This window comes from Manis pentadactyla, chromosome 13 (genome assembly GCF_030020395.1).
Source record: "Manis pentadactyla isolate mManPen7 chromosome 13, mManPen7.hap1, whole genome shotgun sequence".
NCBI lineage: Eukaryota > Metazoa > Chordata > Mammalia > Pholidota > Manidae > Manis > Manis pentadactyla.
In genome coordinates, this window is record NC_080031.1 from 11,717,060 (window position 1) to 11,778,007 (window position 60,948).

The following is a 60,948-nucleotide window of genomic DNA, read 5'->3' on the forward strand; positions in this document are numbered from 1 at the left end:
TGCACTTTCATTTTGTCTGGTTATCATTTGCATTCACAAGAATGGTTCCACATAAGCAATAAAACCCAGTATGGCTTTTGGGTCCTAGCAAGTTCAAAGATGCAAATGAAAAGACCTAATGCTTGCTGTTTCATTGACTTCTGTGTAGAAAAGTTTCAGGCACTGCTGACATTCTTGTAGTTTGTGGCCAACATTCAGTATGGAAGAAAATTATTAATATTCGTTAGAGATTAATGAAAACAGAATTTTCTATCAAAGTTCATGGACTCCATGAAGCTAAGAGGGCACTAGACCCCATACTAAATAAACTGCTCAGGAATGAAGGCAAATTGCTAACAAAAATCTGACACTCACATGCATAAAATCAATCCATAAACAGTCCTGCCAGTGTTTTCTATAACTTTTAGTTATCCATTGTGACTAATCCATTGAGACGGAAGCATCTTATTAACAGCAATACTGTGAACAAAGCCTGAATTTTTGTGACACTGACCTTTGCTTGAAAGTCATCTGTGCTCCTTGCTAGACACTCCACCTGCAGGGTGCTGGGAGGGCTCCATGAGATGATCCAGGTGAAAGTGGCTGGCCTCTTACGTGGCACAGAGCAGGCACTCCATAATTGCTGGTTTTGTTCTTCTTTCCTCTATTTTGATTCCCATCAGCAATTGGAGGTATGAGGAGCTAGATGGATTCTCCAGGTGATTTGCTGGGGCCCTGCAAGCAGGTTTTTAAAAGGATCATGATTTCTCAGTCTCTGTACACACTAGGAGCTCAGAAACAAAGCAGCCTGATCCCGACTCTGGGCCAATGTCCATTCCCCCTACACAAAGGGCAGAATTCAGAAGCACAGGTTAGGAGGATTGCCCATCTGTGGTATCACCAGTCTCAGTCACCCACCCAGGAGTCAAGAAAGACCTGAACATGGGGACACAGCATCCTGCTTTCTCCTCCGCAGAGTGGAGTAAGTGGATCTATGCTGATGGATGGCCCTCTTGGCATGGGGTGCATTAAATTGGGTGCTGTACCCCAGTGACTCCGTATGGAATCATGGTTACTGGTATCATGTGAGACTTACACCTTCATTCAGTCTTTCCTTCATTCAACTATCCTAGGTTCAGCACAACTCCATATGCCAAGCCGGGTGCTAGGTCAGAAAAACAGAACTTGACGATCATCCTCATGATCTACATCATGAAACCAAAGAATGATCAAGTCATAAAGGGCCATAGGAAGGGTCGAAATCTAACATCACAGATAAATGGCTGGCTAAAGATGCCATAAGTTATACAGTAATCAGTCAAAAAAAGGTCTCCAGCTCCCGGGAAAATCCTTTTTGCATTATGCCACACTGCTTCTATTAGTAGGTTCTAATACCTATCCTTTCCTACTCCATGCTAAATGAAAAAATAAATTGTTTTTAATAGTAAATCGAATGGATGACATACTGTGGGAGGATGAGGAGTAGGTCAGTGAACCCCAATGCTTGGGTGGAGTTGCAGAACTCTGGAATTAATCCAGGAGAAAAGAGATTCAAAACTCAATGGGTCTTTCAGAAGTATCTGCCAAAGGGAACCTTGAAGGAAATAGATCCTATGCAAACCCACTTCAGTTTAACCTACAATGCCTACTTCCTTTGCCATGATTCTAGAATCATTCTCTTTAAACAGACAAAGCTAAAAAAACAGGTGAAAATGAAATGCTCTGAGAGCTTTGTAAACCCAAGTGCAAAAGGTGCAGGGCTTTCAGAGACGGGTAAGATTCCTCAAGGGAGGAACAACCTAAGACAGGCACAGTTGCAGGGGGGCCATCAGGTGAGAAATTGGGGATCAACAGAGGTGAGGCTTAGAACCTCACCACCCCTGTTTTGAGAGAAATCTTCTGCATCAGTGGATGTTTTGTTGCCCTTGTCTAGCTTGGATTAATACTTATTCTATAGGCACAGACCTGATCATCTACATTTGCCCTCTTAGATCACTAAATTATGTTTTCTACCTTTATCTTGCATATACCTACCACTTCAGCATTTTATTAAAAAATAATAATAATAATAAGGGAGAAATGTGGGATTCACATATAAATCAAGTATAAAAATCAAACGAATAATCATATCTGACTTGATTGTTTATAGTTCATGATGCGTGACCAAAACTGAAAGCTTCTGTGGTATGACTGCCCTTGCACTGTTCACCATGTAAGAACTTATTCACGATGTAAGAACTTGTTCACCATGTAAGAACTTGTTCGTTATGCTTCAGAAGATTGGAGACTGTTGAGAATGAGGCTTGAGGTTGATTAATGATTGTGCATTGAGTCCCCTATACAGAATTTTATTGTTGTAAACAACCATTTGATCAATAAATATGAGAGATGCCCTCTCAACAAAAAAAAAAAGGTGCAGGGCTTTTCCTTCTCGGTTAGCTTTTGGAAAGCCTTGAAAATGCCATTTATTTTCTAATATCCTCTCCTGAAATATGGCAGAATAGAACACTGTATCAAAAAACTCCACAATCTTTATTTTCAAAGGAACCAATTTCCTCCTATCTAGGGCTTCTGGCTCTCTAGTTAGGCAAAGATGGGTTCTGCACCGATTAGTCGTAGAAAAGGAACTTGGCAAATTTTGTGGCATTTGAGCCAAGACCTTATTTCACTCAATCTTCATCTGATGTCTAAAGATGTCAGACTTGATGTGTTTTAATGAACACACTGTTCCGACAGCTAAGAACATGTTGTTAAATCAGTTCTGTATGGAAGATTCCTAACATCTCTAGCCAAACTACCTCCAGCACACTGACGGGTTTAGAAGACTTAGAATGCCAAGTCTGGTCATAGTTTTCCAGCTCTTTATCCATAGTGAACCTTAATTGACCTAACTTTTGTAGTGATAGATACCTAAATCATGGACAAAACTGGCCAGATTCTCAATATAAATGTGCTAAAGATCAAGGTGTGTGATAATTCTAGGGGGCTTTTCTCAGCCCTACAGAGTAAACAGTCCCTGATCTTAAAGGACAGATTTCTGGTACGGTAAAAATGTTCGGGGCTAACTAACAGTCAGAAGTTGTAGGTTGAAGGCCAGCTGGGTCACAGGTATACATGTTCTCATTTCTTTCACTTTCCTGATTCTCACCCATGAGGTGAGGAGCTTAGTGAACTTCTCTGAGTTGTTCATTGCTTTGCTCTCACACATTGAACTGTGCTGGCACATCAAAGCTCTCAATGAATACATGTTAAATGTATAAATAAATCTCTAAGAGGCACTGAGTCACGGTGGTTAAAAGTGTGGCCTCTGGAATTAGAAAGTCTTGCTTTGGGTACTGACATATCAGTCACTAGATACATGATCTAGAGCATAAGATAAGATAGTGTATAGGATAAGATACTGGACCTCACCAAGCCTCAGTTTCCCCCTCTGTGAAACCACGATTAGAAAGATAATATAACACCACAACTATAATGATAATAATAATTACTGAATGATAATAATAATCATGATGATGATTACATGAAAAAAAAACAGCTTAATGTAAACCCCAACATTTAATAGTATCATTGTTCTCTGCTATGGAGTAGAGACAATGAACTTGAGCTCCCAGAGGAAACCTTGTATGATTGGTTCCCCGTAGGCATGAATAATCCCTGCCCTATGATGAAAAAGGTTTCCTCCCTGCAGCCGAGAGACCTGTGTTTGCAGCCCCTGGGTTCTCTGCTCCCTGTACAGAGGACTTCTGGGTCAGGATGGACAAACATTTCCTGCTGGTCTTCCCTCTCTTCTGCTTCACTGCAGGTGAGTCACAGACCTCAGGAGTGTCACTAGGCAGGTCCTAGGGAGCCCCTGGAAGCTGCACAGGTAGAGTAGGTGTCCATGCGGGGCTGAGCCCTGACTACATTTCCAGGAAAAGAGAAACCACTCGTCAGAATGCCCCCCTGTGCTTCCTGTGCCGACTTTTCTGACCTCAGCATTCTGCCATTCTCCCCCAGGGGCTCAGGCCTCAATGGCTGCCCCTTCATACTGCTTCCCCACTCTGTCTTTATCATTCCCCATAATCCAAAATCCCAGTAAGATTTTCCTTAGGACTCCCTTTCCATTCAAGCATGTGTATCCCATTTGCTAAGGGAGCTGGTCAGTCTATAATGAATAATTTTGTCATTTGTTTTAGCACTGGACAATGACTTTTGATACTCTTATTGGGGACTTTATGTTAAAATGAGTGATTGTAGGAGAGGACATTCTGGATGTGCTAGAATCAGAAAAAAACATGGTTCAGTCACTGTTTTAAATTCCTTGTACCAAAGGAATTTTGGTTGCCCAAAGGAAGATTGGTTGCCCATCTGAGACATGGGGAGATGCAGAGATTTTGTGATGATTAAATCAGACACAAAGTGAGAGGACACAGCCCCAGTGAGATCCTCGGTAAACACGACTTTCCTTTCTAACTTATGTGCACCAGGGAGAGTTTTTAGAAAAAAATTAAACCTCTATTTCATTTGTTCATCCCATGGTACCATATAAAGTGTCCCTAACTGTGCTATAATTCATGAGGCCTTCACATAGATTCAGTGTGAAGCTCAAAATAACTGAGTATATCACCTAACAATATCTAAGCAGCAAATGTCAGAAATGACATCACAGCAACACTAGCTTGGGTAAAATATTTTAAAGTACTCACCCTCATTGTCACATTCTATCCAATTTGCAGTGTTGCCAAGTAAGCCAGGCCAGCATTAATAGAACCATTTTTAAGCTGGAAAAACAGACACTGTGGGGGCTATTTGCTCAGTTACCTGGGTTGAAAGGGCTGAAATTGGAACCAGTCTTTCTATGCCCACAGTGGCATTTCTCTGGTGTGGAGTTGGTGAGAGCTCGACTTTCTACACCTGAAACCCTGCCTCCAGCTCTTCATCCACTGCCCCCTGGCCCCAGGTCTAGACAATTCCAGTTCCTTCTAAGTCCCTGACTCCCCCTGACCTCACACCAGCTCTGTGCTCTCTGCTCCTCAGCAGCGACACCACTGAGGTGTGTAACATGTCACCTTCGCACGCAGACAGATCGCTGCAGAAGAGGCTTTGGTGTCTGTGTTGCTCAATTGCATGAGACGTGCATGAGCTTAAAGATCTTCCAGGGTAAGTTAGAGGGTCAAGGGAGGTGCTGTGAGCTTCTGAGAAAATTCTCAGGGGAGTCCTTTAGCAATTTTATATCTGAGATTAAAGCCAGTCCAGGCAAGGCGCCAACTGCAGAATGTGCCCTGAGCACGGGTCCCTGTGCAGGCAGACAGGAGAGGCCTTGGGGAAATGAGGCAGAGGACGAAGGTGGGGATTCCAGATTCCCAAAAAGCTGACCAAACTGGCTTTAATGCTGAAGACACTAAAGTATGAGTTGCTAATCTAGCAAGAAAGAGAATGAAGCAGCTATACAGAGTTGAAGGTTGTCAGGGACCTCAGGCCAACAGCCCTTGCTGGGGGCCAGTGATTTCCACATCTCCCTGCCTGGATCCTCTTCGGAAGTAAGCTGAGAAGCCGTTCCTAAACCTACCCTGGTGCCTAATGAAATGTTCACGGACAGGCCCAGTGCCAGGTTTGACTTGTCTTCAGAGAACTTAGATCCCTGATTAGCTTAGATAGTTGAGTTAAACTAGAAATCCTTCAGCTGGAAGTTCACACATATTTTTATCTAAAAGTCTCTTTTATCATTATTTGTAGTTAAGCAGAAAATAGCAACAAAATAGCCAGTGGATAATCAAAAAATGGTTCCTTTTTATTACAGATAACATTCTCCAGTTATCGTATATGGTGTGTCAGAGATTCTGCAGAGATTTGACATTTGATCTCAACAATCGGACTTACGTTCACAAATGCTGCAACTACAATTATTGTAACTTCATACTCTAAGATATTTGACCTCCTGAGTCCTCGCTTGAGAATGTTATTGATATTCCCCTCCTCTTCACTCTCTGCCTGCCCTTGCTTTCCTGCCCTGTCTGTCCTGAAAGTACTCTAGCTCTCTCTTTAATTCAGTGTCATCCTTCCCGGTGCCTCCAACTTTGTTCCTATCACAGTCAGAGGACAACGATTCTGAAAAACAGATTTCTTCCATTACACGCATTTCCATACTCCAAGAAGCCTGTCCCAAGGGCCTCAGTACAGTAAAATTTAAAACAAGACCATTCTAAACCTTGTGATTAGCTTAGATAGTTGAGTTGGACTAGAAATCCATCAGCTGGAAGTTCACACATATTTTTACCGTAAAGTTTCTTTTATCATTATTTGTAGTTAAGCAGAAAATAGCAACAAAGTAGCCAGTGGATACTCAAGATTTTCTTCTAAAGATACAAAGTAATTTTCCCCAGCACACAGTGGGCACTTCCGACTCATTCATGATTTTCTTGGCATTTACAAATTACATCTATATACACTGTTGTAGGAAACAGTAAATAAGGGATTTCCTGCCTCGGTGGCATTCACAGCTTACCTGTGGCTGCATCTATGCCTATCAAGATGTAGACTCAAGGATACATCACAGTTCTCATTTCTTAGTTCCCCTCTCCTCATCCTTCTCTATTCCTCTCCCCTTTGCTGTCCAGCTGCTCTACCAACCCCAGCAACCCACACCTGCTGCACAAATGCTCCTTCTTCTGAATACCCAAGTCACCTTATGGATATTTATTTTGTACTCTCTCATAATGAATTATGTCTATTTGTCTAAATTTGTCCCAGTATGCTATAAATCACATTAAGAACAGGTACCATGTCTTATCTCTATTGCCTTTAACTGATCGATGAAACTTTATTGTATCTAACTGAACATCCAGTGAAGTCAATGGAATTTTTCTTGCCCATCTGTTTAGTCTGCAGGACTTAATGGTGCTTTCATGTTTTTCTGGCTGAATACCTATTTGGTTGCATGAACCAGGCATGGCAGCCTCTACTCCCTACCAGACAAAGCACATTCACTCTGGTACTGACATAACATATGGTTTCCTCAAAAGGACTCTGCAAAGGACATTTCTTCTTAGGGGATCTTCCAATATTTAAATGTCTTAACCAAAAATTATTTTTGATAGGATTCTTCCAAAACTCATTAGCTAATTTTCCTTCAAAATTCATAATCAATACTATGGATATATCAAGGTTTTACAAAATAGTTCTGGAAATTTAGAAAGGGTAATCTGGTCCAATCCTTTTTGAAATATCTGAAAGCAGATGTTTTCTTAGTTTTAGTGATGTCAAGATTGATCAAATAGGTTTGCTTGTTCTCAGAACTATCTATGCAATATAAAGTTTCCCTTCAATTTTTTTATCTAACAGTTTTAGCCTCCATTAATTATTAATCAGTGCCATTATTCATTATGAATTGAAATATAATTACTTTGTCTTCTAATTGAAGTCTAATACACATATAATCAAATGCACATATTTAACTATATAGTTTGATATGATTTACAAACGTATAACCCTATATAACCACCATCCCTATTAAAACATAGAACATTTACATCACCCCACTGAGTTTCTTCAGGAAACCACCTACTCCAAAGGTATTATTCTAACTTCTATCAGCATGGGATAACTTTACCTTCCTTGAATTTATTATAAATGAAATTATATAGAAAGTACTCTCTTGAGTCTGGCTTCTGTCACTCACCATAATATTTTTAAGACTCATGCATCTTTTTGCTTATACAAAAACTGTGTTCCTTTTTTCTCATTGTAAACATACACTACAATTTATTAGATCAATTCTCATATTGATGGACATTGAGCTGTCTCCAGATTGGGGCTATTTTGAATAAAGCTACTACGGACATCCTTGTATAAGACTTTTGGTGAATATCTCCTGGGAAGGTAATTATGAGTCATAGGCTAGGTATATGCATAACTTTAAAAGAAACTAGTAGTTAGTTTGCTAAAGTGGTGGTAACAATATATAGTCCTACCAGTATCATATGAGAATTCCAGTTATTCTACATATTTCTCATCACCAATTATGATCAATCATTTACATTTAAATTTTAGCTATTCTAGCAGCTGTGAAGGGCATCTTGCACTTTCCTGATAATGAATGGTGCTCAGTCATTTTTAGGCTCCAGTGAGAAAATAACTCACCCTTGCTTCCTTTTAATACTTATGTGAATTTAAATTAACATTTAGATTCTCCATTTGGAATTTATAATTGATCCAATTCAATCTCTTTCTATATGGCTATCCAATTAGCTCAACATTTATTTATAATTTTTTATTTTTCTCAACTAATTCGAGATGCCTCTTTCGTAATGCATTGCATTTCCACTAGCACTTCACACTAATTTTGGGTCCTCAGTTAAATTTTTCTACCTATTACTTCTGATAACATAAACAAAAATATAGATAACATACACAAAAAATAATTCAAACTGGATTACAGGCTTAATATGAAAAGTAAAACAATAAAACTTCTAGAAGAAAGCATAGCATGAATTTAGAAGTTTGGAATAGGCAAAGTTAATTTAAACCTGACCTAGAGGGAGAGAAGTCCAAGACGGCAGTGCAGAAAGAGCCTGAACCCACCCCCTCCCATGCACATACCAAATCCACGCCTACACACAGAGCAGGTCTTGCTGAGGAAGAGCTGAGGCCTGAGGGAACACCCTCTGCGCAATGAGGGATACAAAGACATGTATGAGAGATGGAGACATGGCAACAGTGGCGACCCCACCCACAAGGCCCTGCAGAAGGGAGGCATACCACTAAGAGACCACAGTGCAGACTGGCCTGCCCTGAGGCACAGGGAAACAAGCCATGGTTCAAAGGGTTTAAAGAGCAACTACACTGTAAGCGAAGGAAACTGATTCTCAGAACTAAAGCACCTGCCAAATGGGGATAACTGCTGGAATGCTCTCTGGACCCCGAGGTGCTGATGAGCACCCTTGTTTACATTCTCTCTGCACATTGCTAGTGCGGATGGGGAGCACCGCTGTTCCCCTTCCTCCCCCATTCACAATGTGGGTAGGGGCAGGGTCTGAGTGCACACACAACTCTAAATGCAACTCAGGCAGTCTCCCAGTCCCCATCTGTACCCAAACAGCAGTCCCACAAGGTCGCCCTAGCACAGTGGGGTGCTCATGCAGATTCACGCTGTCTGTACCCATTCTGATGCCAGCTACTGTGTCAGCGCAGCACTGACGAGCACTCACCCAGATTGCCCCTTACCATGCTCTTGTTAGAATGGACCCAAAGGGTGCACACCCAGGAGACTCCCAAACTACACCCCTCTGCCAGTGTGGCCCCAGCTGGCATGCACACAATAGCTCCCCTGGACCATATCCTGGGAGTCCCGGCACCAGGACACCCCAGCCGAGGCTCTTCTAGCCTCCAGCCAGCAAAACCAGCAGGCACACAAAGACTACCCAGGGGATGTTCCTACACAAGGCTACTCCTTCAGCATTGAAAAAGGTAGTCCTTGTTGTATATAAATCATAGAAAATCAAACAAAATGAGCAGAGGAACATGTTTCAAACTTAAGACTAAGACAAAACTTCAGAAAAAGGACTAGCAAAAAAGGGTTAAACAATGAATGTGATAAGAGTTTCAAGTAATGGCTATAAAGGCACTTACTGGACTTGAGAGAAGAATGGAAGAACTCAGGGAGGACTTCAACAAAGAGACAGAAAATATAAAAAAGAACAAGTCAGAGATGAAGAATACAACAAATGAAATGAAAAATACACTAGAGGACTCAACAGCAGATTAGAAGATGTAGAAGAACAAACAAATCAGCAATTTGGAAGACAGAGTAATGGAAAGCCCTTCAGTTGAACAGCAGAAAGAAAAAAATAAAATGAGGATGGGTTAAGGGAACCCTAGGATGACATCAATGTCCTAACATTCACATTTAGGAGTCCCAGAAGGAGAAGAGTGAGAGAAAGGAATGGAAAACTTACCTTAAGAAGTAATAGCTGAAAACTTCCCTAACCTGGTGAAAGAAACAGACATCCAGATCCTTAAAGCATAGAGAGCCCCAGAAAAGATGAACCTAAGGAGGTACACACCAAGACACATTATAATTAAAATGTCAAAGATTAAAGTTAAGGAGAGAGTCTGAAAGGCAGTAAGAGAAAAGCAATCAGTTATGTACAGGGAAACTCCATTAGGCTATCAGCCTATTTTTTTAATACATTTTTTATTGCAGTATAGTTGATATATAATATTAAATGGGTTTCAAGTATACAACATAGTGATTCAACAATTATATACATTATTGAATTCTCACCTATAGTTACTGTCAACATAGAAAGCTGTTGCAGACTATTGACTATATTCTCTATGTTGTATTTTGATCCCCATAATTAATTTATATTATGATTGAGATTTTGTGCTTTTTTATCCCCTTTCACTTATTTCACCCACCCACCCCATTGGTACATATACACAATGGAATATTATTCAGCTATAAGAAGAAAACAAATCCTACCATTTGCAATAACATAGATGGAGCTAGAGGGTATTATGCTCAGTGAAAGAAGCCAGGAGCAGAAAGACAGGTACCAAATGATTTCCCTCATTTGTGGAGTATAACAACAAAGCAAAACTGAAGGAAAAAAACAGCAGCAGACTCAGAGACTCCAAAAAGGGACTAGTGGTTACCAAAGGGAAGGGGTGGAGGAGGGTGGGTGAGGAGAGAAGGAGAAGGGGATTGAGGGGCATTATGATTGGCACACATTGTGTTGGGTGGGTCACGGGGAAGAGAGTAGTGACTCTGTGGCATCTTGCTATGCTGATGGACAGTGACTGTGGTGGAATGTGGGGAGAGACTGGATAATATGGGTGAACATAGTGACAATGTTGCTTATGTGAAATCTTTATAAGATTGTATATCAATGAAAACTTTAAAAAAAAAGAAAAGACATATGCACCGTTATGTTTACCAGTGCACTATTTACAATAGCCAAGATACAAAAGCAACCTAAGTGTCCCTCAATAGATGAATGGATAAAGAAGATGTGGTATATATACACAATGGAATATTATTCAGCCATAAAAAGAAAAGAAATCCTAACATTTGCAAGAACATGGATGGAGCTAGAGGGTATTATGCTCAGTGAAATAAGCCAGGTGGAGAAAGACAAATACCAAATGAGTTCAGTCATTTGTAGAGTATAAAAACAAAGAAAAACTGAAGGAACAAAATAGCAGCAGACTCACAGACTCTGCAAAGGGACTAGTGGTTACCAAAGAGGAGGGGTGTGGGAGGGTGGTTGGGGAGGGAGAATGGGATTGAGGGCACTACAATTCACAATCACAATACAGGTAGGTCACGAGGAAGGTAGTACAGCATGGAGAAGACCCGTAATGACTCTCTAGCATCTGATTGTGCTGATAAACAATGACTGCAACTGGGGAGTGAGGACTTCTTGTTTTTCCTAATAGTAATACCCTGCAGATTTGTAGTCCCATGCATTGGTTTGTGAATTTTGCCGGTCTAGCTCTACCACCGTGCAAGGGTTCTATGGCCTGGAAGAGGATTCTGTACCTGCATCTAGAACGAGAGCACTTGCTCAGGGTCTTGCCTTATTGTTGTTGTTCCCTCTATGTCTTCCTGCCTCCTGTTCTTGTAAAATGTAAGGAACAGGGTGATGTACCCCAGTCGGATCAAGAAAGTTAGGTGATGGGGTATTGTAACATGGGGCAATATGGGAGTCAGAATCTCATGGAAATCAAAGACAGGACACATAATGGCAGATTCAGGAAGACTGGATGTGGAGGGCCAGCCTGGATATGATGAAAGATATAATATTGCTGCAGTGGGTTGTGAATCTCTACTTCAAGCTTAGCTATAAATCTATGCCAGACTCCATCTGTCTGTATCACTCAGCATTTGTCTGCTACTCGTCCTGCTACCATACCTTCTTCACCATCCACATTGCATATCTTCCTCTAATCCGAAATCACCTCTTAATTTCTGATTTTGACTTGCTTGGGGCCATTCTAGGCACTAACCCACCACACATCACAGTCATTCCCCCATGAATCACTTCATTACTGGAACCCAGTGCCAGTATATCTGCTCTCTCCACACAAACTAATTATCCACAGAAACTAATAACTCTGAATGACTCTACCACATTCTCTACTTCTCATGATGCTTAAGTATAGTATTTGTGCTGAGAATACAGTTTTGGGGACATCCCAGCACACATATATTACAAATATTTTGAAATTTATTTGTATGTTAAAATAGTTTCTTCTATTTAGGCAAACACAACAAATAAGCTATCATAAGCCTGGACAGCAGGAGGCACACGGCTATACCTGGGGTAATGATATATATGTGTGCATAATTATATAGCTAAAAGAGATAAACAGTAGTGTGTAGATTGTAACACATAAGGCTAACATGGTAAAAAATAAAGCTTAAAATGAGTGAATAATAACTTAGGGGTTGCTATTTATAGCTTAATTTTTTTAAATAGGAAAGCTACAGTGAAGATCTGAAACTCTTATCTCTCTTTGACATTATCTGTTGCAGAGCTCTGTCAGTAGATGAAAAACACCCAGCTTATATCAATGAGTTCACTGCATGCAAGGTAATATTTAAATATTTTGTAGTACTGGGAGATAGAATATACCTCACATGCCAGGACAGAACATAAACAGCCAACACTCAGCCAAGTGCCCATCCTGATATACTTTGCTTTGTCCATGAGAGCAAGATAAGATGATTAGAAATATGGTGGCCCGGGGCTATGCAGTCAGGATTAGCTGTGGTTGCAACAGCTTCCCAAAATGCTAAGTAGGCACTAAGATCCTCATGTCCTTCACGACCCCTTTCACAGAAGTTAGAATTTTCTAACCTTATATGTCCTTTCTCAAGCCTCTGCTGAATTCAGTCCCTTCTAACCCCTACCAAATACCTCTTCTACTCTCCTCCCAAGTATTTTTCCTAAATCTCCTGTGATTTCTTGTCCCTACTTCTATCCAGTCTGCTTTCTCCTGATCTTCCCTCAGAAGCTCTCCCTGAAAAATACCTTATTCCCCTTGCTGGGAACTTCAGAACTCTGATGTCAGCCGGGTACAGCATGAGAACTGGGGGATAAGTAATGATGGCCAAGAGGCGTCAGGTAGCACGGATGAGGGAGTCCAATCAGGAGACAGCTGCGGGGTGTCGTGTCCTACAGTTGTACCCCTTCCTGGTAACAGAGGCGCTGACATGGGAAAGTAGAATTGCGCTGGTACATTTACAGGAATAAAGAGAAGGGTCTAGGTTTTCAGAAAATGTAACGTGAGGCCGCCACTGGGGAGGGGAAGGGCAAAGAGTGCTAGACGAGATGGTTTAAACTTCCTTTTATTTCCTTTGGTTCTAGTCATATGCAGGTGCTTCTTCCTTTTCTCCAAATAGCTAAACAACATCAACGTCACTCTTGGCTTTATTACAGAAGTTTTTGTCATTGCAGCAGTATGTTTCTCTCAGTAAGTCATAAAATAACTGGGATGGCCCCTCTTCACAAGGCCTGCAAGACAGTTGTGAATAACGACACATATGTCTCCCCAAAGAGAAGAATAAATATGATTGCCTTGCTTTATGTCACCATCTTCCTAACGATCGCTTCTCTCCAGAACTTCATCAGTTTTCTGTAAACTGGCATGAGTCCCAAGCTGTATTTGCATCTCATCTGCGACTCATTAGGTAGCGCCAGGCAAAGCCCTCTGCTCCCACACAGCCTCTGCTGTGGGCCTGTGCATGGAGAATCCCACTCCCCCACCGCCACCCACGGTCTCAGTCTCCCTCCACAGCTTGACCCCAGGGATGGTGGGCACCACTGGTAATATTCTGTGTCTCAACTCCCACTTACCTGTAACTAGGTCACTAAAGTAAAAGTCATCTGTGGTACAACTCCTCTCATATTTGTACATTGAACTTCCAGCAACTTTTCATCTTATGCTGCCATTTGTATCCATCAAAGTAATTACATTTATTGCAAAAGCGAATCACTAAAGAAAAAGAGGAAAGCTTTAAAGGAGTGCTCTAGGGAAATGGATTCTGCTTCAGGAGGCTGCCCCACCTGTAGACATTTATATCGGGGGGTGCCCTGCAAACCTCACAAGCAAGAAGTTGACACCCTCCTCAGCTTCTGCCAGGGGTCCTTACTCCCTTGAATGAGTGACAGCTATGATCCCAAGGATTCAAGGACCACCCCCAACCCTTTACTCCAGGCTGGGGGGCAGAAACAAAACACTACAGCAGGGACTGAGCAGAATGGAGTGTTGCCAGGGAGGGTTGAGAGATGATGTGCAAAGAACGCGTGGATGTCCCCTCTCATCGTGGCAATATGTATCCAAGAACTGCAAACGAACTACACCATACATTTCGGTGTCAGGACTCTGTCTCCTGTGAAGAGAAGAAAAATTTCCTTTGAACCATTTTATAGCAGCCTGAAGAGTCAAGTTTAGAACCCCCTGCCTTCCTTCCTCTCTATACACTTCTTCATTGCCCATCATTACCTCCCTAACCAGACCTTACCTCATCCATGAAGAGCATTGTGAGTGTGCCCAGCAGAAGCAATCGGAACATTCCTGGGGCTTCCAAAGAAGCTTCCAGTGGGAGGTTCCAGCTTTATTTACTCCCATCACCTGCCCTCAGGCTTCTCACCAGAATTACAGAATCATAAATTTCAGACCAAACCACCTGAATCCTCTCTACGATGTTCCCAGGAGAAGGCACATCCTGTCTGTGTTTGCATTCCTGTAGCCACTTAGAACTCAGCCCACCCAGACACTCCATTGCATTTTATTAGATCTATCAAACACAATAATCAAGGTTGGTGTAGAATCTCTCTCCCTATTACCTCTTTCGTTCTACTGTATTTCTGTTTGTTGGTCTACACAGAACATGTCTAACTCCACATCCTCATGACGCCATTTCAGATATAACCAAGCTGGGGTCCACCTAGCATGCTGAGTTGCTCTGTCCCTTTCAGGTACCATAACCATCCTGGACACCTGCCTCAGCAAGCCCTCCAGCAGGGCTGCATCCCTCACAAAGTGAGTCACCACGATTGAGCCCAATACTCCAGCTGTACTCTGCCTGACCAGTGTAGGATGGATGGGACAGCACAGGAAAAAAGTAAGGAGGGGATGATGGTCCCAGCTTCTGTGAGCTTTATTCACTTTTTTTTGTTTCGAGGGAGACAACAACCATAAATGATTAGAGTGGGAGAGGTTTACACTGGGTGTTCTGGGAGAAAGAGGAAGCAATATTTGGATTGAACTCCCTTACTGCACTTCCCATGTCCCTTCTCTCTTTCTGTCCAGAGTGCTGACCCCAATGTGTCCTTCTGCAGCTTTTCTGCATTTGTGTTTTTCTGTCTATCTGCCCTCATGAGAACGAAGCTTCATGAATGCAAGAGTTTCATGAGTTGTGTTCACTTCTTTCCCCCCAGCACCTTGTACATATCAGCTAATAACAAATATTTGATGAAAAAATGAATGGCATGATTGGTATGGTCAACCTGAGAAGCACAAGGAAATGTTGCCTCTACCCTAATAGCCCCTAAATTCGTCTGTAGGATCAAATTCCTGGCCCTACCTTGCAGTTAGTAGTCACTACAAAGAAGACCGGCAATGGTAATGGCAGATTCCTCTGTCCACGGAGACAGTGAGCGTGGAGCTCATTCATCTGAGTGGGCTCATCCTCAGAGCCAGACACACGCTAAACCCAAGTATGATCCCTCCCATAATCTTCACTAGGATTCACAATCCCTGTGCGCCTGGGATGAACGCACGAGTATGCTACTAAAGAGTGATGCCTCGCCTTAAACAAGTTACTGAACTTCCCTATGCCTCTGTGACTTCATAAGTGAACACAACTCCTAGCAGAGATATAGCCAGTGTAGATGTTAGGACTTCATAAACACATACTGAGACCCTGTTTGGTGTCATATATTTTTTGGACATGTTATACACTTGCTCTCCTTGATTTTTCTGAACTATCTCATAGGTTAGAAATAACTGACCTCAGGGAACAAGGCACAAAGGTCTCTGATTCAATGGGCCATGACTTTGTACTCCACCTGCTGGTGCCTTCTCTGTACAATGTGAAGAAGGGTTCCCAGGGCTAGAACTATCTCCTGAAACATGAGATGACAATGGAGCAACAGAGAGAAAGGAAGAACGGGTAAGAAAAAAGACTATGTCCATTTAAAAAAAGAAGAAGAAGAAAGAAATATCTCCCTCTGCCCGGCAGAACAACATTCACGAAAAAATTCCCACTGAAACTGGCAAGTCCCACAGGCCTGGCTGGGATCTAAGCCTTACATGCCACTGTCAGGGAAGTATTTCCATAGGGACCACCTTCGTGAGTCTTGCATCTGGAACTTATGAGACCCAGGCAACAATCCATCGATATAAGTCCCAGAGGATCTGAGCAAAGAGCACCAGGCTTATGCTTCCAAGCACAGTTCCCCTTGTTCTGCCTGGCAAGATGCTCCTGTGCTATGATCTGGACAGCCAGTGATTAAAAATCTGGGCATTGATCTCCAACTCCATGCAATCCAAGTCTTTCTCCTGTGTTTGTTCTTCGGTGGACACATTTCTTCCAACCATTGCATATGCACTTTAGGCATTTATCTCAGAGAAATGAAGATTTATGTTCACACAAAAATCTGTGCACAAATGTTTATAGCAGCTTTGTCCATAATAGCTAAAAATTGGAAACAACTCAGATGTCCGTCAATGGATAAATGTTTAGACAAAATGTGGTCCATCTATACCATGAAATATTATTCAGCAGTAAGAAAAGAACAGCAACCTGGTTTCTATTTATATAATTTTAAAGGATTATTTATATTGCTTATATAAAAGGATTCAATTTATATAATTACATATTGTATAATTATTCCATTTATATAATACTGTCAAAGTGACAAAATTACAGAAATGGAGAACGCGTTAGTGGTTGCCGAAGGCCGAGCAGGGGTGAGAGTGGAGCACATTGGGGCGGCTGCAGAAGGGCAACATGAGGGATCCTTGCGGTGACCAAAGTGATCTGTATCTTCACAGAGTCAGTGTTAATATGCTGATTATGGTACTGCACTACAGTTTTGCAGAGTGTTACCTTTGTGGAAAACTAGGTAAAATGTATATGGGATCTCTCTGTATTATTCCTTACAACTTCATGGGAATCTACAATTATATCAAAATAAAAAGACTCATTTTTTTAAATGGACAAAATATGTGAACAGACTACATGCTTCCCTGAACAGATATTTCATCTAAATATGGCAGTAAGCCCATGAAAAGATGTCCAACTCAGAGAAAAGCTAAGCTGAGGTATAGAAATGAAGATAAAATGAGAAAGACTTGATAAAACCCTAACCACGCCCGGCTCCGGCTGGATGACGGGCCAGCAAGAGCCCTCGGACTTGCCGGTCACACAGGTCCGTGAGGATTTCCCCATGTAGCTTAAGGCAGTTTGAATTGGGTTTTGTCATATATAAAAAATAAACATAATTCTAACAGAAATCCTCCCTTTCACTTCATTTACACCACTTTTCCCTTATCTCATCCCAAGGTCAGCTGCTGTACTACAAAGTATTTTATAAGTATTCTGAGGAATCTTGGGGGTTGAAACGGAATCAGAGATGAGGTCCCGAAAAAGAATTGGCCTAACCTAAGTAGAACATGTTATTTATACAAATTCATACAAATTTTGCAGTATTCTATTTGAGAAAATTTAGGTAAATCAACATATAAAACTGAGCATGAGGGTTTGAGGTGTGGAAAGATTTTCTCCTTGCCTGTCAACAGCCCAGTAAATGAAAGACTGTCACAACTCAGCCAATGAAAAGCTACCACACCCTTTAAACTCCACTTGACTCCAGGACAGCCCCTCACAACACCCTTTCCTCTGAGAGAGTTTTCTTCTTCGTCGTCTGGACTTGCCTATGGTTTTGCCATACCTTGCATGTCACAAATTCCAATTCTCTATCACCAAATAAGCCCATTTTGCTGGTAAAATAACTGACAGTTTTATTTTTAAGGTTAACAGTGCTCAATATTGCTGAATAAATCATCAAATACCAACAAAAAAAGGAGAAAGGATGAGGCTGGAACAACAAAACAACTGTAGTTGACTTTTAAGAACACCACTAGGGACCCTTGAGAGTACAGTTGATGTACTGAGGAGGGACTTAAGGAACTACTGAGCAATGAGAATAGGGAAGAGCTTGGACAAGAAGGCCGACTTGGGGGCGCTGTGGGGTGGGCAGCAGTGCCAAGGGAAAGCTGTTTGTTTTGCTTTTCTAAAAAACACTTGCCATTGTTGTTGTTCTCCAGTATCAGGAAGGCATAAAGAGGGAAAAATTGAACACGTAGCAATAGGAGTCAGGTAAGAGGACGACAGTTGAAGGGGTTTCAAAATGTCAGCAAAGGGGTGAGGTAAGCAGATACCATAAAGATGGGAGTAACGACTTAAGTAAGCAGTTGAAAGTAATGTTCACATGCACAGATACACATGCTGATGGGTCAATAAACCAGCCAGCCCTGATTAGGGAAAGTGTCTGGAGGAGAGCGATGTCACAACCAAAAGGTAAGGGAGCCATGATAAATTACATCACTGAGATGTAGTAGCAAAATCCAGATGATGGGAAACTCCACAGCACCAACAACTTGGTTCCTCCAACAGATAAACTGCAAGGGGAAAATTGGAGGAGGAATTTAGAGAATAAAAAAGCTTAAAAGATAGATCAATCTATCACAGTGTGTGGACTGGACTGGATCCTCATTGAAACAAGCAAAGGAAAAATGTTACAAGACAAGTAGAAAATTGAACACTGGATATTTGATGATATTAATGAAATACATTAAATATTTACATGTGACGCTAGTATTGTGGTTATGTTTTTTAAAAATCTGTTATTGTTTTAGAAATCATACTGAAATATTTATAGATTTCAGTTGCCTGATATTTGCCTCAAGGCAGTAGAAGAGGAGGTATGTGGTTAGTGATACTGAAGCCCCAGATTGGTCATGAGATCACTGGCGCTGAGCATTGAGTTCATGAGGCTTCATAGGCTTGATTACATACTTTGTATTTGTTTGAAATTCTCCTTAATTTTTTAAAAGATGCAATTTGGTGTGCAAGAATAGGATTTTCTTCCATATATGGTATTATAGGTGGCCTTTTACAGTTTCTTGACCTAGGTTCAATGGATTTCAGGGAACTATGAGGATCATTAAATCAGATCTAGGCAAAGTTGGAGGACGAAGTGATCCACCAAAAGACAAGGATTGAGTAGAACACTTGATACCGCTTGAAATACGACAGGAGACAGATCCTTCAAGTTGTTACCCATTAAAGATCAAATTTTAACATAAAGGATAATGAGAAACTAACGGGGGCAGGCGCGGGGGATTGGCAGGCATAAGAGGATCAAACCTGAACGTGGGATATTTATTTGTTGATGAAAAAGAAAAAGTGTGTACTCTGCAAGGAGTGTTAAGATACTGGAGATCTAGGAATAGGGTCATTCAAATCTTTACAACCGAATTCTGCCATCTTCTCTTGTTTATTCCTTTTTCGCGCTTCCCCCCACCCCTGTCTCCGCAAAATCCAAAGTGCCTTAGAGGCAGTGCAAAGACCCTGAGACAAAGAGAGAAGAGGTAATATGAACTATTTGGACAAAAAGGATTTAAGAAAGAGTGTACATTAAATTTGTCTACCAGCACCGGCCTGTGTGAAGTGGGATATGGAACGCGGGAAACGTGGAGGACAGGGTGCTTGGTTAGATTGCCGGGCAGTGACTAGGACATTGAGTTGTGGGTAGCTCCACCCTTTTTATTTTCTAGGTTTCATCCTCAGCAATTCCCAAAGCACTAAACTGTTTTTCCCAGGTACTTATACCAAAAAAGAAAAAAAAATTTTTTTTAAGAGACTGAAGGGAGTAGACGGGTACATTTCGGGGGGTGGGGGTGGGGATTGCAAGTGACTGCTGGTTTCCAGAAAAAAGAGTGGCTGGAGCAGGGTTTGGAGACACATAAAGGGTCAAGGGTCAAGTGAGAGAATTTTGCAAGCCATGGAAAGGACTCCCCGCGCGTCCGGGTCCTTATACAGAAGCCGAGAGCATCAGATCCAGGGCTGCCAGGGGTGAAGAGGCGGGATGGAGGGAGCTGGCTTCAGCCTTGCTTTGAGAGCCCTCCGTTTCCGACGCCAGCGACTCCTTTCCAAGGGGGGAAGAACAGAGCCTGATTTCACTGAGATGGACGGAACGTTAAGACCGCCTCTCCAAAAACCCAAACTATCCGGCCGCTAACCGTGGCTTGAGAGTCGTCTCCTCCCCTACGGGGTCGCCTGCAGGCGACGCAACGGCACGGAATTACGCGCCGGAGCGCGGCGGGATTCTGACATTTCCAAATCGACGCCCCAAAACCCAGGCTTCCTCCCGCCTGCGGGGGAGGGTCTAGAGAAAATGTGCACCAATCAGAACGTAGGTACCGAATACGTTTATTCTCAGGACCAATAGGAGGGCGTTTGGGCGGGCCCGAGAGCGCCGATTCGCTCCTGTGGTTTAAATCTCTGCGGCCGGCCAAATAACGGCCGCCTAGGCGCTGGGGTGGTCGTGCGCGTGCGCGAGCGGCGGGACGCTAGCCGACACGGCAGAGCTGCGCTAACCTGGCTGTGGACCTCCGTACGGCTGGCGGACTCGGCGGGGCGGGTAAGCGGCACAGGCCAGGAGAGCGTGTGCACGGGCCCCGAGGGCAGCCGGCCCGCTACTTCGAGGAGGTCGGGTTCTGAGTGGCACGGAGTCGGGGTTTCCCTCCCCTGGAGCGCCGTCCCAGGCCTGGACCGTCCTGTTGAACCCAGGTGTGCTGCTTCTTAAGGCGCATGTGAGCGGTGTTTGCAGTGCCCGAGCCTCTCCACGTCACGGTGTGCGCCCACTGCCCGTGGGAGCCCCTCTCCGGCGCCGCCCGCCGCATGCCTGTCAGGTGAACCGGGCCGCGGGGCCGGGGGTGGCGGGGCTGGTGCCTGCGAGGGAGCCGATAACCACGCCCGAGCCAGGTGGTGCGGACCCCGGTCCTTGTTGGGAAGGGAGGAAAGTCTTCTCATTCTCTCGTTAAACCTTTTGTGAATTTACGGGTGTCACCGCGCAAACAGTCCTTTCCCTGATGGGTTAAGGTAGCGTGCAGAATTGAAGAACCCTGTAATCCTACCTCAGAATGCAAATAAAATATTTTTTTCTGATTTTAAAACTATATAATCTCGTTCTTAGAAATAAGTCCAAGCACTTGGTACGTATATACTCGAAATTCTATCAACCACAGGTAACCATGCAAAAAAAAAAAAACACTTCACATTTGGGTTTACTAAAAATACATTCTTACAAAAATGAATAAATGTTTATATAACTGTATTTTAAATATAATCTTTTGATTGTAGATACGCATCATTTTTAATGAAACCATGGTGTTTCTTGCTGTGGCCATACTATACCAAATATTTAACCAATCCATTAATGATGGACATTTGTTTTTCCAATTTTTTCATCATCATGAAATAGCATGGTAATTGTCAGTTGTACATTCATATATTTGCATACTTGCCCAGCTTATCTCCTTATAATAATTGCTGGAGTGGATTGTGGCTTAGAAGTTACGGTACAATTTACATTTGGATTCACAATGCTGAACTGCCCTCTAGAAAAACTATCTCCCCACACAGAATGTAAAGGTGCTTATTTCTATACACTAACCAGCACTGGGTATTGAAATCTTGACAATCTGAGGGTATTTTAATGTTTTATTGCATCATTAATGAGATGAAGCATCTTTTTCTGTTATTAGTCATTAATTTTTGGTAAATCATCTGTCTTATCTCTATTCTTGTGCATGTATCTTTTAATAGCTTTCTAAGAGGAATTTGAATTAGTGATTTCAAACCTGTTGCAAGTATTTCCCTGTTTGTTGTCTTTTTGGATTTCAGTTGTCTTTCTTAGGGTATTGTGGTTCTTTAAGCTGTATTCTTAACTCCCCAGAGATAGAGGAATGTGTTGTAACTCTAATAGCTTCCTTGTAATGGTTAGAATCTCTGACCCAACCCCTCTATCCCAGTTTAAAATCATCCCTACTACCCTCGAAATCCTTTCACTTACAACTACTTAAACATGGACCAACCACTCAATCCCTTAAAATTTTTGAAGAGAAGGTGCTGTTGGATATTTTAATCAGTATCATCAATACTTAGCTACAAAATATAAATTGCTCTAGCTTCTGTGAAAGTTTCCCCCTAAGTAAAAGAAAAGACTATCAGATGTTTATATTAAATAGAGAGAAAGAACTGAGTTACCTGTGGACCTTACTAAAGTTTATTTTTTATTATTTGCAAACACCTGTTTTCATATGTTTAAGAAAAAAACCTGGAGTGTGCTGTAATATAAATGCAAGAATATAAGATGTTAGTCACTGTGTAGTGTAGTACATGTGCCATAAGAAAATCTCTTTGGTTTTTAGAGTTGGAAATTCCCTAGTGCAGAGTCCTATTCCATTTCCATCTCTGTAGTTTTTTTTTCTTCCATCTCTGTAGTTTTATACAGCACGAACATTGAAACGAATGGTGTAATCCTTCTCACAGTGCACCATTTTACTTATATGTATTTATTTTTATATAATGTATAATATGTATTACACTTGTAACATGCCATATATATAAAATCTCACTTAAACTTCACAGCCTATTGAAATAATTCTTCCACTTTGCCAATGAAGAAAGTAAAATCTAAGCCCTACTTAAAACATTTAGTCCCTACCAGAAACAAAAGCAAAAATAAACAAGCAGGACTACATCAAACTAAAATGCTTTTGTACAACAAAGGAAACTGTCACTAAAACAAAAAGGTGACCTATGGCTTGGGAGAATATATTTGCAGATGATACATCCAATAAAGGGCTAACATTTCAAATTATGTAAAGAACTCCTAAGGCAACACCAGAAAAACAAATAACCCAATTTAAAAATGGGCAGAGGACCTGAATAGACATTTTCCAAAGACATACAGATGGCCAACAGGCACATGAAAAGATGCTCCACATTGCTAATCATCAGGGAAATGCAAATCAAAACGACAATGAGATACCACGTCACACCAGTTAGAATGGCCAGTATCCAAAAAGACAAGAAATAACAAGTGTTGGCAAGGATGTGGAGAAAAGGGAACCCTCCTACACTGTTGGTGGGAATGTAAACTGGTGCAGCCACTGTGGGAAGCAGTGTGGAGGTGCCTCAAAAAACTGAAAATAGCAGTACCATATGACCCAGCAATTCCACTTTTAGGAATTTACCCAAAGAAAGCAAAAATCTCTGATTCTAAAAGACATACGCACCCCTATGTTTACTACATTATTTACAATAACCAAGATATGGAAATAACCAAAGTGTCCATCATTAGGAGAATAAAGAGGTGGTACATATATGCAATGGAATATTCAGTCATAAAAAAAAATCTTGCCATTTGTGACAACATGGGTGGACCTAGAAGGTATTGTGCCAAGAGAAAAAAGCCAGGCAGAGAAAGACAAATACCATATGATTTTACTTATATGTGGAATCTAAAAATAAAACAAAATGAACAAAACAGCAGTAGATTTCATAGACACTGAGAAGTGACTGGTGGTTGCCATGGGGCAGGGGTTGGAGTAGGTGGGTGTAAACGGTGAAGGGGTTAAAGAGGCACAAAATCTCAATTATAATGTGGTCATGGGGACGAAAGTACAGCATAGAGAATATAATCAATAGTTCTATAACATTGTTCTCTGGCGACAGATAGTAACTACAATAAAAAACACATGAAACAGTCCCTACCATTGGTCAGAGACTGAAATTTATAGAAACATTACCTCAGATAACTAATTTTGCAGTTAACATTTTGAGACTTCTCATTTGCTTCATCTGTGATGATTCTCTTGAATTTTTTGTGATAACTACCAAAATAATGTTACTAAACCCTTATTGTTCTAGATTTGATAGTATAATCTAGTTAACGTTGAAAGGATTTTACTTAAGATGTAAAATCCTAATCTCTACATCCCTTGCTTCTATAGAATCTCTCGAGCATATCTTTTTAGTTAGTGCTTTTTGTCGAAAGTTTCATTTCTTAAGAGTTGATTTTTAAAAATTAGTGATTTCTTAAATTTTCTTTTCTAGGTTTTTCTTTAACTCAAAAACTAATGCCAGTGAAGGTTCATTGAAACAAGGTAGGAAGTTGAAAAAACTAAAGTGCTTTGGTTTGTCCTTACATGTATATCCTATGCTCACTTAGTGATAACATTAAACATAAAAGGATCTTTATATCAGAATTAAAAGAGAAAGCAATTACATTTTTAGAAGCTTCAGATGAAATGTTGGCAGATTAGGTCCCAAAAACTAATGACATGATTCAAAATCCAGAAGACGGGGATTGTACAATTGGCTAGAATAAATCTTATTTTGTAACACTATTTCCCCATCTCAAAAATAGGAGTCTTTCCTGGTTCCTACTCTGCTAGAATGTAAAAGCTACTATGTGCCTTCTTACTCTTCAATAATATAAGGTCACTGCACTTTTCTGACACTGTGTTAGTTAACTTAGTAAACCTGGAATCCTCAATGAAGTCTTTATTTCTGTAGTCCACCCACAACTAAGCTTCTGTGGCACTTACGCAGCATCAGTTGACTATTTAATAGTTTTCTAGTTGTCCTGTGCTAGTTGTATTTTAACCAGCAGCTTGAGGATATAAATCATACTTGCATACCTAGGGTTTTGAACATAGGTAGAAATAAGCTAATCATTTGTTGGTTGCTAAATAAAACTTTGGATCTCATAATTATAACATAAATGCAGATAAGTAATACACTATGCAATGATGAAAATTGTTATTGAGGTACCAGGTCTGAGTTCATTTACTTTGATGTTTATTGTTTTAATTGCTATAATGTGTTATATAAGAGAACTTTGAACTCTTGAATCAATATTGGTGTTGATAAGTAATATTTGGAGGGTCACTTGTAAACTTTTGAGAACAAGCAAAGCCTCCCTTCATTTTCCTGTCATCTCAGGGTTGCTTAAATCTGAAACCTAGAAATTATCCTGAAAGCCTTCCTACTTTTTTTTTTTTTGAGAGGGCATCTCTCATATTTATTGATCAAATGGTTGTTAACAACAATAAAATTCCGTATAGGGGACTCAATGCAGTCATTAATCCACCCCAAGCCTAATTCTCATCAGTCTCCAATCTTCTGAAGCATAACGAACAAGTTCTTACATGGTGAACAAATTCTTACATAGTGAATAAGTTCTTACATGGTGAACAGTACAAGGGCAGTCATCACAGAAACTTTCGGTTTTGATCACGCATTATGAACTATAAACAATCACGCCTTCCTACTTTTGACCTCACATTCACTCAACCTAAATCCTGTTGCTTCTCCTTTCATAATCTCAAATGCATCTACTTCTCTCCATTCCTCTTACTACAAATCTAGTCTGGGCCATTATCATCTTTTTCCTTGCTGAGTCTAACAGCCTCCTAATTGGTTCCACTGTCTTGCCCTTTTCCAGTCCACAGTGTACCCAGAGCAATACTTTTACTTCAGTCTGGCCTCTTTCCAGTGGCCTCTCAATATAAAATTCTACAAACATGATCCTTGCTTATCTTTCTCAACTATGCTCCCGTCACTCTCAAGTCATACCACTGTATTTACAGTTGTCTTGATTGCAAATGCTGTAATCTTCAACCCTTTAGACAAACTGCATGTTCTGCCCTACACACACTTAACACTGCTTTTTAATGCCCACTTTAACTGGGCTCCCACTTGTTCTGCAATATTTAGCTTGGATATCTCCCCGCTTTATAAGCGCTTTCCTTAAACCACTAGACTAAGGGTTAATAAACCACATAGCCTGTTTTTATATGGCCCTTGACCCAAGAATGTTTTCTACATATGTAAAAGGTTGTAAAAAGGAGAATATTCAACAGAGACCATTTGTGGCTCACACAGCACTAGACTGATAAGCTTTATAAGAGATGCTATGCCTTATTCAGTTAGTCACTTCCAGGCAGTATCATACCTGGTAACTAAATCAATTTATCAAATGTTTAACTGACTAAATTTTTTACTTTTAATTTCTGTCTTAGAAAATAAGACACTTGGGCAAAGCTCTTCATGAGAATTCAGATAAGTAGTAAGGTCTCACTTTTAAAAAGGACAGCACAACAAATTAAGACACTTGCAGGATCAGGCTTTAATGAATTTGAACACAACACAGGTTTTAGGTGTACATAAATACTTCTGTTTCACAATTGCTTTTTGCTTCTTCCATCTCTTAATCCTTTTGGACAGAAATGAGAGATGTTTGAACTTCTTGTTTAAGCAAGAACTTCCTTAATAAGGCCTAATGGTCTTTTATGTTTTGGGGTTTTCTTTTTAAGAGCTGATCGTTTGAATTTCTAGGACTTCTTGTGGTAAATTTTTTTTGTATTTACCTTCTACCCACCTATCACTTGCTAGTTATTGCCTCCTAGATTCCTGTGAATTTTCTGTGGCTAAATGATGCTTTTAAATTCTGTATCAACACAGACTCTTTTTGTTGGTTTCTCCAGAATAGTATTTTCTTCCTCTAGTGTGTTATTACAGTCCCTTTTGGCTTTTGTTTCTTCTTTATAGAATAAATGTGGGTGCTCGATGCGTCCCCTACGTACAAAATGCTGGATCCGGCATTCTAATCCTTGGCATTTAGGACGATCCATTAGGGGCTTATATGTGCGCATTTTCACTCCTTCTACAAAGGCACTGGTCTGCTTTATGATAGAGGGCTTAACATTTCTCCATTCTATCATTCCATCCATCTTTGGTCCTATAATATATACAACCAAGCATTACATGGATATTTTATCACAACAGAATCAACTCCAAACCTTATATAAATCTACCTCCCCCATAATGCTGTATAACTTTGGTTCTGGTAAATAATTTAATCCTTGGATTTCCCTGTCATACCTGTTCCACAGGGTACTGCAACAGAGTCCAGTCCTTGCAACATGCTATACAACATGTGAGTTTTAACAGCATGATTAGCCCATAGTTGTTGTAGGTGGGTAACGTTGAACTCCTGAACCTCCCGGTCATAGATCCACTTGATATTTTCAAACTTACAGTCATACAAAACTAGAGGAAATTCTACAGCCATACTATACAGAAGGAGAGAAAGAAGAAACAGCATAAGAATACAAAGCAACCATCCAACATTTTTTTAAAAACAGGGTTAGTCAGGTTAAAAGGAGGGGAAAAATCTTTAAAACGATACTGAATATCTAATAGGAAGAAAATATAAGACTATCCCTAATCTTGCACAACTTTATAACTAAAAAAAGAACAAGGCAATAAACCATGGATCCACTGGTTAGTTTTGATCTATATTAGGATAAATTTTAATGGTAACAAGTCACCTAGAAATGAGTTGACTTGGCTCTACCATAATGCTATAAAATTAAAAGCAGCTGATGGTGTTTTTCCAAACTAGTCTATTTGTATTCATATGGAGGAAAAACTAGATTTCACTGGTTAGGAATGAATTATTGGTCTACCTGACCTCAGCTGCTCTCAGAAGAAAAGTCTGGCTATTCTTCCTGCCTCTCCTACCATTTTAGAAACCCAGGAACAATTCAGAAGTACAATACAGCATGACTACTCCATGATACAAAGCAAACAATATTTAATATGAATAGTTGAATGCTCACTTTTTAACTTTACTAGACCCTAACAATACGTCTTAATGTAAGTTCAGAAAAAAAAATGTAGAAATGAATATTCTTTTAAGGCACCTGGTCTCAACATCTATTTTCTTTCTAATGGGACAGAACAATGAGGAATTAAAAGGTACTCCTCCCTCTTTACTTGTTCATAACACTCTACAAGTTAGATTACAAGTTTCATTAAGACAGAACCAGTGACTTATTTAGACAATTGTGGGGAGAGGAAGATATGTGAGAATATATTTTAAACATTCTAAGGCAGTAGCTGTTTTGCTTTTTTGGACTTTTAGCTTACCTGTATTGAGGTTTCTGGGGATTTTTCTCTATGTTCAGCAGCTCGTCGATAATCTCTGGCTTCTCCATTCCTTGGCCAATCAGAAAGAGGATAGCCATCATACAGCGGACTTGATGATAAAGGAATGCCTGGCCACTCACTTCAAACTGACATAACTGGAAAGGTTCTTCCCGTCTCTCCTCAGCCAGACTTTGGCCCACAAGTTGTACTTGAGCAGACAGAATAGTCCTTTGAAAATTTACCACTCCGTTGGCTACATCCATTTTACATAAGTTTCTAAAATCATGTGTGCCAACGTACTTCTGAGCTGCGCAGTTCATGGTTACAAGGTCTAAATCAGCGTGAGGGAAGAAGTAGCGGTAAGTCCTCTCAAGACAGCTGAACCGAGCACTGAAACTGGGTTCTGCTGCGGCCCAGGCCAGTACACGGATGTCTGGAGGGAGCACCCGGTTAAGAATGTGGGTATAACGGATCTCCTTAGCAGCATCATTGACTTCATCTTTTAAAATGAAATTTTCTGAATCCCTGGCCTTTGGAAAGTGAGAACGAAGGTCAAGAGAAATCACCTATGGAATCAGAGAATGATACTGTGTTTTAGAGACAGAAATAACCTTAATCCTCAGGATGTACACCTAGAATATATCGGGATTGCTTGCTCTGAGAGACAGGACAGTGGCCCTTACCTGCCCAAATGCACTGACTCCTTTGTCTGTCCGCCCACATCGGTGATAGTTGGACATCTGTCTGCTTTCTACTAGTCGAGTCTTGGTTAAAGCCTCAAACAGCTTTTCTTCAATTGTATTGTTTGTGTTTTCCTGACTGGCAAAGCCCTGGTATCCCCAGCCCAGATAGGCAATCTTTAAGGCTACATGTCTCTGACCATGAGCACTGAAATCAAATGCACGCTTAGCTTTTCCAGCTGCTGAGGAAGTTTCTCTAATGTTTGAGTCTTTGTTGTTGACCTGTTCTTTTTTAAGTCTTCGTACCTCCTGCTCCAATTCTTGTACTCTTTTTAGGAGATTTTCTGTCTGGATTCTCTCTGTGTCATTTTCAGCCATTATAAGACAACCCCAGGAATAGATTCAGACAGGTCCCACCCTACCTGCAAAGAACAAAAGGATAAAACAATTTCAGTGCTGATTCCTTTCGTAATGTCAGTGTCATCCCATTATGTTTAAAGAGTATCTCAGATGCAATGCCTAAAGGATATTAGACCTTTGCTTCTGCCCTGAGGATACAAGCATTAGCTTAATTATGGGTTGGTCATTCACAGATACTACTCTTTTCCATCCTGTCTGGCCAGTTGAGAGGGGGGAAAAGGAAAGTAGCACCAAAAAATATTTAGCTAGCATTGTTAAGGTTTAAGTCAGAATTTAGGGAAAATGTCTAGAGATTTCATTTTTCTAGTCTCCATAGTTGAGATGACTGAAGACTGATGTTACTGGTATATTTTTCCCTAAAACATTTCCTTTTGATGTCTCATATTTGTCCATACTAATCATAAGATCTGTTTATATGGAATACATATGTCTACTCTGAGTTTCAATTGCTTTCCAGTATTTCAGATAGAATTAGTGGCTTCTGTGTTCTTTTAACTAATAACCAATTCTATCTTAAAGGTGGTTCATAGAAGCTAGCTTGACTGAAGAAATTTGTTAATGATTGTACTTCATATTGGAAGTAGAAGCCTTTAAGCAGTTTTGATGGCAGAAAGAAGGTAATTAAGCATCACTATCCTTAAAATCAAATTTAGTGCATGTTCTGATAAAAGATTTCTGTACCTCTAGCAATTAGAAGAGTCAGTCTGGGTAATGTAATTTATATATCATTATTGAAATTCCCAGCATATTTAGATCATCTGAAAACTTTACTACATCTTTAAAATTGGGACAATACTAGGCAACCAGTCAATGACTGATGGTTACTTTAGTTATAGAAGATCATCACACCGGTTCGGAGGCTATTACCTTAAGTCTAGGTAGCGCATTTAGTTTTTTGCCCTTTGAGTTTCCATATTTATGATACACTAAAAGTTTAAATGTAAAAAATGAAACTAAAAAAGTACCAGAAAAAAACTTGGAATAACTTTCTTAAAATCTTGGGGTAGGAAAGTAATTTCTAAATAGGACACTGTAGAAACCCAGAAACTCTAGAAAACCAAAAAATATGACTACCTAAAAAATCTTTGACTGGCAAAAAAGAAATTCAGAAGGTAAACAACAAACTTGGAAGAAAAAAATTAATAATAGCAAAGAGCTAACTTCCCTAGTATTCAGGTAATTCATTAATACATAAATCAGTTTAAAATAAAGTTCAATAAGAAAAAGTCCAAATGGGGAAAAAGCTTACAAATATATGAAAGGATGCTCAATTTCACTCAATTTAAATAAATGCCAGTTTATGAGAACTATTTTTTAACAAACTGACTGTAGAGACAAGTTTGATAGTATAAGAAGAGGGAATGGAGAAAAAAGCCCTGTAAGACAGTATTGGTACAACTTCTGTAGAGGCTGTTTGAGAACAGTTATCAAAATTGAGCACACACATAACCTGTTGATCAACCTACTCCTTTTCTAGAAATTTAGCATACACATATGCTTGCACAAGTATGTAAAAACTTATACAAGATACTTATTTTAACCTTTGTTTAAAACAACAAAAAACTATAAGCCTAAGTTAAATCAGTCAGGGACTGACTAAATAAATTATGGTACATCTGTACACTGGAATTCTGTGCAGCTTTAAACAAAATGGAGTAGGTCTACATGTGCTGAGATAGCTGGATTACCAGGAGTACTTTTAAGGTTCAGAAAACTCATAAAATATGTTCCTTAATATATTAAAAAATGTGCATCTGAATATGAGAAATTATAAGAAATCAGCTTTGACAGTGAAACTTGGTGGGGGGTGGTAACCTCCAATACAGAGACATAGGAAACAGAAGAGGAGCCACATATACTAGATCTAGTCAGGAAACCAGCATTAGGTATTTGGCTGGTTGATTTGGACACTAAGTTATCTCAGTGACAGGGTACTGGGATGAACTGATTGAGCCTGGCAGCTGAAGATGCATTAAAATTACCTAAGTGTATACATGCATATTACTGCTTTTGTAATGTGTTTTTGGATTTAATCACTCTCATGGTTAAAAGCAAGGACTCTGAAGCCAGGCTGCCTGAGTTACAATTCTAGCTCCATACTTACTAGCTGTGTAACTGGACTGGTTATTTAACTTCTCTATGCCTCATGTTACTCATCTGTGAAAAGGAGATAAGAGTACCTATTTCACAGTTGTGAGGATTACAAGAATAAAGGTCAAACACATAGAACAATGCCAGATACATAAAGTGCCTTTCTAAGTATGTTACATAATGTACATTAAGTCCCATATCATAGAGTCTCAAGCATTTTTTCTGCCAGAATTCACCTGTCCTGTTCTAGGAGCTACTAAAGGTGGCAAGAACTACCGGGGAGTAGCAAGTGGGAGTGAATAAGAAGAGAGTGGAAATGAAAGCAGGTAATAGATATTCTAGAGCTGAGTTAATCCCTTCATATAGTTCCCATACTACCCTGTATTAATCTGTATTTTATTATATAACTGTTGTACTTATGATTACCTTAGCCATTCTTTCTCCATTTGACTGCTATAAAATAATAAGCAAGAAGGAAATGAGTAATTTATGAACTGGGAATTTATTACCGGAAGTGATCAGTGTTTTCTCTTGCAGAAGGTCCTACAGTGTAATGGAGGAACCTATGGGACCTGATGGACAAAAATGGGCCGCTATGGATCCAGAAGAACGAATGTTAGTGGCTGCTGCAGCCTTTACCCATATCTGTGCAGGGCAGGGTGAGGGAGCTGTCAGGAGAGAAGCCCAGTCTTTCCAGTGTGATCCCTACAGTAAGGCTTCAGTAACCCCAGGAAAGCAACCTGCTCTTCCCGTGCAACTACAGTACCCCCAGGTAGAAAATAATGACATTTCAGAAACAGTCTCAGAGGCCTCCCAAAAACTCCGGAAACCAGTGATGAAGAGAAAGGTGCTGCGTAGGAAGCCGGGTGGGGAAGTATTAGTGACAGATGAGTCAATTATCAGTGAATCAGAGTCTGGTACAGAGAGTGATACAGATCTCTGGGATTTAAGACAAAAGCTGATAAATCTGCAGTTCCAGGAAGACAGGGAGTCCCCTGAGGATACTTCACAGAAATATAATTTTGCACATGAATACCAAGGAATTTCTCAAGATCAGCTCATTTGCTATCTACGAAGAGAAGGCATGGGCCCTCCAGCTTATGAACAAGACCTGATTGTTGCCAGCCGACCCAAGTCCTTTATTCTCCCAAGGCTGGACCAGTTAAGTCGAAACCGGGGCAAGGTAGACCGGGTAGCCCGATATTTTGAGTACAAACGAGACTGGGACTCAATGCGGTTACCTGGTGAAGATCATAGGAAGGAATTACGATGGGGTATCCGAGAGCAGATGCTTTGTCGAACAGAGCCCCAATCCAAGCCTCAGCACATATATGTTCCAAACAATTACCTAGTACCGACCGAGAAGAAAAGATCTGCTCTTCGCTGGGGTGTTCGTTGTGACCTTGCAAATGGTGTCATGCCCAGGAAGCTCCCTTTCTCTCTCTCTCCTTCTTAAGTCTTTTTTTAAACCTGTCTCCTTTCACAGGATTGTTTGGGATAAACTGGTTCTTTATATGTCTCCATTTATTTAAATAGAAACAACTAATTTGAAAGTCCATAAAACATAAGAGTAGGGACTTCACCCATCCTTGGTCTTCTATAGATGTATATCATACTGGTATCAGACACCACTTAAGTTCTAAATTATCACTTTCAGATCCAGCAATTGCAAGAGAAATCAAGCCGGAGAAAGAAAGACCTGGTCTTTATGTTTTGTCAGGCTACAAAGCAGTCATTTAGCACTGTTCCTGTTCTATAACCTTTTTACCTTTGGCCAATGTTACTGTTTTTATTAGTGTGTTTTTAAAGTTGCTGGGTGTTAAGCTTATACATTAAAGAATTTTGGAAATTTTGAACTTGACTTTATTTTTATTTAATACTTCCCAAAGTAAGATGATCTCCAAGGAGGGTTTTGATTCTCCTTTCCATTGTACTCCCCATCATACTCTCACCACCTAAATAATGAGCCAAAAGGAAGAAACAAAAACTTGCCCTTTATATACAATCCTAAAGAAAGGAAACGAGATATCAGCAAAGATCTATTACTAAAGAAATACAGTAAACCCACATAACCATATTAAATGCTTTTTAATAGATGCTCAGTAACAGCATTGTATGACATAATGGATTCTAACCCAAGTTTTGTTTCAGAATTATTTCAGTCTAGTTAATTCCAGGATACCATACTTTTTTATGATTTGCCACTGAGCTTTTCTTAGAAATCATGCCAATCACTTGAAGGTTATTTCTGTTCTGCAACAGATCTTGTAACTACAAATATCTGAAACTAGATGCAGACAAATACCAAAATCTGGCCTATCTGGGCATGGACCAAAATACTAATTCTGCTTACCTTACACTATATGTTTGTCCTTAATGCCTCTAATCCAGTGAGGAACAACAAATTATGAAGGTTGTCGGTGTGACCATTTGAAGCTGGAAGAATGACAGGAAATATAGTTTGCTTGCTCAAGGAAAAACAGCTGTGTAACCAAAATGAATGGCCTTGACAATTACAATCGGCTAAAGTACATTTTCTCCATAACATTTAAGCTACATAATCCATTCATTCACCCAGTTCCACTGTGAGGCATTTATAAGGGAAAGAAAGAAATCAGTGACTCAAAGATATATGTAGGATATATTCACGGCAAATAAGAAAGATCTGCAAACTATCCAATGAAAGTGGTCAAATAAATATTAAAATATCAGTCATTAGGAATCATGGGAAGCTAATGGAAAAATGGCACCTTAAGTGAAACAGGTCATAAATTGAACAATATGATCTCAGTCATACAAACAAAGTACAAGGAAAGATCAACACCTCACTAGGAGTTTTTATTACCTTTTTAAAAAGGTAAAAGCCACATGGAATTTTTTACATGCAAATAACAACAAAACGCTTCAATGATTTACCTTCTTTATATGTATACCAAAGCCGGATATTGCCAAATCAAGAAGTTTCATGACTAGTTCAACCCTTTATTTAACCAAAGAACTGGTCCAAAAGGGTTAATCGGTTATTATGACAGATTTGTGGCAAAAAGAGGAGTCCGACTTCTGATTCGGTACAAGGATATTCCTCAGCGCACCAAACCCTTCTCACTGGGAAGCTAACACCTAACACCTGGAAGGGTACAACAAATTACCATAAAGAGAATTCGTGTGTGAGCTACATAAACAACCATCGCTAGTTTCGATACTTTTTTTGAAGTTAAAAAAGGTTTTAGTCTCGAATATACTAGTAAGCAGTGCAGTGGCAGAAAGCATTCCCCATGAAAAACTTTATTTTAAGCCAAAGAATAAAGGAGGGATAATATCCAAAGGATCAGGAGACACGCACTGTTATCACTAATATTGAAAAGCAACCGTGTGGAAAGTCATCTCCCAAACAATTTGAAAGATGTCGCCGGGCCTCCCTCCCGCTCCACAAACTACTAGGATTCCCGACTTCTACCAGTATTTAGTTTTATGAGCAAACAGAATTCCAAGGCAGCAGAGACAACTTGCAGAGCCCTCTAAGAATCAGAATTTCCTACTGCTGCGAGTTTGTGCCAGGAGCTCCAAGAAGCACCCGACGTAAAAACAGGGTCTTAACGCGAAGCCCCACTTCCATACACCAGCGCTTTTCCGCCAAATCAAGGTATGGGGACACGGAGTGGGGGAGAGAAAAAAACGTCCCGCTATTTTCTGCTCCTCTTTGTAGAACCCAGAAAACAACCCACCCCAAGCGCCCCACACTTGCCTTCCCGTCGCCGCCTGGCAGCTTTTCCGGAGACAGGAAGCTGTCACTCGCGTCATCCTCGCGCGCGCGCGGGGCCTCACGGGAGAGGTAGTTCACCTTTGCGGAAGACGTAGTTCTCAGAGTCCGTGGTGCACACTTGATGCTGAAATCTGCCTAATGTTTTCCAGTCTGGCCACCTTTTCTCCAGTTCCGACAAGGCAGAATCTGGGGTTGTACAAGAACAAAAGACAGGAAGAATTCTAGTGCGCTAAGTAGTTTTTCAAATGTCTGCTGTATTTATACGAAAATTAAGGTTAAAGAACGTGGCCCGATTTTACACGTACTTAAATTAGCAGAAAGTTACCATTGAAAGATAAAAACATTTACTATTAAAGTCCACATTTAAAGGCTGAAAAGCAGTATGATCGCTTCAAAAACAAAAACAAAAAAACGATTGAGTGCCTGAGAGTGACCGAACAGAGCTGGGATTTCTGCTTCAGCACCACGGAGAGATCATAACTAGGTTTTTGTTTGTGGGTTTTTCCAGAGGTGCTGATCCAAATCACAAGACTCCAGTTAAAAAACTGGTATGGGGCGGGGGAGGAGGGGGGATCTGTTAGGGCTTTTTTTGGTCCAAATTTGACGTCAATAGTACAAGGTCTTTCTACTGGGTTATGCATGTTTAGTTAGGAGGTGGAGGTTGTACAGGTAGGAAAACTGTTTTCTCAGGATTGCTTTAGCAAAGGGCACACATATCAGAATTCAAATTAAAACAAGCCGGTATGTGCAAACATCACAGGTATCCAGGAGCAGGAACAATAGAGCTTGAAAACTTCATTTCCTTTCCTCATCTTTCGAATTCGAATTAATTTGTCAGATGAAACAACCATTTTGACCCTCCACTTTTCCTATGCAATTCGCTAGCCTTTCTGATCTTGCAATGTAGAAGTGGAAATTTCAAGCACGAGAGCTTGAAGCGGGATCGGGGGGTCCAGCCTCACCACCTGGAGAAAGGTCTGGGTGGTGGGTGGTGGGTGGTGGGTAAAGGAGGTAGGACTCTCGAATCAGTACGAAGATTGCTGCTGTTTAGAGTCCCAAGCTGTTGGCTTAGCAGAGGTCAGCAGCAGATGAATGTTCACTACGAGAACACCCCTTACCGGGTTCCTCACACCTGGCGCGCACGGGGGCGCTAGCTAAACAGAGGCTTGTCCGATCAATGCAGTTCTCCAGCTCGGAAGGCCACGCCCACCGCTGCTCCAACCAGGACCCCGCAGCACCCCGCAGCACCCGCCTCCCCCGCGCTCCTGGGGCTGCGCTCCGCGCGGCGGGTGGTCGCGAGCGCTAAGCCTGCCCCCCGAGCAAGCCCATTGGCTGCTGGGTGCACCGCGCTACCTCCCGCCTGGGGCGAAAGCACGTGCCGGGGGCGGGAGCAGCGGTCGTTAACTGCCGAGGTCGCCATCTGCCGCAGTCGCGGCTAGCTCAGCGATGGCGTCGGAACCGTGGGGAGGCGACGCTGGAGTGGCGGAGAGTGAGCGGCCGAACCGCCAGGTCACCGCCACCGAGCCGGGCTGGGCAATGGGGCGGGCGCTAGAGCAGCACTCCGCGAGGGAAAGGGGAAGTTTGGAGTAGAGTGTTAAATGGTGGAGGGGAGAGGTGGCAAGGATTGGGAAGAGGGCCACGGGAAAGGGGACCCCGAAAGAGACAGACCTTTGGTTTGAAAGGGCAAAAAGAAGACACTTGGCCCAGGAGGGAAAGTAGATGGTAGACACACATAGACCCTGGGATTTCTATTCTCCCCATCTGACCATTCAGCCTTCTATCTTACCTACCAACGAGCTTTCCTGTCTACTACCCCTTGCTGATGCTGTGACCCCCCAAAGATTGCCACACTTCGACTAGAGGACTATAAAGAGGAACTGCACATACAGGGGCAGCAGAAAGTCTCATCTAGTTTTAGGATAATGCATCCAGAAAAACCTAACCTGAAAGGAACCCACTAATAACTACGACTGCCAAAGAAACAGTATTCGGGTGGTCGTCCCTGCATTCCTTGAGTTACTTAGAGGGTATTCCTAGGCTGCTAGATGACTTGCTTCCTAATAACGGCTGGAATTTGTGTCTTTAAATACTTTTCAAACTTCATCCACCAGCAGAAGAACCTTCAGGGTATTAAGAGTTCTACCACTGCAAATGTAGGTGAGTGATATTAGATAAAGCAGATGGGTCTCAATTAATTAAAAAGCGTTGCTTTCCTCATGTCCCTGGCAACTGAAATACCTTTGTCTCCCCTAATTTAACAGTCAAGGTCCTCCACTACCTAACCTTTTTACCCACTTTCCCAGTGGATGACCCTTCTAGTCAGTGCACTGTAGAGTGGGCGAGAGAAATTGGGAGAATAAACTTTACATTTCTGCTAGGTATTTACCTTTACCTTTATTGTTTTTCTTCCATTCTTTTAGGAGGTTGTATTAATAACACCGAAGATGATGATGAAAATATAGGTAGGAGATAAATTCATTTGCACGTGTTTCCTAGCACTCTTTCAGTTAATCCTGACTTTCACAATGTGAGTGAATAATATCTCAATTGGAGAACTGTCTTTGTATTTTCCTTGTAAATAGTGACTATCAGACAAAATACTAAGTTAGGAGTGGTGCTGTGACCCCCAAAGATTGCCACATTTCAACTAGAGGACTCTAAAAAGGAACTTCACATACAGGGACAGCCTATTTCTTTAGAGGAAGTTGAAATGGAATATGCAGGAATGGGTTAAGAATTTTCAGCTGTCAAGGAAGAATTAGGTCTGGCAGCAACGGATGTAGGCTTGCTTGAGGTTAGAGGTTGGTGTAACAGCAGAGCATAAGAAACTGAATTCTAATGAAAAGAGGAATTCTCAGGGCTATGTTATTCTTTAGACCTTTTTTTTAAAAGATGAGAGTAAGAGCAGTTGCTTGATACACAATCACTAAATGGGAGGGAGCAATTAATTAAATGTCATTTACAATATTGCCCTTTTTATTCTTGTTTTTCTAGTGGATTTGGCAGCCAATTCACTCTTGAACAAGTTAATCCGACAGTCCTTAGTCGAATCCTATCACCAGGTAGAAGTCTTACAAAGGGATCCCAGTTCTCCACTCTACTCAGTGAAATCATTTGAGGAGCTACGGCTGTGAGTATTTTTACTCTGTTTGTGTGGGAAGAATCTGGAAAGACAAACTAATCTAATAAAAACTGTCAGAATTTCCTTCATGTTCTAATACACAGTATTAAAATGAGAAGTCTGCATTTTCGTGCAATTAAAATAATAGCTCAAAAAGAACACTAGGATACCTGACTTGTCCTGCAAATAGAGAACATTTTCAATGGTAGAATATTTTAACCTTGCTGTGCGGAGGGGGATAGTTTTTCCAAAAAACGAATTATATTTTGTTTCAAATGGTATTAAAATGAGTAACTTTCCCAAAAGGGTTTCATTTCTTAGGGATCTATAAATTGACATTAAGAAAATGTGCTTTAACAGGGAGAGTTACTAATACAGACTTACATAAAGGGAGAAAATCCAAAGTCCCAATGCCCTGATATTTTCTAAATGCAAGGAGAAGCCTACCTATGATTAAAAGTTGGCTACCAGTAATCTACCAATTGATCACACCCTCGAAGTGCGTGTCATCGAAGGTGGAAGTGTTCCCACCGACTTCACTTTGTCTTCTTCCAACATTTATCATGAGACCCAAGAAAAAATATACTTAAAGATACAGCTCAGAAAGATGCAGTAATATTGTCTTCTGCTCCTACACAGAATTGATGTGAGAATCACCTAAATAAAATTTTGTCATCTCTGAAAATTGTGTTAAAACATCACAGTTTGCCATTCGTTAAAAAGAGCTGAACAATAAATCCCAGTTTTCTGCTTGTGTGGCGAATAAGTCTCTGGGAAAATTGATAAACTTCTATCAGATGGGTTTTTCCTTTTTTGGGGTGTCAAGTTCCCTGTTAGGCCCTATTCTGTCCTAAGCCTAGGCTGATAGCTTATTTCAGTGGCCAACAGTACAGGTGTGATTGTATATGTTTGGGAGCTGAGGTAAATATTATAACTTTAAATATTACTTAGGAAGACCAGTTGCAAAGTGGCTTAATTTAGAAATGCACCTTTCAAAGACTACTGAAAAATGTTTTAAGTGTTGAATTTTTTTTTTTTGACAGAAAAGAAGACCTATTAAAAGGGATCTATGTAATGGGATTTAATAGACCATCTAAAATCCAAGAGATGGCTCTCCCTATGATCCTGGCATATCCGTGAGTTTCCAGGGTAGTGGTTCTCTACCTTGGATATCATTAGTCTCCCATAATCAGTTTACAATCAGACTCTTGCGTTCACTTCATGCTCAGTGGTCTCTTTTCTACAGACCTCAGAACCTCATAGCCCAGAGCCAATCTGGAACAGGAAAAACAGCTGCTTTTGTCTTGGCAATGCTGAGCAGAGTTAATGCCTTGGAGTTATTCCCACAGGTAAGGAAAGGCTGAGAGAGAGTTGTGAATGCTTGCAGTGCTGGTGATGTTTTAGTAATAGATGATACTGTTGCAATGATATGGTGATATTTAGAAATAGACATTCTCATAAAATCAGAGTATTGGGCAGCAGTATGGATAGTGATTGAGAGCCCAGGTTTTATAGTTTTGACTGGTTCCATCGCAACCCCTCTACTTACAGGCTGAGTGACTTAGATGAGTTAATAGATCTTTCCAAGTCTGTTTCCTTGTCTGCAAAGACAACATCTATAAAGGCATGGATTACAGTTGTGTACACCCTTGACACCTAACACCAGGCACACTTCCTGGCTTGTAGAAACCACTGATTAAACATTGAATGAATGAGTGAATGAATGAATGAATACTTAACCCCTACAATTGTCATGCAGATTAAATGCAATAATGTATATTTTTAGCACTGCGTTTGGCATAAAGTGAACATTCAGTATTTAATAAGGACAGCTGTGTAGCTAGCTGTAGGATGAGTATATCATCCAGTCTGCCTCATTCATTCAGCAGAGAAGGAAACTGAGGATTGGAGAGGGAACGGTCAGTCACATGTAAAGCCACAGATGTCAGAGAGTGACTGAGCAAAGACTGGCACTGAGCTTGCCATTCTCTTAGTCTAGCTTCCACTCTTGGGAAGTGTCTGGTAATCTTTTCCTCTTTGTCCAAACTGTACTCATCAATCAGTGAGTACCACTGACAACCACAATGAGTCTCACATGCACTCAATGCTGTGGGGAAAACATAAATTCTCTCAGAAAGTGTACCATTTGATCAGCAAGACAAACTGCAGATGTGGGTGACTGATGCCAGGTGTACAAAATCTTCTGCTTTTTAGACAAGTTCGGTGAAATTTATATTTGGGGTTTGATATTGCAAATAAAAATTCTTCAAGAAAAGCTGTGCTTTGAATGCATTTTGAGAAATGTGTGTGGAAACTATTAGTGCATCAGCTATGTTTCCATCTCCTGTCACAGAACCTTAATTGAAGCACATAAATCCCTTAAATATCATCAGTTCCTCCCATCAACATCGTCATTCAGTCACTACCAATTTATAAGGGGATGGAAGGAACAAATGAAGGTTTGAGAGAGTACTCTGCCAGAGCTGTACAAGATGGATTGAATCAAGTAGAGAGTGTTCTGGAAACAGGCAGACTTGCTAGCAGGCTTGAGGTGACGGGGACCACACTCCCACTGGAATTTGCCTTGCATTCCCTCTCTTTTTGATTCCCAGCCTCCATACATCCCATTCTTCCCCCAACGTAAAAGTGGGACCAGCAACCTGTGTTTCTTCATAACCCTTCAAAGAGGAATATATAAAAGAGAAATACAAAGAAGATAGCTCTTTCTCCACCCTTCAGCTCCCTTCTCCCCCCAACACTCAGCATTTACCTCAGATTTATCAGCTGCTAAACTGTATTCAATTTCAAATACTGTATTCAGTCAAAATCCCCATTTTTGCTCCTGTGCGCCTCCCTGTACATATTTTAACTGAGTTTCAAATTTGCATGGTGGCTCTTGTGAACCTTTCTACTTCCCCTTTTTCTGTCTGTCTTGCAGTGCCTCTGCCTGGCTCCCACTTATGAACTGGCTCTGCAAATTGGCTCCGTGGTTCAGCAGATGGGAAGATTCTGTGTGAATATTGATGTGATGTACGCCATTCGGGGGAATCGAAGTATGTACCAGTGAGCCAGTCCTGGCTGGTTTTTCAAATCTTGACTCCACCGCTAACAAGTGTGTTACATAAACTTAGCTGCTTTCTCATCTCTGAATTGGGGGATAAAATAGCACCTGTATCAAAGAATTGTTACTGGAATTAAATGATATACATAAACCACTGTGCACAATGTCTGGCACACAATAAGGACCTAGTAAATGTTTGCCAAGCCATTGCCATATCCTGCCAGAGGATGCTTTTGTATATTTTTTTCTTTGAGGCTCAGTTGGTTTATGCAGAACAGCTTTCATTGCTAGCTTTTTCATTAAAGTATTACCTGTGTACAGAAAAAAAATCTTTAAAAAAGATTAGAAGGTAAAAGTAAAAGCTGTCCTTCCCTGTCCTCCCAAAATCTGTTTCCAAAGATAACTACAGTTTTGGTAACAGACCTTTGTTTTTGCTTTTTTTTTGAGCTCATACATACAAAATGCCACATATATGTATTTGTTTTCATAGAGTGTTTATAAAAATGGAACTTTTTTTCATAGTCTTCAGAAATGTACATGTTTTGGACATCTTCCCATGTCTACATATAGCCCCACCTCATTCTTTTGACGAACTGCATAATATTCCATGATTTATTTAATGTAACCTATTGATAGACAGTTTTGGTTGTTCTTCATTTCAGGAGAGTTTGCAGGGTTTTCACACCTGTGCCAGCATGTCTTTGGATGGTGGGGTCACTGCTTTTTAAATAACCATGGGGCAGAATCAAATATGCAGGAGTATTATGATTACCGTAAACCTAGAAACTGAGGAATTTATCCTAAAACTCTGTAAAATAAGAAACCACAATGATCTTCGGTGTCTGCACTTGGAAAATTATGAAATGTACTTTTCTTGAGTTTTGTGTTGCATTGCCCTGAACTGTGGACTGTTAAGAGTTGTTTGCACTCCTCTGAAGGATCCCTTCAAACCCCTTTCTCCCTAGTTCCCAGAGGCACTAACATCACCAAACAGATTGTCATTGGCACTCCTGGGACTGTCCTAGATTGGTGTTTCAAGAAAAACTTAATTGATTTGACTAAGATTCGTGTGTTTGTCCTGGATGAAGCAGATGTGATGATTGCCACACAAGGATTCTTAGATCAAAGCATTCGTATTCAGAGGTAATGTTCACATTCATCCTTTCTCCTGGCTCTTTCGTCCAGTTGAGAAATTTCATTTGTCTGCTGCTCCTAATGGTCTTTACTGCTTAATTCCCCACTTCCTTCACCTTTAAAAGAAATCTAGGTTTTCATTATTTTCACAAGCTCAGCAGGCCTTCAGACTGCTAGAATGTTCCAGTTTCTTCAGCTTATGATCTTGCCTGACTGTTTTACTTTTGCACTACAGTACAGGCCTACAGAAGGAATTCCATATAGAGGGTGGGCACCAATTTTGCTAATGATTTTTTAAATTACAATATAGTTGACCTAGAGTATTATATTAGTTTCAGGTGTACAACATAGTGATTGGTTCAGCCTTCACATACATTACGAAATGCTCACCATGGTAAGTGAGGTTACCATCTGTCACCATACAAAGATACTACACTATTGTTGACTACATTCCCTATTTGTACTTTTCATCCACATGACTTATTTGTTCTATAACTGGCAGTTTGTACCTGTTTATTCCCTCCACCTATTTCATATATATGCTCTCCCCTCTGGCAACCACCGTTTTATTCTCTGTATTTATGAGTCTATTTCTGTTTTCCCTTTGTTGTTTCTTTTGTTTCTTTAGATTCTACATATAAGTGAAGTCATATAGTATGTTTTTGTCTTTCTCTGTCTGACTTATTTCACTCTGCATAATACCTCCGAGGTCCATTCATGTTGTCGTGAATGGAAATATTTCATTCATTTTAATGACTGAGTTACATTTCACTGTATGTGTGTGTCATATCTTCTTTATCTGTTCATCTATCGATGGACACTTAGGTTGTTGCCATATGGTTATTGTAAATAATACTGTGATAAACATAGGGTTGCATATATCTTTTCAAATTATTGTTTTAATTTTCTTCAGGTAAATACCAGAAGTGGAATTACTAGATCATGTGGTATTTCTAGTTTCTGGGGGAACCTCCATACTTTTCCCATAATGGCCACACCAGTTTACATTCCTGCCAACAGTGCATAGGAGTTCCCTTTTCTCTACACCCTAGCCAGCACTCGTTCATATTAGCTACTCTGGCTGGTGTGAGGTGATATCTCATTGTGGTTTTGATTTGCATTTCCCTGATGATTAGCGACACTGAGCATTTTTTCACGTGTCTATTTGGCCATCCACATCCGTAGATCTTCTTTGGAGAAACGTCTACTCAGTTCTGCTGCCCATTTTTTTTATCAAGTTTTCTTTTTTGCCAGGGAGGGGAGTTTGAGTTTTATGAGTTCTTTTTATATGTTGGATATTTGCCCTTTATCAGATATGTAATTTGCAAATATATTCTTCCATTCAGTAGGTGCCTTTTTGTTTTGTTGATGGTTTCCTTCACAGTGCAGAAGCTTTTTAGTTTGCTGGAGTCCCCCTTGTTTGTTTTTCCTTTTATTTCCCTTGCCTGATGTTCAAGAGTTTAGTGTCCATGTTTTGTTCTTGCAATTCTATGGTTTCAGGTCTTACGTTTAGTTCTTTAACCCACTTCAAGCTTATTTTTGTGTATGGTGTAAGACAGTGATTCAGTTTCATCATTTTGCATGTAGCCATCCAGTTTTCCCAACACCATTTTTGAAGTGACTGTCTTTCCCCCATTGTATATTCTTGCCTCCTTTGTTGTAGATTAAGTGACCATATAACTGTGGGTTTACTTCTTGGAACTCTGTCTTGTTCCATTAATCTCTGTGTCTGTATTTGTGCCAATACCATACTGTTTTGATTATTATAGCTTTGTAGTATAGCCTGAAATCAGGGCTCATGATACCTCCAGCCTGTCTTTAGTGGTTCCTTGCAAATTTGAGTATTATTTGTTCTAGTTCTGTGAAAAATGCCATTCATGTTTTGATATGGATTACATTGAATCTGTAGGTTGCTTTTAGTAGTATGCACATTTTAACTATATTAATTTTCCCATCTGTGAGCATGTATATCTTTACAGTTATTTGTGTCATCTTCAGTTTCTTTCATCAGTGTCTTATAATTTTGAAAGTAAAGGTCTTTCCCTTTCTTGGTTTAATTTATTCTGGGTATCCTTTTTGATGTAATTGTAAATGGGGTTGTTTTCTTAAATTCTGTCTGCTAATTCATTATTAGTGTCTAGAACAGGTTTCTGTATGTTGATTTTATATTTTGTAACTTTACTGAATTCATTTTTTAGTTCTAATAGTTTTTTTGTTGGAGTCTTTTGGGTTTTCTATATATAGTATCTTGTCATCTGCAAGTAGTGACAATTTTACTTCTTCCTTACCAGTGTAGATGCCTTTTATTTCATTTTCTCATCTGATTCTTCCTGTGGCTAGGACTTCCAATACTATCTTGGATAAAAGTGGTAAGGAAGGACATCCTTGTCTTGTTCCTGATCATAGAGGAGAAACTTCTAGCTTTTCACCATTAAACATGATGTTAGCTATGGGTTTGTCATATATGGCTTTTACTATGTTGAGATATGTTCCATTTAGCCACTTTGTTGATAGTTTCTCTCATAAATGGATGTTAATTTTTGCCAAATGTTTTTTCTCCATCTATTGAAATGATCATGTTTTTATCCTTCCTTTTGTTAATGTGGTTTATTACATTGATTGATTTGCAGTTGTTGAACCATTCTCACATCCCTGGAATAAATCCTATCTGATCATGGTGAATGATCCTTTTAATGTATTCTTTAATTGGATTGCTAATATTTTGTTGAGGATTTTTGCATTTGTGTTCATCAGGGATATTGTCTCTAGTTTTCCTTTTTGATAGTGTCTTTGTCTGGTTTTGGTATCAAATGCTGGCCTCGTAGAATGAATTTGGAAGCATTCTTCCCTCTTCTATTTTTTTGGAATAGCTTAAGAGGGAGAGGGTTAGGTATTAACTCTCTTTAAATGTTTGGTAGAACTCACCTGTGAGGCCAACTGGGATGGACTTGTTTTTTTGTCAGTTTTTTAAATTACCAATCAATTTTACTAGTAATTAATCTTTTCAGATTTCCTATCTCTTCCTCATTTAGTCTTCAAAGGTTTTATGTTTTTAGGAATTTATCCATTTCTTAAAGGTTGTTGAATTTGTTGACATACAATTTTTCATAGTAATCTCTTAAAATCCTTTGTATTTCTGTAATGTCGATTATAACTTCTCTTTCATTTCTGATTTCATTTATTGGAGTCATCTTTTTTTTTGATGAGTCTGGCTAAAGGTTTATCAGTTTTATCTTTTTAAAGAACCAGCTCTTGGTTTCATTGTTCTTGTGTGTTTCCTTTTTTGAAAAAATCCCTTTTTTATTTGCACTAAGTCTTAGAAATCCAGTGTGTTCTGCAGAACTGCCCATGTTTCCTTTTCTTGTATAATTTGTATGAATTTTCTTTTTGGAATGAAATGGCCCAGGCCTTAGGATACCATTTCAAATGTGGGATTGTACTAGAGCCAGTGGCCACAGGGCCCTAGCACACCAGAGCAGAATTTTCGGCATCTAACATTACCACCCCCGTTTTCAGTCCTTGCCCCCTAACTTCCTGGCCCTGGTGCTCACAGGGCCAAGATCTCTGTACGGGGACCATTGCCTTTCCAGCTCAGCTGCCTTTTTCATCAGTATTTCCATCCGTAGCATTCATATCGTAGCCTCTTCCACTTTCTCATTTACCAAACTTTTCTCTCAAAGTGTATTAAAAAATACCTTATCCACCAGTTTCTCCTCTTCTGTTCTCCATCATTTTGTGGATTCCTGCCTTTTTATCTCTTACCAAGCATATCAGTGCTATGTGGGAATATATGGACAGTCTGCCGTTGACCAGAAGCCTGTCAGATTGTTATTTTGAAAAGGTCCTCAGACTATCCAGGCTCCAAGCTTAAAATAGTGTTTGGGAATGACTGGATTGCACAAGAACTTACTCTTCTAAGTGCTCTGTCTTCTCATAAGTGGTGATTTCTCTGTGGTCTCTTTTATTTTGTAAAAAAATTAATTAACTTTTTTACTGATAACACAAAATATGTGCAGAGAAATACGAGATCATAAGTGTCTAGCTGAGTGAATTATTACAAAGAAGCTATGCTCATGTGGCATTGGCCCAGATCAAGAAATAGAACTTTTGCCAGCACTCTGAGGTCCCCTGCAGCTCCGTGCCTGTCACTAGCCTCTCCCTTCCCCAGGATGACCTCTGTCCTGCCTGCTAACTCCACAGATTCATTGGCCTGATTTGGGACTTTATGTAAACCAGCCCCATGTTCATTATGGGCACATCTTCTACTCCCCATTCATGTTGAGGTTCTTCTCATCCCAAGTAAAGTTAGTTGTAACTGTTGTCCTTCCCTCCCAAGAAGTAGATTACCTGCCACTGAATGACTAGCCTGTTTCCTTCATCTGCATGTAACTTTGTGTGAGACACTTTACTATAAAGAATGTCTAGACTATGCTTGTACCTCCATGATTCTGCCTCTCCTAAGAAGAAAATTGTCATGAAGAACCTCAAGCCTTCCAGAATACATACCTACAGTTTGTTCTGGAGCTGCACATTCAGTTTATGTGTTTTTCCAAATTCTTTGTGGCAAGGGGGACAGGGCACATGGCCCTTTGTATGAAGGTGTAGCTTGTTGCTGGCAGCATCTCCCATGCTGACCCAGAGCAGGTGGGTGTGGAGCAGCTGCAAGCACTGGGTGTGAGGTGCTTGAAGCTACCTCCAAAGGAGAGTGACGGGCGGCAGTTGGGTGACGGCCTTCTTCCCTCTTCTCCCACAGAGTTTTACCCTCTGGGTGCCAGATGCTGCTCTTTTCAGCGACCTTTGGGGACTCGTTGTGGCGGTTTGCAGAGCAAATCATTCCTGACCCTAATGTTATCAAGTTACGGAAAGAGGAGCTGACCCTGGACAACATCCGTCAGTTTTACGTGTTATGTGAGGATAGGAGAGACAAATACGAAGCTCTGTGCAACATTTATGGCGGCCTCACCATTGCTCAGGCCATCATCTTCTGCCAGGTAACCGCAGTGCGCTGGTGTGCATCATGTCCAGACTTCCCTGCAGGCAGAGGTATGGAGACAGTGACACTAATAAATACTGGCATATAGAACACGGTGCGCCCGGCTCTTTTTGTACCTTATAAAATATAAGTTTATCTTCAGAGCAACTCTGAATAGAAATTATCTGTATGTTGTGAGTGAAACTTAGGAATGTTAAATAATGGAAAGGAAGAACTTCAGTATGTAAAGCAGAGGGCACCCTTTATTTAGAGGAACTGCTTCAAACACTTTCTCATTTAGGTTAATGTTTATTGTCAGGTTTTTCCAGATACTCTTTATCAGGTTAAGAATGTTCTCTTTGATTCCCAACTTACTGTGTGCAAGTAGCTACTCAGTTGTTCACTATTAATATCACCCTATTTTTATTTGCATCTTAGTTTTTTGCTGTCTGACATTTTTTGTGTTCCTGTGTTGGTTTTATTTTCTCACTACCACACAGGCACTGTAAGCTCCTTGAGAGCAGGAACTCATCTGTCTTACACACTTTTATATCCCTTGCACTAGAATAGCACCTGCCTGGCATTTGGACAGTGCTGGAAACACTGTCCAAATAAAGGAAAGCTCAGCTTTTCATGGACTAGGCATGTAACCTGGGGCAAGTTATTTAATGCTGTTAAGCTCTGAGATTTTTTTAAAGTTTTAAATGAAATTAGGTAGCCAGTCACATTGTTGTGAAATTTTCACGACTTCATCAAATCGTTGTGAAAGTAAATGACCGTAATGCATGTAAAGATTTTAGCAAGATGCCTGGCATACATGGGCCTGGCATACATGGAGCACTCTTAGAGTGTCATCAGTATTGCATAAATTCATTTTGTCATCATACTACCACATGACACAGGTGGAGCATTTTTATTATCTCTGTTTCATGGCTGAGATGCCAAAGCTCTGACAGGTTGAGAGGATAATGACTCTAGAAGCACAGGAGGAGGGAGAATTCTATGCCCCATTCTGAGATTCCTCTAGGACTTGGGGGAGATAAAGCAAAACTCCTCTGCAGCCTTTCCCAACTGCTCTACCCTGCACACACGAACATTGTAAACACACCCAGTTGGGGTCAACCTGGGCTTTTGTCTTTCATGTAGACTCGTCAGGATGCCAAGTGGCTGAGTGTGCAGATGGCGCAGGACGGCCACCAAGTGTCTCTGTTGAGTGGAGAGCTGACCGTGGACCAGCGAGCTTCCGTTCTTCAGAGGTTTCGTGATGGAAAAGAGAAAGTTCTCATAACGACCAATGTCTGTGCACGAGGTGTGTGTGTGTGTATATATTTAAAGTCACATTTCTTTAGGTACAATTTACATAAGATAAAATTCACTGCTTTTAAGTATAAAGGTCAGTGAATTTTGACAAGCATATTGAGTCATGTAACCACTACCATAATCAAAATACAGAGCATTGTCATTTCCTTCCAGAACTTCCCTGTGCTTCTGTGTAGTCTCTTCCTTTTATCATCTGGCCTCTGGCAACTACTCATCAGATTTCTGCCTCTACATTTTTGTCTCATCCAGAATGCCATATAAATTAAATCATACAGTACATAGCCTTTTTGTCTCACTTATTCCACTTTAACAACACTTGAACTCATCAGAACTGTCACATGTACCAGTAGTTCACTAGTTTTTATTGCTGAGCAGTAGCCCTCTGAATGGATATACCACCGTTAGTTTATCCATTCACCAGTTAATGGACATTTGGATTATTTGGCTGGGGGCTATTTTGAATAAAGCTGTAATCAACATGTAGGTCTTGCATAGACATCTTTTCATCTGGGTAAATACCTAGGAGTAGGATTTCTGGGTTATGTGGTAAGTGTGTATTTAGCTTGATAAAAAATTGTTTTCCCAAGTGGCTGAACCATTTTTCATTCCCAGCAGCAGTGCAGGAGAGTTCCAGTCGCTCTGCTCCTTGCCGGCGGCTGGTACTGTCACTCTTTTATTTTAGCCATTCTAGTAGATGTGTGTAGTATTTTGTCGTGTGTTTAACTTGTGTTCGCCAATGTTTAATGATGTTGTTCATCTCTGAGGTGTTTTTAATGTTAAAAGTATTGACTACGGGGGAAGAAAATAAGGAGAAGAGCCTTTTAAACTTACTTTGTTCATCCCTTCTGTATCCTTGCTGTCCCTATTCTCCTACCATGTCTCCTCGTTTGTTCTTGCTTCAGCAGATAGAAATGAGGGCCTGCTGTGAGTGTGGATGAGGCCCCTGCCCCTCGGGAGCTCACTGCCTACATTCTTGTCTCCCTAGAGCAGCAGGACCATCCACCAGCATTCTCTGCCGTGATGGGAATACACTGTTCTGTGCTGTCTGGTTGGTCGCCACCAGCCATATGTGGTTGTTGAGCACTTGAAATACGGCTTGTGTAACCATGGAATTAAATGTTTAATTTGAATTTATTCAAGTTAAATAGCCACATGAGGCTAACATTACCCACATTGGACAGCCCAACTCTAGACCTTGGAGGAAAAAGGACACAAAGAGCTCCAGAGTCAAAGTACAGGGCAAGGAGGCCGAGGATTATGACCCAGACAGCTTTTCGTGCTGAGGGACAGGGACCCTGGGGATCATAGAAGTCTTCCTGGGAAACACGAGAAGTGACAGGTTTTGAAGGACGGGTACAATTCAGTTACATGGGAATTTGCAGTTTGCTTGGGAGTCGGCAAGACTTGTGACTGTGGTGTTGGGATTGAGTCAGGAGAGGGGGCGATGAGACATGAGGTAGTTTGGTAGTCATACAAGTCTTAAAGTGTACTTTATTCTGTACAGTTTGGGAAGTTGGGTTCTGAACACAGTTGCTCTGGACATTGCCATGGTGGCTGTCACTGGAGAGATGAGAGGACTGGGAGAAGTCAGGAGGGGAAACCGGTCTGGAAACGGTGCCGGCTGGGGCACGGGATAGAAAGGACCTGACCAGGCGATGGCCATGGACCGGAGTGGGGCTGGGCCTGTGGTGGGTGAGGGAGTGTGAGACGAAGGGGCCTGCTGGGGACTTAGCGCGGCAGGAGAAGGGAGGAGGTGGTAGCTCTGAGGCCTTGGCGAGAGCCCCTCTCCGCAACACCCGTACACACCCTTCATGCATATTCAGACTTCCGGAGGATCAGCCTCTCCTGACACTCTTACCTAGCGTCACAGACATACTGTGCAAGCAAACTGCCTGACCAAAGTACCTACTTTAAGTATGTAAGAGCAGGTTTTCTTTAAAAATCATGCCTCCTCCATGAGAATCCCCTCAGCAAATGTTGTGCATGAATTGCTATGTCCTAAGGAAAACCCTTGCAGGCCCCTACAGTGTCTTTCCTCTTCTAGGGATCGATGTGAAGCAGGTCACAGTTGTTGTGAACTTTGACCTCCCTCTAAACCAAGCACAGGAGCCAGACTACAAGACCTACCTTCACCGCATTGGGCGGACAGGACGCTTTGGGAAAAAAGGCTTTGCCTTCAACATGATTGAAGTGGATAAGCTTCCCCTGCTTATGAAGATCCAGGACCACTTCAGTGAGTAGCATTTTTCTCAGCAGAAACCGCAGGCCTGCCAGTGTTGACGGTGATGATACGTGCCGCGGACCTGAGGCCGAAATTTGTGATGGTGTGGGGGCAGGGGCCATGAAGAGGCTTCTCTTTTGTGGTGCCAGAGTTCCTAATATGAGACAGTTGATGAAATAATATGTGGTAGCTAAAAGTTTTTAAGTCAAGTGGAATTAATATAAGCTCAGGTTGATGTTACTGCTCATTCTGGGATCTGGAGCAGACATTCATGTCCTGTAAAGAGCCACCTTAAGCAAAGTAATAAAGCTCTCGAAGATTATATTCTGTCTTTTATTTACATTTGTCCTTTCTTTTGCTCCACTCTACCAACTAGGACAGTCCCAGATTCTGAGGTCTGCTGCCCTTCCCGCAGCCCCCATCCAAACAAGGCAGGCTGTGAGGACCTGCGGGGCTCTGGGACTGGCAGCCGGCTCACTGACAGAAGCCGATCAAGGAGACATAACCTGAGATGCCCACCTCTCATATTACTCCAGGCTTCAAGCCCCTGTATGTGGCCAGGGACAGGGGAAGAGGAACACTTGAAGGACTCTGAATACGTCTTTCACCTTTTAGGACAGTGGTGCTTAGTGTTTGTGGGAATCAATGGACACTTATCTCTGGGGAAATGCACATAAGACATTGATGCAATTTGGAATATAATTTTTAAAAGTTTGCACACTGACTGTAGCATGTCCACGGACCCTTCAGGAAAGTGGATTAAGTACCCCTGTACTAGGAGAAATGAGGGAGAGACGGTGGAAGGAGGGAGAACCATGCAGATCCACTGTGGCTATAGGAAGTTGCTGAAGACCTAGTCCTGGGAAGTGACCTCAGCAGGGGAGCCTTAGTCCCCATGCATTATTCCCCCCAGCTCAGCCAGGCCCCTTCCTAGGCTCCCTTCCCTTGCACTCTGGCCTTTTCCTTCCCCAAGGTATCTAAACATGTATGTTCAGTCGTCTGGAGCATTTGGTGCTATTCCAGTTAGTATTCATTGATTCTTTTGATACCATCCCTTCCTCTTCCAGTCTAGAGAATATTCCTTTCTCCAGGCTTTCCATACAAGGTATCACAAGAACACATGTTTTCAAAAGTGTTACTGTCTTCAGAAATTCAGATTTGCATGGAATGAAATTTCCATTTAGACCCTGGGATAAGACCAGTTCCCTTCTCTTTTGTTCTTTCAGACTGCAGTATTAAGCAACTCAACACTGAAGATCTGGACGAAATTGAGAAGATTGAGTTTTGAAGAAACAGCTGTATTGATTGTGAAATGTTCTAGTTTTTGTGAGAATGTCCCAGTTGGTTTTGAAGGTAATTTTTAATGTTGAGTCTTTTTCAAAGTGAAACTGTTACCCTATGGCAAAATAAATGTCATCGTTGTCTTAGTTTTAAGACCTGAGGTCTTTTTGAAACCAAACTGATGTGAAGCACATGATCCTTTTGGATAAAAAAAGCAAGATCATTTCTTACTGTAATCTTTTTCCAGGTAAAACACCTTTGTGTGTGGGCTACTGACACGATTTTGGATTTGGTTTATAGAACCCCAGCTGATCATGCCCCTTGTGAAGATCTCCTTGGTGCCACAAGATGGCGGTAGAGCTCTACTGTTTTGGAATTGAGCCGTTAGGCCGAAGGAAAAAGCCAGGCATCCTCAGACCTCACTGCCAGGCCGCCCCTCTGGCCGCTGACGGCCTCCCTCCCTCCCCCGTGCGTGCCTGCTCACGCAGCCCACGTTCTTAGGCGAGAGGGCAAGTTGAAATCTTTAAAAAGTAAAACACTTTAGAAGAGAACATTTTGCTTTTTTAATATTTCAACTGACATACAGAATTTCAAAATACTTTTGTTTAGCTTCTTAATGTCTTCAAATTCGAGAAGATTCAATCCATCATCAGTCATTTAATAGTCTTTGAAAATGGGGCTTTGTTATAGTCATTTCTTAAAAACAAGCCGTGGGTGCAGGGTTAGGGGGAACCCACTTGCCTGATTAAAGACGTAGCAGTTCAGGAAGCCAAAAGATTTTGCTTTGAAGCAAATTTAAAGGTATATCTGAGAATTTGGGATGTTTCCCTGCAAGTCCCATTGAGATGCTTTTTATTTTTCACATTTGCTACCAAAAAAGTGAAACAGTGGGCCTGAGAAAATGGGGGGGGAAATTGATACCCTTCCAGAAAGCTTGAGCAGGTTTTGCAGCCCACAGCCAGAAGCCAGGCCCAGCTCTGCCATGCCAGACAACCACTGGCAGCCTTAGTGAATGTCTGCCGTCCTGGCAGGGAAGGGTGGTTTGGGCTTATGTCTTGATATTCTGTGTGCACAGCACCCTGCCCGTGTTTTATCCCCATGAGTAGGGCTCCAGCTTCCTCGCTCCACATCTTTATTATGCACCACATTTATGTTAAAACACCAGGGACAGAAAGATGAATACGACATGTTACAGTCATCTCAGAACTCAAAGAATAATAGCAGGCGCAGAATAAGCCAGGATTATAACAGACAGTGGTAAAGGAACGCACACAGGTTGCTAGTATAGCAGAGGAAGGACCCCTGCACCATCTGGGCTGCTCCCACAGAAGAAGACACTCTGCATCCCCTGTCACAAGAGGGACGTGTGTGTTTACTAGTGTCCTCGATGTGGTGGACTTAGTGCTACCTTGCACACCCCTAATGGATGCACTGAGGCTGCGCTGGAGATGCAACTCATGGCCATGACTACCCAGAGAAGTTGAAAAACAACATGCAGATTGCCTCTCCCATAGAGAAAACCCCAACTCTCTGAGGATAGAACCCAGAAATACACCCTTTATAAGGGAGCTGACTGCATAGGTGAAGCAAGAAGTACTAATGACCCTGTCTTGGAGAGGAGACTGAGGCAAAGGGAAGTGTGCCGAGACAGAATCTGTACAAAGTGAGCTCCCAGCCCTGAATGTCCAGTTGACTTCTCCTTTACCTAAGTGTGAGCAGCTGTGATCAGTCACCTTGTCCCCTCACTGCCCAGCCCCCAGCACAGTGCCCCAGTATTTGTTCATGTTGACTAAATACTATTTCTTCATTCACTACCATTTTCCACTGGTGCTTTCCATCCTAGTTTTGAACCCCAATTATGTGGCACAGGAAGACTAAGCACAGAAAGTGTATCAAGACACTTGGCTCTCTCACCCTGTGAGAATGGAGCTGTCCTTTCCATCAGCACCGGGGTGTTCTGGACTAAACCTTCCCTCTTCCCTCTCTGGTTCAGATCTCTGATAGACTCTCTACCAGTTACCCTGGCACACGTCTTCAGTGACTTCTGTTCGGCAGCTGTTCCCATAGGGTCTGCTCAGAGCGGGCGTCCTCCTCCTGTGCCCCCTGCTCACATTCCTTTGTCTTGCCACCTAGGAAGCAGCAGGACCGTCCTGCGCTCTGTGCGCCTCAACAGCTGGCTTACCACTAACTGTCAAGTGTCGTGAGTCAACTGTCCACAGGCTCTTTTGCAGAACAGAACTACAAGCAGTTTTCAAGTCTCTGTGCAGACCTGACCAGGGTCCCCTCAGTCGTTGCCGGCCTAAGCAACAAGTGAATGGAGAAGGAAGGGAGAGCCAGAGGATTTCAGGGCCTCTGTGAGCTGGGTTAATCAGCTGTGTATTACTTGGCACAAGATACTAAACCAAATCCATTAGGTTTATCTTGGCCAGCTTACCACTTTAGCATATTGGAATTCACGATCACATAGGGCTGTGATTCCCAGCAGTTGTGAGTGAACCCTTCGCCTGGGGTAGGGCTCCTGTGATGACGGGAGGTGCCGGATCTACGAACCCTGTGAAGAGTGGAATCGCAAAGGCGTTGGTCACAGCCTGGTGGGATGTCACACATTATTTTTGGTCGTGAGGAAGTGTTGATCCTCCTCAGCAGTTTGGTCCCCGTGAAAGCCACTGGCCGCCACTGTGCATGCCATCAGTGGGGGAACATCTTAAAGGGATGGTTGGGGGGACGAGCAGCACCTTTCCAGACACTCGGGACAGAAGCGGGTTGTAGTTAGCTTTGGTTTTGCTCGTGGTCCTCTGAGAGGCTGTCTCCTTCCCTTCGATTCAGGTAGGGTCCCAGATCAGAGAAGGGCCCACGCACAGACAGCACACTTGTTGGGATGAAAGCTGAGATGGGAGTTCAGGGCAAGGAGCTCTCGGTGGGCCTGTGCTTCTTCACCCTCTGAGCTTAAGCACCCGCCTCTGTTCTCCCCAGCTGCCAAGCAGAGAGCCATGCATGCTGACCCGAGGGCGTTCGGGGCCCAACAGGTGGGCACATGTTAGAGTCGAGGCCTCTTAAAGCCTATGCCTCTCTCCAGCCCTCCACGGCTCTCAGGAAATCACCATGCGTATTAAAGACCCTCATAACAGTGTAACCCAGAGGCGCTGAAGTATCACAGCCTTGCTATATGCTGCAGGGAATGCCAACTTTCTGCTCCCAGAGGAGTCCAAAAAGAGCTCACCCCAGCATTTTCTCCACCTTGTTTTAACCCATGGCAGAGAGCGGAACTCTCCCCCTTAATTCCAGCTGCTGGCCCCTCCTCCTCCAGGGCATGCCTCTCACCTCCCCAGGCTACCGTGTTCTCTGGGTTCTGCGTCCTCCCGTGTTCTTAGCTCTCCTGTGCACGCTGGCTTTCTAAGAAGGGGTGGGCCCCCCAGGCACTGGCCTTCTCACCCTTCCTCCCTGTCCCGGCCCCCCTCCCAGGCCGGCTGTCAGAGCCCCTGTCCTCGCCACCACCCTCCTCTGGTCTCCCTTAGTGCTTTGTGTCTTGGTCTGCTCTGGTGCCTTAACAAAATATCACAGACTGGGAGGCTTAAACAACAAAAGTTAATTTTCTTATAGTTCTGGAGGCCTCAAAGTCCAAGAGCAAGTTCAACACGGTTCAGAGTCTGGTGAGGACCCTTCTGCCTTCTCACTGGGTCTTCACGGGGCAGAGAGAGCGTGTCTGATCCCATAATCCCACCGTGAGCTCCCGCCCTCATGTCCTAACTACCTCCCCAAAGCCTCACCTCCAAAATAACATCACACTGGGGGTTAGGGCTCAACGTAAATTTGGGGGCTCAATATTGTGCCCCACTCACCAAATACCACTTTGTGATGCATCATTTTAAAATGATCATAACACTTTGCAAATTTTGAAATTTGGGTGAGTTGAAGCACCATTGTTCATTTTTAGCATCTTTCCACCCCACCTTTAGACTTCTGACTCTTTCATTGAAACTTTCAGACTCTTCTAATGAAATACAGGATAAGCACCTGACATGGGATGATTCGTGCTTAAGAGAAACAGCAGCATATCCTGAAAACCCACGGGGCCTCCCGCCGCCCATGTCCAGCTGCCAGCCCTCCTTCACCAGCTTGTCAGCGTCCACTTTTGCTGACATCAGAGATACCCAGACCCTCTAATATAATAAGAAAGATGAGCACTGAAAAGATAGCCCTTCCCCCATATTCAGAAGAACTGAAATAATTTTCTAATTATTAATTAGAAATTAATTTATTAATTAAATATCTAAAGTCTTTAGTCTTTAGAGAGAAACATGGGCAACTATCTATAGTACTTTTCCTGGGAATTGATCTTCGCCTGTAATTTTTTTCTTTTCAGTACAATAGGCGTGGGTTTCTATATTCCTATTTCTAGAATATATTTTCTCATGAATGAGGATAGTCTCTTATTTTGAGCTTAGTATTTTTCTTTTGTTAGGAAAACTGGTGCAGTCCTATTCCATCCGGTCTGTTCCTTTTGTGACCTGTGGCTTGAAATCCCAGATGAAAAGAAGTGATTGATGAAGAAGCCCTGATTTTGTGTGAGGTTCAGAGGCAGGCATGGTCCTATAACAGCTTCCTTCATGATGCAGAAAACAGAGCCTCAACAGGCTGCTTGGTGAGGCAGTGAGCTCCCCATCTGTGGGAATATTCAATCAGTCAGAAGCATGCATTACAGTTATTTGCAACGGATGCTGTAGTTCTGATTCTCAAATTAGCTGGAATACAGTGATCTCTGAAACTCTGTCCTTTCTAAAATGCCATGTTTCCATAACCCCCATGCAACAGAGCTACACACACTGAAGAACATGAGCTTTGCACAGGGGAAGATTGTTTTCCACACACAGAAGTAGTAAAAGCTTTGTACAGGGGAAGATAGTTTTCCACAAATTAGAAGAAACTGGAGAGAATAGCTTCTAACTTCAGCCTGTCTTAACTTTCAGATTCACTGGCTTCTTTCCATGTGACCATCGATTTACACTGTTCTTCATCACCTTATACAAGGTGTGGATTATTTTTCCTTTAATATTTATATTATAATAGTGATAAAACATCACACAAAATTAGTCGGGGAAAATGTATCCAAAATCTCTTTATTTCCTAACAAGTTACTGTCTTGAGATAGTTCTTTCCATCCTAATATGACTATTTGCAATTAATCATAGTGCATATATGTTATGTCTTTTTATTTGAGACATTCACATGTTTTTTCATGTTGCTACATAGTCTTTGGAGTTATTAAAAATAATAACTGACCAGATTTTCTGATCAGGTGAATATAATACAATGTATAATAATATCATTTATGTCATGTCCAGTTTTTCAACATAAATAATGGTGCAGCAAATCTTCTTGCCCACTATTTTGAATTATTTTTAGGATTAGAGATGTTAAGTTTGAATATTAGGTCAAAATCCAGGAGCATTTTTATGGCTTTTGCTAAGATAGTGCCAAATTGCTTCATATTTTTGTATGAAAATGGACATTTTCATTTTAAAATTGCTTTGCTTGGTAACTTTTTCTGGTTTACATTTCTTTTAATACAAACAAGATTGAATTTTTCATTTTCTTATTTTTTAATGAAAGATTCAATGTTTGAAAAACATCTATGGTGTCCCTAGCCCATTTATTTTTATGAGATCTTAATGTCCTTACCAAGTTGTGTTACATATGGTGTAAATTGTTTTTTCCAAGTAAAATATACTTTTTTTTAGTGAAAATGTATTCCCAAATTTGCCTTTCTTATTTATATTATAGCTTTTAAACACAAAATTATCTAATTTTTGTAGTGAAATACATCAACAATCATCCGTTATTATTGTGATTTTTTAAAAAAGATCCATCTGAAATTTATTCTGGTGTGAAGTATATCAAATTGGTCACATTCCCCCTTTTTAAAAAAATGCTAATAAAGCCAACATCATTTATTGAGAAATCTTTTTTCCCATTTACTTCTCATATCTACTTTATCATACCTACACACATATAATAGGATTTTGGGTATCTCCTTAATTCCAGTTTATTCTTGTACCAGTACCACTGTTTTAAATATTACTTTAAATAACGTGTTTTAATTAAACAACTTGTTCCTCCTCTTGGCTACTTTAATTCTCTCTATTTTTAAAAAGTATTGTTACCAGTTTTACTCTTCAAGATTAATTTTAGATCCATTTTATCAACTTCCAAAGAGTTTTATTTGACGGAATCCATTTGGCAGTAATAATTTATTCAGCCCCCACATGAATTTCTGGGGAATTGATTTCTTTGCAATATTTAATCGCATGGGTAGTCTTTCCTGCCTCTCAAAGGTCAGGAGGCCTGCGAGGGAATGGGCGTGGCCTGGGCCTCGGTGGGGGACGGAGGGAGGGCGGTGGGGCGGTCCCACCGGGTGGACCGGGGTCCCGGCTGCGTGTACCCTCGTGCTGACCTGTGGCAGAGCTGCAGACTGTGAGTCCAGGTGGCGTGTCCTGGAGCAGCCGCAGACCTGGGTTCCAGCTGCATCTGTGCCAGGACAGAGTCGCTTCATCTGCATGGCCTCGTTGCCAGGGTCTCTTCCAGCTCTCGGTCCTTTTCATCTCTGCCTGGCTGGTGGAAGACACCTCAGGGCTGTTCCTGCTCTGCCTCTACGACGGCGAGGCAGGAGGCAGAGACCCTTTCTAAAGGATCCTGCTCTCTGTGGGTCCTGGCACCCAGCCCATTGCCCGGCACAGGTGTTCTCTACCTACAGGGCAGTGGGGCAGAGGGGAGTGGGCAAGGAGCAGCCCCCCTTTACAGAAGAGTTGTGTCCTGACTGGTGTCACACTGTAATGTAAACACAGATCACCTGTGGCTCTCCTGGAGCGAGCAGATCTGGGTTGCGCTAACGCTGTAGTTTGCAGACCACACTTTGAGCAGCAAAATTTTAAAACACACATCTAGGTGAAAGTCTTGACTGAAAAAAGAGGGGAAATAGGGGGCAGGAGTGACTATAGAGTCCTAGTCACAATTGTGCTTGAAGAGTATGTGTATAGACAAGAAACTCTGAAACATAGCCATGTAAGTTAGGAAGGTTGTGGGTGACTTTCTTCTACATGTTTGTTGCTTTTAAGTGTTTACAAAGAATAAAAACTTTAAAGAAGTCCCTTCATGAAGGGAAAACAAAAGCAGTTAGTTTGCATGCGGCCACGTAGGGCTGGCTTAGGCCGCAACACACATTGCCCCTTCTCGGAGCGATTCCGCTCTCCTGCGTAAGATTTCTCTCTGGCTGGGAGGTTTTCAAACAGCCTGCTTGAGTTTGCTGTAGTTTAGAGGCATTTGAGGCTTACCCACAGCCCAGAGGGGGAAATGTGATAAACTGCCCCACCTCTGGCACAGATGCAGCCTTCAGAGGTAGAAGCAAATCCCACCCTCGTCCCTCGCCCAGGGTGAGCCCACAGCCAGACCAAAGGACCAGGAACAAAATCTCTGGGTTAAAAGTTTGCCTTTCTTACTGGAAGAATTTTTATTAGGCCGAGGCGTTGACAAGTTTGTCATTCCCAGAATCTGCTAACACCCTCCCACCCTCCCCTCGATTCTTAATACTTTTCCCCTCCTCATTTTTAGAGGGGAGGAAAACATATCTTGAAACAGGCAGAAAGTTTTATCCAAGGTGTTTGGCAGTGACTCCACGCACCGGGAAAGATTGATGTCTCCGCTCTCTGGCACTGCCTAGTGTGAGCTCACTTAAAACAACCCAATAAATGAGCTCACTTTATCCTGTCCAAATGGAACCGAGGGTGGCATGGTACCCAGCTGGGGTCCACGGGGACCCTGAGGCAATGTTCGTGTCTCCGTCACTTGTGCTGAGCTCAGCTGTTTTTATGTCTGTCTGAGATCATTAAAACAAGGAGGGCAGGGAGCAGTGAGGCCCGGGGAACAAATGGTGCTGCGGAAACAGCACTTGGAGTCCAGCGGGCTCAGCCAGGAGCCTAAACTCGGGGGTCTTTGTGAAGGGCTGCCCCTCCCGGTGTTGTCTCTACCAGCAAGTGGTCCAGGCCCTTGGACAGGAGCAAGTCCAGCTGGTTGGACCTGAGCTCCTCCAGGGAGGTTTTTTATGCTGATGGTTGCATAACTTTCCCTTCTATGTTAAGTCATACTTTTTTCCCTCCTGCTGCCTTGCTACCATAAAGACTAGACCCATGAAGACAGGGCCTTAATGCTCTAGAAAAAGGACTCTGTCCTGGGTAGATTTCTGGGCCAGGCCCAGGTCCATCCCTCTCACACTGGTTCAGGCTCAGGATTCACTGAGCAGCTTTGGTATTAACTTAAGGCAGTGTGCTTAGAAAGGGAACAGCTGCCCAGCAGGGGAAGGGCTGTGCCGCTCAGCTCCCAGCAGGGAGAAGCTGGCAAGCTGGAGGGCCCAGGAGCTGCACCTGGCCTCCCCAAGATGTCTCCCTGACCCGCCACTCACCCCTCCTCTAGGACTCGTTCCTCTTTCCAGAGTGCTCGGGCTTCAGCTGGAGGGAGGGGAGGATTCTGTCTTAGGGTGGGGGATCTGGGACAACTTCTGGGCCTTCAAAGGTGACAGAGCACCCCTAGACTGTAAGCAGCCATGGGTGGAGACTGTGCCCGCTTCCTGAGTCGATCCTCCCATGTCCTGGCAACTCCCATGGAAACTTAGCAGTGCCATTTTATAAATATGGAAAGAGATTGCAGCAGGCCACCGTGCAACAGAGCTGGGGTTTGACTGTGGGCATCTCTGAATCCTTGGTCCTTCCCCCTTCCCTTCATCAGCACTGCTCAAACTTCCATTTTTCTTTTTCTTTTTTCTTTTTTGGTATCATTAATGTACAATTAC

At 41.7% G+C, this 60,948-nt stretch overlaps 4 protein-coding genes across 17 annotated transcripts; 3 read left to right on the forward strand and 1 right to left on the reverse strand.

The window, feature by feature from the left end:
• Positions 1 to 3,735: 3,735 nt before the first annotated feature.
• Positions 3,736 to 5,886, forward strand: PATE3 (prostate and testis expressed 3). Its single transcript, XM_036930224.1, has 3 exons — positions 3,736 to 3,784; positions 4,999 to 5,121; positions 5,762 to 5,886. The coding sequence occupies exons 1-3, from the start codon at positions 3,736 to 3,738 to the stop codon at positions 5,884 to 5,886; spliced, it is 297 nt and encodes a 98-aa protein (XP_036786119.1).
• A 14,636-nt stretch (positions 5,887 to 20,522) lies between these two features.
• HYLS1 (HYLS1 centriolar and ciliogenesis associated) lies at positions 20,523 to 33,092 on the forward strand. 12 transcript variants are annotated; one of them, XM_057490407.1, is made up of 5 exons: positions 20,524 to 20,952; positions 24,164 to 24,213; positions 29,665 to 29,762; positions 31,466 to 31,562; positions 31,774 to 33,092. In XM_057490407.1, exon 5 carries the CDS (start codon positions 31,790 to 31,792, stop codon positions 32,690 to 32,692), a length of 903 nt encoding a protein of 300 aa, XP_057346390.1. In that variant the 5' UTR covers positions 20,524 to 20,952; positions 24,164 to 24,213; positions 29,665 to 29,762; positions 31,466 to 31,562; positions 31,774 to 31,789; the 3' UTR covers positions 32,693 to 33,092. The 12 variants fall into 12 exon arrangements, with proteins under 12 accessions (XP_036786110.1, XP_036786112.1, XP_036786113.1 ...); XM_036930210.2 differs by lacking the exon at positions 31,466 to 31,562 and having other exon boundaries at positions 20,528 to 20,681; positions 20,831 to 20,952; XM_036930215.2 differs by lacking the exon at positions 31,466 to 31,562 and having other exon boundaries at positions 20,523 to 20,952; positions 31,777 to 33,092.
• Positions 26,217 to 35,037, reverse strand: PUS3 (pseudouridine synthase 3). Of its 2 annotated transcripts, XM_036930203.2 has the most exons (6): positions 34,153 to 34,343; positions 33,590 to 33,672; positions 28,729 to 29,147; positions 28,046 to 28,611; positions 26,996 to 27,186; positions 26,217 to 26,852 (listed from the first exon to the last, which is right to left on the reverse strand). In XM_036930203.2, exons 3-6 carry the CDS (start codon positions 29,101 to 29,103, stop codon positions 26,542 to 26,544), a joined length of 1,443 nt encoding a protein of 480 aa, XP_036786098.2. In that variant the 5' UTR covers positions 29,104 to 29,147; positions 33,590 to 33,672; positions 34,153 to 34,343; the 3' UTR covers positions 26,217 to 26,541. The 2 variants fall into 2 exon arrangements, with proteins under 2 accessions (XP_036786098.2, XP_057346388.1); XM_057490405.1 differs by lacking the exons at positions 33,590 to 33,672; positions 34,153 to 34,343 and adding an exon at positions 34,978 to 35,037 and having other exon boundaries at positions 28,729 to 29,143.
• A 1,223-nt stretch (positions 35,038 to 36,260) lies between these two features.
• Positions 36,261 to 52,218, forward strand: DDX25 (DEAD-box helicase 25). 2 transcript variants are annotated; one of them, XM_036930324.2, is made up of 12 exons: positions 36,261 to 36,508; positions 37,111 to 37,156; positions 37,420 to 37,461; positions 37,994 to 38,129; positions 39,164 to 39,256; positions 39,367 to 39,469; positions 41,059 to 41,173; positions 42,147 to 42,324; positions 47,069 to 47,306; positions 48,434 to 48,596; positions 50,652 to 50,840; positions 52,055 to 52,218. In XM_036930324.2, exons 1-12 carry the CDS (start codon positions 36,446 to 36,448, stop codon positions 52,114 to 52,116), a joined length of 1,428 nt encoding a protein of 475 aa, XP_036786219.1. In that variant the 5' UTR covers positions 36,261 to 36,445; the 3' UTR covers positions 52,117 to 52,218. The 2 variants fall into 2 exon arrangements, with proteins under 2 accessions (XP_036786219.1, XP_036786221.1); XM_036930326.2 differs by having other exon boundaries at positions 37,114 to 37,156.
• The last annotated feature ends 8,730 nt before the right edge of the window (positions 52,219 to 60,948 follow it).

Coding starts and splice junctions, on each gene's coding strand:
- PATE3 (XM_036930224.1), top strand. CDS start 3,736: ATGGACAAACATTTCCTGCTGGTCTTCCCTCTCTTCTGCTTCACTGCA. Junction 3,785..4,998: donor TCTCTTCTGCTTCACTGCAG/GTGAGTCACAGA, acceptor TCTGCTCCTCAG/CAGCGACACCACTGAGGTGT. Junction 5,122..5,761: donor GAGCTTAAAGATCTTCCAGG/GTAAGTTAGAGG, acceptor TTTTTATTACAG/ATAACATTCTCCAGTTATCG.
- PUS3 (XM_057490405.1), bottom strand. CDS start 29,103: ATGGCTGAAAATGACACAGAGAGAATCCAGACAGAAAATCTCCTAAAA. Junction 28,612..28,728: donor GAGTCAGTGCATTTGGGCAG/GTAAGGGCCACT, acceptor CTGATTCCATAG/GTGATTTCTCTTGACCTTCG. Junction 26,853..26,995: donor TGCAGTACCCTGTGGAACAG/GTATGACAGGGA, acceptor TATATATTATAG/GACCAAAGATGGATGGAATG.
- DDX25 (XM_036930324.2), top strand. CDS start 36,446: ATGGCGTCGGAACCGTGGGGAGGCGACGCTGGAGTGGCGGAGAGTGAG. Junction 41,174..42,146: donor CGCCATTCGGGGGAATCGAA/GTATGTACCAGT, acceptor CTTTCTCCCTAG/TTCCCAGAGGCACTAACATC. Junction 47,307..48,433: donor AGGCCATCATCTTCTGCCAG/GTAACCGCAGTG, acceptor TCTTTCATGTAG/ACTCGTCAGGATGCCAAGTG.